This window comes from Lytechinus variegatus, chromosome 14 (genome assembly GCF_018143015.1).
Source record: "Lytechinus variegatus isolate NC3 chromosome 14, Lvar_3.0, whole genome shotgun sequence".
Classification (NCBI taxonomy): Eukaryota; Metazoa; Echinodermata; class Echinoidea; order Temnopleuroida; family Toxopneustidae; genus Lytechinus; species Lytechinus variegatus.
The window spans coordinates 966,770-1,022,882 of NC_054753.1; the positions used below are offsets into that span (position 1 = coordinate 966,770).

At 37.7% G+C, this 56,113-nt stretch overlaps 1 long non-coding RNA gene across 1 annotated transcript; it reads right to left on the bottom strand.

Moving 5' to 3' along the window:
• Nucleotides 1–11,741: 11,741 nt before the first annotated feature.
• Nucleotides 11,742–53,733, bottom strand: LOC121427808. Its single transcript, XR_005971717.1, has 3 exons — nucleotides 53,279–53,733; nucleotides 25,787–26,980; nucleotides 11,742–13,015 (listed from the first exon to the last, which is right to left on the bottom strand). It is a non-coding gene; the product is annotated as an uncharacterized LOC121427808 (long non-coding RNA).
• Nucleotides 53,734–56,113: the final 2,380 nt, after the last annotated feature.

The window sequence follows — 56,113 nt, forward strand, 5'->3', positions numbered from 1 at the left end:
TTATAAGGGTGCGGAGCCCATTAACCCCCCCAAAAAAAAAAATAAATAAATAAAAAATAATAAATGAAATAAAAAATAAATAAACAATAAAAATTTAAAAAATCAACATGTATATAATCTAATCCTGGTAGAGAGCGACATTCTGAGATCAATGACGAGCCTAACATGGTGACGAGAATAAAAATACAACTCACTAATCATCTTCCATCTAACTAATATTAGACTCAAATGTGAAGAAAAACCGAAATTTCATCTTTGTTCTAGTGTAATAAGTGACAAAAATAATAAACACAAATCTTAACATTATTTTTGACGCAATCAATACTGAATTTCAAAAGTGCGGAAATGTGCATAAAATTGATTTTTTTTTTCCAATTGCCCTTTTTAGGGTGTGTAATAAAATGAAGTTAAATGGGTGTTACATTGTTCATTCAAGAACAGCTTAGTCCATTTTTATTGTAAATATTACACAAATCATTACGTTTATTTCTTCTCATTCTCATATCTTATGTGTGATTGACTTTTTAGCATTCTGGAGAAATGGAAAAAAATAATTATGATGATAATAACGAAACATTCTTACCAAGTGCACAATAACTCTTCAATTTTTTAATGCGATTTCTAATTCTCAGGAAATACTATTATTATCATATTAATCGAGAAAATGCATAACAAAAAGTACATAGGCACTATTTCCAAAGACTGTTCAACCATTCATCTTATTTGTATAACTGCGAATAAGTGTCACTCGATCGACTCGCTATCCCTCAATAGGTCAACTTTTAGTGATCCTGTTTAATTTCAAAGATAACTAACCATGGTAATACAACCGTCCTGAACATAAACACTTCCGCTTTCAGCACTGTTAATTACAATCAATCCCACGGCTTATGGCCGAAATCTCAATATGAATTGTTTACATGGAGATGTAACTTATCAGAGCGGTTGAGCCTCCTAAGAAATATTATCCTTCTATGTAAGGATCATCCACATCTGACAGGTAGACGTTTGATTTATTGCTCAATTTCTGTACTTATATACAGATCTTGGATATCACGCTGTGTGGGTACCAATATTAGGATCATTATGAGAGATTCGAATATGGTTGGATACTTCAGGTGGAAATATGATGATATAGAGTTAAACTGGGGAACTGACCGTGTTTGTAACTTCTGAAACTTCTGAATACTGCTACTCAGTGGAGTACCTAGGATTTCCCACATGGGGGTGGGGCAAATTCGTCCGCCAAAAAAATTGACAAGCCAAAAAAAAACAAAGGTCTTGTCTTCAACCACAAATAAAGTATTTCGTACCAGAAAAAGAAAAATTGACAAGCAAACAAGAAAAAAAAAATGTCTTCAAGTTCAAAAGAGCGGCGGCCATCAGGGATCAGTTGATCAGTTGTGACTCGTTAGGGGGGGCAGTCTGCCCCCTCTCCCCCCGTATTTATGCTAGTGCTGCTACTATTAATGCCACTACCATCAACACCACCACCACCACTCCTACTCCTACCACTACTACTACTACTACCACCACCACTACTACGACTACCATTAAAGAAAATAGATGATGATTATAACAATGATTGTAACAAATATCCAATGATTATTAATCTCTTTACTCTAATTTTGGTTATCGCCATCAACATTCATCATGCTGTGTGCTGGTTGTGTTTATGTCCCTGCTTGAATCATGGTATATATTTTTTATTCGACCTGGGCAATTTTGGTCTTTAATGAAAATCATAACATATTTGCAGAATCATTCCGTTTATTTTTCAAAGTGAAATATTACCTTTAAATGCTATAAACAATCAACAATAATTTACGTCACATATATTATAGTGATAAAGCTTCAAGAGCAGGCTGGTAATATCTAGCCTGCCGTGCCCCCTACCTAATCAATCACGGTCATATCTCTTAGCACGACAGGTATTATGCCCCAGTCACATACACCTAACCGATACCAGATTGAAAACAGACGGTTCGTAGCGTTAACACTACCTCGATCACGAAAACCGATATCGATTATGGATTGATTTCAACGACGTGACCGAGGGCTAGGATGTTTCCCGTGTCCTATCGAATCATATTCTAAATGTCATGTCGTTTATGAAGGGATAATTTTGTCCACCGAGTTATATCCGCCCTGAGACCATTTATGTATGCTTAACGAATTTTTAAATTATCTCCTGAGAACTGCGTACGCGTTTGGTGATAAATACTCTGTTCAATTATTTAGCGTAATGTTACCCCATGCCCCCATCTTCCCGTCCCTCGCGCATGCGTGGAAGACAGAAAGAGCACAAACGGGTCGTGTACATGCATTCTAATGTTTCTTGGTTATATTGTATGAAATTTGTAAACATGATGAGATGTAAACGGGAGGAACGTAATACATCTTTTGCTATTTTATGATAAATTACTCTTCTAAATCATAAATTAAATAAAGCCTGAAAGTCTTGCTTCATTAGGACTATAAGATGCAACACGAATCATCCGTATGTAGTAAAAAAAAGAACCAACACCACAATCTTCTCCTATAAATAATATAATGTTGGTAAGCAAGAAGGAATGATAGTAATGATAAGTTAAGCTTATTATAGCGTTTACATAAAAAAAATCTCTAAGCGCCTTACATTAAACAGTAAGTCACATAATTGTAATAACATTACATAACATAAACATAAGAGGTAAACTACACAATATAATTGCTCAACAAATGTTTATTTCATGGTGAAGGGATGACATCTAAGTGCCTTCTTGAATGATTCAACTGTTGTCTTGGTTCCTATATGCGCAGGGGTAACGTTTCCAAAGTGAGGGTGCAATGAAGGCAAACTTAATGTTCTAGAAATATAGTATCAAGGAAATGAACAAATACAATCAAGTTAATTAACTAAAACGTCAATATATAGGCCTATATAATTTGAATGGAATGGATGAATAATCATAGATATATTTGTAACGAAAAGAACAGAATCGTTGGTTGTTTCCTGAACTGTACCTGACACGACGGAAAAGTCTATGAGAAGCTATGCGGGGGGTTTCATAAATGACTGGAGTATGGTAAGCCATGGTAGGTCTATCCCATCCTTGCTTTAAAAGCAGAAGTATTTTTTTAGCGTAACTGTTTTTCCCTAATTCTTTACATACTTATCTATACAAGGTCTATAATTGGCACAAACAAATTTTATCAATGTAAAACACTCATATTTTTACCAATACAGAAATGAAATTGCCACATTTTGTATTTTTTTGCAAATAACTTTATCTCAACAGCCCTGCAAAGCTCCAGGGGGTATTTTGTACTGGAAAATGTTGACAACAGAATGAGGGTCTTTGCTACAAAAAAATTGAGGTCATTTATTCCAGGAAGAAAAATGACAAGCAAACAAGGTATTCAATAGTCTTGGCTTGACATATTCAACTAAAACATTATTATTCCTCTCAATGGGGGGGGGGGGTGGCGCAGACCGGATGCCCCCACCCTGGATCCGCCAAAGGTGTGTATGGTCAGAACCAGGAGTGAATACATTTCTAGACAGGTTTCCAAATTTGCATATGGATTTTATTATTGTACCCCCACATTAGCCCAAACCTCGACTTAAGCAGTGGCTGAACGGGCGTAATATTGTTACATCAGCGTTAGATATGAAATAAATCGTTGTAGACATACACAGAGTGTGATGTCATGAATCTGTAAAGCTCCCTATCGTCAAGACACAAGTCGTGAAGTTATTTGTTTGCAGGACCCACACCGAGTAAAATAGTGATACCTGGAGGACGCAATGACATATTAAGAACTGATTGAATTTCCAAGGCGAAAAACACCTTTTTTAATTACATCAATGCAAATATGTATATGTTTATGCGTTTCGGTCTTTTATTAATGATATCTTCACATCTACAGCTGCAGGCCATACTCACCCACCTAGTACCGTAATTTGATGTGATCTGATTTCAGGAGTATCATAATTACCTGGTGGGTGTTTCATAAAGCTGTTCATAAGTTAAGAGCAATTTTAAGAACCACTGGTGAACCTTTCTTGCGTGCTAAAAAATCACCAATGTAATTTAAAGGTGAATGTCATTTACCATAAGAAAGGATCACCTGTCGTTCTTAAAAAGTCACTCTTAACTTGCGAACAGCTTTATGAAATGACCCCCCCCCGTGGTCTTGTGTCAATCATTAATGACAATATAATCTTTAGTAAATTCTAAGTCAATATTAAATTTGCTTGTAATGCGCAACAGCGAACCAATGGTTGCATAAAGTAAGCAGAATGGTTTTCATCGATTAAGTTTTGGTTCAATTCGATTTAATTACGTCATTTTTAAATCACAGAAGAGCTCTGTACTCCCAAACACTGAGAAGTGTTCGCATTCCGACGCAGAACGAATCAAGAACAAAGTAAATGTATTGACAATACCGTTAAATGACAATGAACAGCTAATTTCAATTTATCTAAAATTTGCACTGATTAACGGTAACGGCAGTTTCAGAGCTGACGCGAAATTTTAAGTCTAGGTCGAAACTTGCTGTTCTGATTTATCAACTTTCTACCTTTTATTCATTATTATTTTTTATATATTTATTTACCACTCGTGGGTTGAAATTTAACAGAACAGGTCTGTTTAAAAAGGGGGAAAGAGTGTTTTATTAAAGGAAATTTGTAAGGTTCCATACACCAAACACCAATTTCCTGTAAGATTACATAATAATAATGTAAGATTACGCAATCTGGTAAGATTACAGGTGTTCTCGAGACTCCGCTGCAGGAACTTCTTTTACTTTCAGGATAAATTTATGGATATCTTTTCTAACAGTGTACTACTTTCGACAGTTCCTTAAAAGAAAATAGTATTGCTATAATTATCATACGGTTCTTAAATACGCAGGTGATTCTAATCTTGCCTTGGTTTCAAATGGAGCAAAGTCCAAGAGAAGTATCATTAATCAAGATGTATCGAGATAGGTTCGAACTCCGATCGTTAGTGATTTTAAGCCCATTATCCCCAAAAGCTCTTACTGCGAGCTCGCATGTGGATGGGTTTCTTTCGGTTTTACCTGTCGATTTTTCGAGGCCACCATGACAGATGATTTTTTTCTCTCTCTCTCGCCGTGCATATATCGACGCACACACAACAAGAATAATGCCGTCTGAAAGCTAATTGAGAAAGATAAATTGAGAGATAGAGATGCAGATAGGACCAGCTCACATGTACGTTAAACATAACGCCGTCGTGGTTAATAATCGTGTAAAAAAAATGCGCTCGGATTTCCAAGTGATCCGAAATAGGGAGAGATCTTCTTTATCGGCGGTTTAGCCAAATCTCAGTTTGCCCGACGAATTTCAAGCCGCAACTTAAAAGAGGACCACTTGATCTAAATGATCTTGAGCCAAAACCAACCATGGTTTAACGATAACTTGATAATGCTGGTACCTTTTAAAGAAAGAAATGAAGAAGTACAAAATGAAGGAAGGCGTGAACGACCATTGACCAAGGCTGGAGGGAAATTTTTACCGCAAGTTAAAACCATGGAGATAATTACATCTCTATCTAAACAACAATTATTATCTTCATATAAATATCTCTATCTCTCTGTCTATGCTTCCCCCAAAAGACATTCACATTGCGGAAGTCTGAACACCTTCCGAACACAATGAAACTTTGCTGGGTGCAACACGAAATTGAAATTATAGCTCATTTTATGTTCTTACATATGATGGAAAATGAAATTTGTTTAATGCCAGTTTGGAGGCGTTAAATGCGCCCCCTTCTACCGTCTGTCGTAACTTACTATCATTGTGCATTTAATATCAAATAAGTTTGTTTTCTTCTTCTGATTCAAAGTATAAATAAACACAAAGCATCATTGGAATAAAAATGAAACGGTGATGTTTAAATAAAAGAAAAATAAAAGCTGATTTGTCCAATCGTTCCATAACGATCACGACGATGAACACGTATAACAAAACACAATAAGCCAGTTTATAATTAGATCACAATTGCCATTTTACTCCAGGGCACATGTAGGTGATTGTGAGCTTCCCCTTTTCTAAACTACTAAATAATGAACAGATTTCGATCTGATGACCTCAATACGGACAAGGCACCACAATATAATTTTCTCCATTCTGTATATTTGAAATAAAATTTACAACGAGCTCAAACAGAAACAAATACAGCCGACCCAGTCTTCCCTACAATTCAGCAAGATTTTGTTCGACATCGTCCGACGTCGTTTGAGTGAAGAGTCGAAAGATCATGCAGCTACAGCCACACCCTACATCCTAACTCCAAACCGAATGACGGACTGTCATTGTTAATAACGCAGTAGATTTGGTCAGTCAGGGGCGCATACATTCGTAGTTCCGAAGCTTCGTTATTCCGAAGGTTCAGATATTCCGCAGGTTCGTTATTCCGAAGGTTTGTATTTCCGAAGGTTCATAATTCCCAATGTTCGTTAGTCCGATAACGAATAAGGTTCATAATTCCGAAGGGTTCATTAATCCGAAAACGAAATGAGGTTCGTAATTCCGAAGGTTCGTTAATCCGAAAACGAAATGAGGTTCGTAATTCCGAAGGTTCGTTAGTCCGAAAACGAAATGATTAACGAACATTATTTCGTTTTCGCAGTATCGAACCTTCGGAATAACGCCACAAATGTTCGGATTAACGAACTCTTTTACGTTTTCTGATTAACGAACATCGAGGTATAGGCAATTTACGTATTTCGGAATTACGAAGTTGGTTTAGCCGTTGGGACCAAAGCATTATTTCGTAACAGAGTTTTAAGACATCGCAACAAAGCATAGTGAGTAGTATGCATGTAACTGCTATTTTACCTCTGCTTTTCATGCAGGCCTTCATTTTTTAAACACCGATCGGTCTTCTTGAAGCGATGACGTGCTCAAAACCGAACAGCGTCCTCTAAAACTCAAAGAGATACCTTTACAGGATACAAACTTGCGTCTCTTTTTGGACATCCTTTTATCTCATTTCCAGCCCTTTCACAAAACGACTTTATTAGGGTTAGGATACGGAGAGTGTACTGCACGTCCATGCCCAATAACGTAATTCCTTCCCGATACTTCGTTCTCATCAAAATCGCACTTGTATCTAAATTGTTGACCACTTTCCTTGCCATTTCTGATACCTCGAATGGCAAGGTAAACGGTTCCGTTTATTCCGGAGATATATTGATTAAATTGATCCGAACCCCGTAGTTAGTGGGAGAAGAGCGAAGCAGTGATATTGAAAATAGCAGTCTCTTTGGGTCTATGCAGTACCGAGCTGAGCATGTGGGTAGGAGAAGTAAGGCAAAGACGATGAAATGTGAGTAAGATTGTGAAAGCAAGCACAGATTGGATGTGTAAGGGATTCCGCTGCATAATCTGCATTGCTATGTTTTCAATGTTTTTAGAACATGAAATAGGCTAATATTCAAGATACATTACTAGGATGTTCAATTGCAATGCAAGCTCAAAAGCTGTGTTTTTTAAGTTCACAAAGTTTCTAAAAAGATTGGCTACAATCACTTTGAAAATAGTTTGATATAAAATCTATATTTTTTATGTAAAAGACGTCAGTTCTAATGTCAATTCTAATGAAGGAGGAATAACATCGCACAAATTATTTGATATAAAGCGGAGAAACATGAATTATTGAACTACAAAACTTTGATCAGGATGAAAAGGTTTTGGCGACTGTGACAGTCCCGTGAAGAAGAACAAAGGACTCGAAAAAATGCCATCAAACAGGTCATAAGTATAAATCTAATGGCAAACCAGAGGTTAAGAGACCCTCTTTGACACGAAAGCATGCGCTCCTGAAAACCTTAAGCCTCGTTGTTTTTCTCATGGCCACTCAGAAGCTATCAACATCATCAACACGATATTGAATGAAAGTTGTTTGTTTCTCCCGTGAATGACGCGTCTCCAAGAAGATGAACAATAATGGCATAGGTAGTGGGCTCAGTGAAATATCAAAGGGATGGTCCGGGCTGGAAATATATTCTTAATATTTTCTAATGTTATTACATAAAATCATATTTTTTCATTATTTCATATTTCTATGAATAATATTATGTCTACCTTATAATGAAATAAGTTGCAGCAATAAATATCTAATACACTAAATCAGTTGTCAATCCAATTTCTCTAGTTCTTGGAGAGGAAAAAATTGAATAAACCTTATTTTATATAATGAAATACATAAGAACAAGTAGGGATGTGACATCATCAGCCAACCTAATGAATATTTATGACGACTGTTTTCACAAAATATTGCTAACTTTTGAAATTCAATAACTGTGTTATTTGTTATACGATATCGATGAAATTTTCTGCATTTGCTCAGTGAATTCTACTCTATTTATTAGTGTTTTCAGCCCGGACCATCCCTTTAACTGATCTTTAACCAGTTGGTGTATATATTATTTCACCCAACATGATCTAATCCTAGTCAGTGTAACCAGTTCGTCTACTAATCATTTCGTCCAACTGCAATTTAGCCCTTTTACCATCTTGTCTAATATCCACTAGGGCTATGCCCATTTCGTCTATCATCCACACGGTCTAACGCCACTTAGTCCTTATGGTTAGACCAGTTTATGAACCAAATTTCCATTTGGCAACATTGGAAATATAACGTAGACGTAGAAGTGGATATTATACTAACCGAGTATGAGACTAAGAAACTTTTTTGCTTGAATTTTTGTCCTGACATAAATCATCATTAAGTGAGAGTAAGGATCCTTTTTTTCTTTCTTGCCAAATTTTTCATGACATAAATCGCCCTGGAAGATAAATGTCCCCCCCCCCTTTGGCAAATCATGGATCCGCCCCTGCTCCGAAGTCTATAGACCGACCATATGATTTTAGACCAATTGGGTATAAGCCATGGTTTCGTATTTTATTAAAAAAGGGAAACAGTTGGTTATGTTTCTGTCACGCTTGAATCCAGAGTGGTCTTACTGCATTGTTGGATTCACCTTCTTATTTGTGAAGTACATTTGTCAGTAATACTAAATAGTTAATGAATCCTACCAGAAATACACTCCTTCATGCCGAGTGTTGAATCGAGACAACAACTCAACAATATCCCACGAGCGCAGAGAAACAAACTTTTTTAATGTAAGATTTTATCACCTGACTTCAAAATAACACTCAAAATATGTTCATTTCCTTCAGGTGAGGTTCACTACATTTTTAACACCACTGTATATATCGGAATGTGAACAAACCTGCCAAGGGTTGATACCATTTGCTGTTGGAAAACAAATTATCGAAATTCGCTGAACTGTTCTCGCTCCCTCACCCCCTATTCTTGTTCTCGTTTTTGTTTCTGTTTCCCGTGCCCTTCTATTCTTCGGTTCCATCCGTTCTCTTTCTCAGCATTCTTTTCGTTCTTTTCCTCTTTATACACCTTAACAACATCTCACCCTTGTGTATTCAAACTGTGACTCTAGGTTTCTAGGTCTATCCTACCTCCTGGCCATATGATACTTTGCTCCCCTTTTTATTCTCCTTAAAACTTACGGAAAATATAACCGAATGACGTACGCGAAGGGCAAAATGTTCATAAAGTTGTCGCCAGGCAGTTTCCGCTTTTCGGCGCGAAAATGAAAATGTGACAATAAAATGAAATGTGTGCTTGTCTGCACACAACAGTGGAGTTTCATCTTCTCTTTGTTAACACGACCATAACGTGAATTTGGAGGTCAAATGCGGCTACGATGAATATTAGAATCTAGGAAAAAAATACCCACATCTGTTGGAAAACATGTTGTTTATTGTCGTCTTTGGTTAGAGCAATCGAGCACTCGGACAGATAGGTTGAAAGAAATGTTCAATGATCAAAATACGTAATCCATGCCCATCTTCTTTTCCTTCTAAACTAAAGGAGGAAGTTGTTCGGGCCCTATACCCAAACATCAGTTAAAAACCTTTGAAGACCTAGATAATTACAGATTGTCCCCAAAATCCACGTAAAGGTTGCGTCAGATTTTTAAACTACAATGCAAAAAAAATTTCTTCGTGCTTATAGCTCATTCGCTTCGCTCCCTCGCTTACATATCTTTGTGAACGTTTACGTATTCTTGCCCCTCTCCCCTAAGGAAAGTTTTCTTATACAGTCATGCATCCATATGTTTTCAAACTTTGTATATCTATAGTTAAATTAATGTCCACTTTTCTGATTCTATAAAGACCTTCAGGCATCATACCTTTACGAAATACCGTCATAACATGGGCACGATCGGTAAATATATTTTCCTGGTTAACAAAATCAAGCCACCTGCATCCCCTGTTCATGCTGTATGCCTCTCATAGAACCAACTCGATTAAGTCTTTAAGACAAGTAATGCGACCATATCTCCTTGGTAAACGATGGAGAACGAAGATATCTAAAAATTGATAATTTTACCGGGATATTTCGAAAATTTACTTTCACTCTTTACGTCATCTGCAAGTCGTATGGTTGATCGTAATTAATCTGTTTTCCGAATTCTAAAGAGATATGCTTCTATCATATTACCGTGCAAATTGTTAGGAAGAGCAAGTAATGGCTGGGTATACAGAGGAAGATATGTCTGTATACGAGTATATTCCATAAAATGAAAACGATGATAAACTAGCGATGGTACCTAAAAGTAGGACGGCTTTGCGTTTCAAGCTGCAGCGCGGACCTGCTCGAAAAGCCGATTTTCCGATGGACCTTTATTCCTAGAATAAAATAAGGTATGTTAATGCATCACCCCTTGAGAACATATTAAAGGCAATGGTTTCTAAAGGGGTTTATTGCTTCCCTTTATGCTATTGGTGGCATTAAGATGAATTATTTTCAATAACTGAGAAAAAGTTTTGTGAATGTGTATCGATTCATCGAAAGTCCGAAAAACAAAGTCTTTAAAGACAAATGTATTTATCATTCCATTCAAAAAGGAAAACATGTATTAAGAAAACATGAATAACTGAAATATAGATATGTGTGAACATTGCGTCTATAAAATAACTCAGCAGTCAGTTTAAAGGGTGGTGTTAAACAAAAATTGTCTAAACACTGATCAGCATGATCAGTGTTTAGACAATTGTTATTGGTGGAATAAAAACAATACTTTGCCTCCTCGCGGGAAGACTACCTTCTTTGTAGATTTAAAATATTTTTTTCTTAAAAATCAACCTTCCAATTATGTTTGAATGCTCTTTGAACAAAAAAAAACATAATCTAAATGAAAATGATATTCCAGGACGGTCACTATTAGATCAGCATGAAATCTACACGTCAAAACAACATGAATATTGTGTTTATAGGATTCCACAATAAGTTTATTTCCCATTTAAGAATGGGGAAGGGGTTTATAAAAACAATTGAATATGCTTTTACATGACGAAATACTTTATTAAAATACTGAAAATGTTAGGAGTTAATATGCATGCGAACTATATGAACACATTTAATACCCAGCAAGGTACAAACATAACAAAGCAACACGAGTAATTAGGATACGAAAATGGGTGCAAATATCATTTGCACCCATCCATCCCCCTATTTTTACATCACCGATCTTTGAACGACAGGGATGGAAGGGAGGAGTTTAAATATTAATATCATGTCAGAACACAACGAACAAAGATTATGATTGACAGAACCAAATTGGTCCAAACATAATTCTTTATTAAGTAAACCAGGCGGGATGAGTTTGATATTTGAAAACAATAGTCCTGCAGATGAAATACAATCACGAATAATTTCAAAAGTACGCAAAACGTCGGTTGTTTTGTGGCTTCAACATTTTGATAATACACGTATTCATTAACGGCATGGATGTTTACCCCTCTTAATTTCAGAGAGAAATTGGACCCTTTTTGTATTGCAATATTACAGACAAAGAGAACCTGAACTAAAAAAATCAGTAAATCACGTAAATGGGCATCGAAAATGAGCTGATTAGATTGAAATTACAATTGCATGAGCCCCTTCGTCTAAATAAAAGTTGCGAGAGAACAATCTTCTAATTTTAGGTATGCAAATGCGCTCAGATCTCGTCATGGCACAGAATTCCCGAAATAGTTCAGACAATTTAGAGACGGATAAAATATTGTTTCCTCGGAAATAAGCAGCTGACTGAATTACCAAATTGATTTAATTCACTCAAGATTCGGTGCACGATTGGGAAATGTTAGCTTGGCCTTTACCTTCCACAAGCCCTATACATCATCCCAACCGTGCTTCTGTCACGGGGTACAAACCAACTATCTAGTATCTCAATAAAACAACCCAAAATAAATCGGTTTTAGAGTTGGCCTTTGAACTTCAAACATTCAACTGATTGATTTAAGCATGTTGATATTTGGGCAGAGTTGATTAATTCAACGGTGATTAAGATATATCGACTTAAAATGGTAAATTATAGGATAATATGGACGCCGGAGATTCCAAATGTTGAAGGTTTAACTTTATGAGGGGGTAGGTCTGAGCTACAAACTCGAGGGCTGGCTATAATCGTCCCTTTTTATAATAAAGTTTTTCTGAAAGTGAAGGAAGTGATATTGAAGGAAAGAGTTTCACATTGTTCCATTTGTGTTTTTCTGATTAAACCTATTTCATCAATGTGTTCAAGGTGCTTCCTGAAAGTCTATGTATATACATTTCACCTGCTTCTCACTAAATGTTACAACAGTGCATTATTAATGATTATATAAAAGGAAGTGATACTGGCCAAGAGCCAACAATCATCTCGTGATTTTTTTATGAACGCAAGTGTACCTTATGTGTTAATTTATAGATCGTTACTTTATGAAAGTGTCATGGTTCAGTGGTTCGAAATCTGAACCAGCAAACAGAGGATCGTCGGTTCAAGTCCCAGCCACGACGCTTATTTCCCTCAGCAAGAGATAAAGATGCACTCGACCCAGGGGAGATGAATGGGTACCTTCTTCGAAATCTGTTGGCGTCGGAATCGGTATCCTTGCTTAGACGGGATGATTAAGGACCACATCCAGCGCCTAACAAGGGTAGGTAATATTGTGACAAATATAAATACCTCAATAGTATAGTGTGATGATTTTTTTTCAAATAGAAAGCAAATAAAAATACAAAAGAAATAGGATACTCGAGTTTTCAAGAGTCATTTTCTTTATGTCTAATGCATAACCGCATGGTTTAGTGATTATTTTTGTGTCGTTTATGTACGAGTTACATCATTAAGCGTCTACCGTTATCAATATGGTACATGGATGAAACAAATGATCATGGCCATAACAAAACGTCAAATAATCATCATTAAAACAATAGTCATCAAGTAAACATAAACATTTAATAAACATCAAGTACTCGAACAGATTGGTATTTTAAGAGACTCATCGTCATAATTTCACCCATGTTAACGTTGAAAGATAAGATTGCCCTGCATGAGCAGAGAAACCGGGCTGGGGAAGCACAAATTAGTTAACATATGGTGTGCAGGAAAACGGGCAAGAAAGGGAGAGAGCGAGTAAAGCGATCGAGGAGATCACATTTACCATGTCATGTTTCTATGCTGAAAGTGAACAATTATGTGAACACTTTTGGAGGATAAGTGTGAAAATAAACATTGTGGATAGAAAGAGATAAAGCGAAATGTAAAGTGGCTCTAACAGAAGTAATCCAAAAATTTCACGAAGAGCTACCCCCAACAAAAAAAGAAGTATGACGTAAATGCCCCCCCCCCAACAAAAAAACCCCACACAATATATATATATATATATATATACAGTGCGTATCAAAAAAAGTTTACACTTAGAAAAAATCCTGTAAAATTATATATTTGTAATATCCTGAAGGTTTTACCACATCTTAACATTGGTACAGATCCACTGAAGCGAATGACGATATAACTGTCGAAAAATATTTTCGCTTGAGTGAGCACCACTTACTTTTGAAAAGTTAATGAAAAATTATTTGCGCAGAACTCTGAAAAAGTTATGCGAACAAAAGTATACCTTAATCATGAAGAACACGAGGAATTTAGCTAGTAAAATTGATTTGATGATATATCTAACTTTTTTCAACTTGTTTCCATGCCAAAAACACTTCGAAGAGTGCATTGCGCCCCACCCCACTCCCCCACACACCAAGGCCATCGTGACGATATTTGCTTTACACTGAGCTGTGATTTACATGAAGTGGCTTAGGCTTCATTTTCATTTTAATAATCATTTTCAAGCTTGGGAAAAGTGTGGAGAAACAAGTATTAAATGAAAAATGAAATGTAAACCCACTTTAAATGATACAAACTTAGTGAAAAAATGCTGGAGATGTCTGATATAAACTTTTGTTTAGATTCAGTTATGTTCTCAGATCCAGCTGGCACAAAGAGGGTAAAGGTTGTGCTTACTAAGTGTTGAATTTAATTTCAATTGACTAAAAGTGCAAGGGAAATGGATGAGAAATGTTTCGCAGGGTAAGTTTGATTTCGCCCTTTCCCCTTTACAAAGCGTGAAAACAAGCATTTCTGTGCAAACAAATTTCTGCGAGCTTTACAAAAATGGACAATGCTCACTCAAGTGTAACATTCTGACAAAACTTTTACTTACATTAGATAGATGAGACTCAAACCTAAGATTATATGTGAAAAAATACCCACATGTTGTATATTTTTGAATTCCCAGGGCTTTTTCAAAGTGTAAACTTTTTTTTGATACGCACTGTATATATATACTCGGTCATAATAGAGGGGACATTTTGTCATTTAACAGATTAATGTTCTTCAAAACACATGTCGTAATGTATATCATGTTCTACCGATACCTAAACATAGTCTATTTTATGTCTCGCGCGCAGGTGGCGAGCATTTGTTAAGAACTAAACGGCAAATTTGTTGGCCAAGGACGGCTGTTGCTTCGTTTTTATCCAATTTATTATCACCAGATTGGGGTAGGTTTTCTATAGTAATTTGACTAACCTCAAGGGCGACTAAACTTTTAATATAATTCAAACATGTTCTTTCGAGGCCACATCTCATGGACAGCTCATATAACATTCAGAACATTCCGTCATCGTCTGATCATGATGTTTGTTCAAGGTCTTATCTGTAGAGTTTATCCTCACCTGTTAATACTAATCATTTCTAACCTTTCATCAGACTAGTCCGCGAAAATATGATTAGAAACGCCTTTAATAACTTAATTATAAAAAAACAAATCGTTCATGAATTTTGTTACAATTAGAAAGCCCCGGGATCGTTTGTATTTTTACTTGTTTATCAGCAAGAATATCTTTGCCGGATTCTGCCTTTAAATCTCCTCCCCTGTCCACCCCCTCGCTGCCCCCAGACCAACCCCAGGACTCGCATGGAGGATGTCCTCACACATCCATCTTCTCCTAACACTAAATGACAAATCGTGGAGCTGAGCTAAACACGAAAATAATAGAATAATTTATAAAGCCATCATTCAAGTCGAATCCGGTTTCGTCTCGAAACTTGACACCCTGAATGGATTTTACAACGTATTTTTATCACTGCTGGTATGAAAAAAATACATTAATAGGCTTGCAAATGTGTATCTGCAGTCCGTGTCTCTGGTAATGGAATGTTTGGATTGAAAACAGGCTCAGAATGCATCTGTATCAGTAATCGTGCACAGCAAAAACTGTGGTGTTAATCGGTGTACATAGACGACCACACCACTTATTTCATACACCGTTGTTAAATTGGTGGTGTTAGTTTTACACCTATAGGTGTTATTGAAACACCTTTTGTTGTTACATTTACACTCTTTGGTGTTATGTTTAATCTCTAGGGTGTAATTTTAACACCTCAGGGTGTGGTCCTCTATTAACACCAATTGGTGTCAGTTTTAACACCGCAGTTTTTACAGTGTGCCTTGCTACTTTTTTAAAAATGTCGTAATTCCCTCAAATGTTTCTTTGTCTGTTACACCTGTTTATCATGATGAGGAATCCACGATATCTTACTTTGGCCTAAATTCAGTTAATAGCAAACTTCATTATTAAAAAAAATGTTGCAAAAAAATGTTGCATCAAGCCCCACTGACAATGAAAAAGACGCGTGCAGAAATAGTTTATAAACTTGTGATATCCATATTGCTCAACATTGAACATTCTTGATCAAATTATTGTAAAAATTATAATTTATGATTCAACAGGCGAAAACACGCAAGGAGAAATACTAGTCTAGCGAAATGATGCGAAAATTACTTCAACCGAATGTGGAATTGTTTGCAGAGTAGCAACAAAACTCTTGTTTCGTAGAGCGCTGCTCGTGCGATTGCAAATTCAAAGGGTGCATCTATTGAACGACAATGATTCGAGTCCCGAATGAAAGAAATAGAAAGAAAAATTGTATGGAATGAAAGTCCATAGCCCCACCCGTTTGCTTCCCCTCCCCTTTTTGTCGGTCTCTCTCTATCTCTGTACTTCCAATTCTTACAGGGTCTGTCTATCCGTCTGTACATCTGTTATCTGTCCGTGATGCCCGTTGTATGTACATGTAACATGTATGCCGTGTTACCTTACTTGACCTTATTATCTCAAATTGTTATACATTACGTGAGTATGAAATGTAAATTTATATGGGCAATACAAGGGGGGGGGGGTTGATGAAGTTAAATTCAAAGGAATTATGTTTTTATGTGACATCATCTTTAAAGGACTTTCTGCAATGTAATATAGGATGATAAAAAAAGAGGAAGAAAAGAGGATGATAGAAAGATGATCATCAAAGATAGAGAAATAGTTCGTCAAACTCTTCATTACTGCTGTAATTCAATCGAGAGAGAAAAAAATGAATATGTCGTCTGCCCCCCCCCCTCCCGCTGCGCTTACCCTTATACCTCTCCTTTCTAGTTTTCACTTTCCATCATCCAAACTCTTCTCACTCTCTTCTCTATTTGATTATCGCATCAACAATTTTACATTTTGAATTTCACGATCCATCCAAGAGCGTCGGAAATGACGCCCTTTCTCTGTATTGCGGCTGTTGTTTTCGACTAGAATAGTCGCTCGAAGGAAAGGCCTCTTTTTTCTCGTTCAATGAATAATCAAATTACGTTGATATATCATTGGTCAACCAAGACATTTTCATTGAACGAAAATTCAACTATCTGTTGATAAACGAATCAAGGTAAAAATGAGGAGTTTTCCTCAGGCGGTATATTGCTTGATTCGTCGTATTCTGGGGGGTATTCAGTGTGGGGTGGTGGAGATCGGGATGGGAAATAAAATATTGGCCATTGACCACTAGCGTACCTACGGGGGGGGGGGCAGGGTGGCAGACCCCCCCCCCCTGACGAGTCACAACCCATGCAAGGGACCTATCCCTGCCCCCCCCCCTTTTGCTTGTTAATTTTTTGTCTCGCACGAAATCCTTTATTTGTGGTTGAAGACCTTTTTTATCATTTTTTTTTTGGGGGGAGACGATTTTGCTCCCCCCCCCGTGGAAAATCCTAGGTACGCTACTGCTAATCAATACCTTGCATTTTGGTACCCAAAATGAGAATTTAAAAATGTCGCAAAGTACATCGATTTCCATAAACACACATATAGCATACATATATCTAATTTAGACACAAAATGGTAAAGAGAAGATTATGCAATGAACACCCACATACATGTCACAAGCGCACCCCCCCCCCATTGTCTTTTATATATTTCACACCCATCAACCAGTACACACACCCACACATCTACACAATCACACACGCTCACTCGCTCACACACACCTCACATGAATACCCTGATGCTTCCATACACACGTAACACATAATATTAGTATATCCCACCCCACATACACATTTCTACTTAAAAGACAAGACTGCTAATATAAAAAGGGACAAAAACAATACGAACACAGATACAAACAAATTGCTTTATCCTGATGTCAGCGTTAACACTGCCAAGTCTCCTCAAAGAGATGATGAATAAAAATCAATAGCCCTTTGCATTTCTCTCTCGCCCTCTCTTTCCCTTTTCCTCTATTCCTCATATAATGCCTCTGATTTCAGTTCGCCTTGAGCGCCCCCCCCCCCCAAAAAAAAGGGGGGGGGGAGGAAGGGTGGTAGTCTCAACATCAATTACACTTTAAAAAAATATCTTTCATGTCTTCAGACTCATGCTCAACATTTTAACTATCTTGTTTGCAAAGATTTTTTTGGCGGGAAATATAACAATCAGTGCCGCAATTATGTAAAGGATACGTCACCCTTTGGCAATATGAACCCCTGTAAATCATGAGTACTATAACGTGTCCAAAAATATCAGCAATTAATTTTCCATAAAGTGTATCATTTACAATTTCCATAATTAAAGATTACAAAACCCATATTCACACACATTCGATGGCTAGACCCTTATAATGTATTTCCCTCTTACTGAGAACACACGTGTACTTACGCACATTCCCACATGTGCACATGCACCACACGCGCACATATCAAAGTCACAATTTTACACTTCGAACCCCGACACATCTCCTATACTGGGTTGCTATATACAAACAAATACACTTAAACACCCCCCCCCTCCACACACACACACACACCCGCACATACCCCTCTACATAAAACTTCAATGCACGCACCGTCTTTTTCTCTCTTTGGCAATCATAATGTATATCCACATGCACATACACAAAGCAAAACTTTATTTCCCTGCACATACACGAACACACCCTCTCACATGTACCCTCGCCCACACACTCACACCCTATCTAACCGCACACATAATACTGCACCATACACATAACAACCGTCACACAGGGAAACACAGTGTCACATAGCGTGTACCACAGTGATTTCACGGTGTGGAACACACTGGCCCGAATTTACAAAGGTGGTTTTAAAATCCACGGATGAGTCCATGGTTTATGCAGATTTCCTGTATAAATTACGGTTATTTTACCGAGTATCTTGAAAAATGTCCAATTCTGATACGCGCTTTTGACACAGTGCGTCAAATTGACGCCTGTTGCCGTGGTTATCCACGCTATTTTATTCATGAGTCCTCTGCTTGAGCAGTGGACTCATGAATAAAATAGCGTATCTAACCATGGTAACAGGCGTCAATTTGGCGCACTGTGTCAAAAGCGCGCATCAGCATTGGACATTGTGTTATACACGCGCCTGATACGCGCTAAATTAAGCGCCATTTGTACAGGAAATCTGCATAAACCATGGACTCAACCGTGGGTTTTAAAAACCACCTTTGTGAATTCGGGCGATGTGAAATCATCTACACACTGTTCATTTTGAGTCTTTCAACAGTGTTAATCAACCCGGGGGCCACTTCCATTCACGAGTGGATACCATGCGCGACCATGGGGTCTCGAAAAGCACCCTAAACACGTAATTTCCATATTCTGAAAATGCACCCCTTAACAAGTATTGGCGTGTCAAACCCTGCCCTTAACAAGTATTGGAAACAAATCGATACTCTTGGCAAATATTCCCTGAAATGAACCCCTAAACAAGTACAGGAATGTTTTATTGTTACGGGTCCTTTGGTTGTCGGCTTTACCTTACCTACGACCCCACCTTCTACACCTAGCGCAAATAGGACTCTAAACACGCAGTGTTGGGGCAAAAAGGACATCCTTTATAAAACATTTTAATTTTGTTTTATCATCCCCGCAAATTCGACCCTAAACACGTAATTTTCCTAGCGAAATAGATACCCTTTTTTCATTATTTTTGTGTTTTTGACACCCTTTTCACGTTACGTACGTAACGTGCCCTATCGTGAAAAGGACATCCTTTTTACGTGTTTTTTTTGTCGCGCATGGTATCCACTCGTCAATGTAATTGGCCCCCCGGGTTAATCACATATTCACAGAGTCCACCATGTCACCAGGTTGTGAACAGTCACACTGTCGAGGTGTCCATACACTGTAAAAACTCTGGTGTTGATTTAACACCAGCCTGGAATCTACATGTAAATATGTCAACAACAAAGAAGTGTTAAACAACACCAGTTTCCGTTCGGTGTAACACCCGATAGGTGTTCATACAACACCAATTAGTATCAAAACAGCATCGGTTTGATTCCAAACTGGTGTTGTTTCAACAATTCTCAGGTGTGGACATATATAGATTCCGGGCTGGTGTTAAATCAACACCGGATTTTTTGGAGTGTAGTGTGAAAATAATTTATCTTAATAATGTTGGATATGAGCGTTTAAGCAGTGTGAATAATATTTTCGAATAGTCCACTATGTGATCACACTGCAACAAGTCCTAGCCTTATCAACAATGCATACATGTTATTGCCTTGCACTCTGCGCAGTCACACATGGGCATCAGAAAAAAAATGCACAACATAATTGAGCAAATGATAAATCTAATCATGCACTCCGTGTGAGAAAAACAACGAATTTATACGCTGTTGTCGTAATTTGATTCCATAATTGTGCAACGGGAGGAGTTATATGGAAACAGTACCCTCAGAATTTTCTGTCTCGTATTTGTGCTCTGTAATTATCATGATTAAATTTTCCTAGTAATTATCGGTCTATACATTGAGAGGGTGTCTGCAAGACATTTACAGATGAATATATCGAAATCATCACTCCGGATATCGGATACTCTAAAATGTATGTTAACAATATTTCATTGCAAATTTCGAATGTTCATGTATTTCGGTTTGTCTTCCAGATATTTTTAGCTTGGCTCTTGATCAGCGGCATACAGAATCACTACCAAGATAAAGAAATTATGAAGGGAAAGAAAGAAGGGTGGCATATGATATTTTCTGAATATTATGTCAACATCGTTCAAAAAATTGATTGTTGCGAAAAAATCTCGAAATTTTTGCTCGCTCATTTCGCCATATCTAGCCCCCCCTTAACAAAATGTTTGGTTCATTACGCCACTGCACTTGATAATTTCAAGTCCAAATACATTTAAACATTGAGCGTGTCTTTATGCTATAGTCACCCCAGGGAAAATACTCAGACCGATCAAAATTATTACATTGTTGTAAATGGCAAACGATTGGTTAGATTACATTCGTTTTTGTTGGTGTGCCTGTGTCGCTTTGCAAACGCCGTTTCAGAAAGTTCTGTCAAAGGGTTTACGTATTTAGACTATCACTCCAAAAACTGGAGCTCCCTTCATCTGGGAAAATACTACCCCAGATGTACATAAAGTCACTTAGAAGCCTAAAAGTTTTAGGTACTTTCACTGAGTGAAATCAGGACCAGGTGGGTGTTTTATTGAAGTTGTCAGCACTGACTAAAATCCTTGGTTCTGATTGGCTGAAAGGCACTGGTATCTGATTGTTACTATGGCAGCTGTCAGAGAAAGCTAACTCGTCAGTGCTGTCAATTTTCATGAAACGGTCCCCTGGGCAAAACCCCCTAACATATAATAATTGAAACAATTAAAAAAAAACGGAAAAGATGACAAGCAACAAGAGTCGTTTTTCTTAAACCAAAATGTTCTGAATATTTTTTTTCAACTCTCAAAGATTAGTAGTAATACAAAACACGTATCAACAATTAGACAAGTATGTTCTTAAATTGACCTGGCATTTTCCATTACGCCTGCAACCGAAGTAAACATTATAAGGAAATTACAAATTGATGGAGAGGTTTGGGGTTCGATCCTTGGGTCACGTACTTCGGATGATGGGTTAAAAGTGACGTTAAAGAACGGCCCTACAAGTTAATGTTTACTTGATAAAGGTCTGTATAAGTTAAGTTAAATGCACTTAAACAAAATTGCATAAAGAGAGGGGAAATACAAAGTGGGAAAATTAGAGAGAGAGTCTAGAAAGAGAGGGAGAGAGAGTAAAAAAGCTTTCACCTGACATGCTTTAGGTCAGTTGAAACACGCATGGTGTCAATAGAAATTGAGACTTATTCATGGCTCTCTTCACAATTTTCCAGCTGAGTTTTCCCGCCACCTCTTGCAGTATAACTCGTCCGTATTGTATTCTTCAAAATTGGCGCTAACAATGACACGCCCAACCGTCGACACACTTCTGAAATTTGGCGGGAAAAGTCACAGGTTTGGTTAAAAGATAAGCGACCAAGCCAGCACGTGGCAAAACATCTACATGAAAATTAGCTTTTATTGGAAATATTTTGATGAAGCAATGTAAGCACGTAAGGTTCGTTCATCCTGTATGATTAAATTATGTGAAATTAACCTTTCAAAAATATAAACATGATCATGAAAGCTATTTACGGGTACCATTGCGAAGCGTTTGTTCCGTCAGATAACTCCATGTTCTGAGACCAGACTACAAAATATAGATAAATTATTGTAGAAAATAAGTTTATCCGTTTGAATTTATATTTTTGCACTTTTATAATAATTGGACACTTTAACCATCTTTATACCCAACAAGATGTACGAATTCAAACTCGCTTTTCTTGATTCTACCAAACCCTGTACAATACATAGTCTGACTGGCGTGACCTGGATGAGGCGCACTGAGGTATACTGTTTGTAATTCCTCCTTGATTGACAATATACAGTCGTCAACGGATTTTTGACAGGGTTTGCTAGAAATTTGTAAATTGTGACAAAAGTAATATATAGGTGAGGTGTCCGAATGAATTACTCTGGAGACAGGGACCCAAATTGGAATTTTGATCAACAAGTGGGGCTTCACTATACAGACTAACGCAAATAAAACTTGAAAAGGCCTACAAGACACAGGTCTTTGTACAGATTCAGACCCGTTAACTCGAGTGAAAGGTTTGCACAACAAAATGCAAATCAATTGCTTGTCTTGAAATGAATAGTATGGTTGCAATTGATAATTGGTCTGCTCCTTACAAACGTACCAAAACCACATATGAATTGATGTAAATGTACATAAAATTTGCAACGATTGCAATAAAGTTTCTCCAAGTTCTCAGTGATATTACGTTTAACTCGCTTACAATATCGGTATCAATCTAAGGATTTATTCAGAACAGAATGACAATCATACGTGTTTGATAAGGAACATTTTAAATACACAGTATGAAATTAAATAAAAACATGATAAAACAAAACATGTGTATAAAAATATATTGTAGTTCTTTTAAAATACTTTTTTCATGAATCTTCGTTTGTTGTTTTGCACGCATATGCACCAATTGTGACCAAATAGAAGAATTGATGATTCGGCATTCTGAAAGAGAGGTTTATAATAAGATATGTGGCAATATATATATCCCTTCAACCCAACTGACTAGTACCCTGACCAATCTAACTACAGCCTGAAGTGTTCCATAACACAAAGGAAGTAATACAATCACTAACAATATGTGAGACACCATGTGAGAAACAAATTTATATTGTATCGATCTCCGTTCAGCTTTATTCAATATAGGAAAGTGTCCATGCCATCATGCACAAGGAGAAAGTAATTTCTTAGCGCCGAACGTTGTGCAAATATTACATGCATGTTGTAAATCAATATAAGACAATGTGCATCCAAAATCAGCAATGGAGAAGTTCACATATTTTTTGAGATGGATGGCTGCACTGAAGGGTTTGAAAGATGAATGATGCTTTCGTTCTATGGCTGGTATTGTCGCTTCCCGGGGCATTTTTAGCTAAAAAGGCACTTTCAACATATGTGAAGATCCATCATCTCGGTGGGGATTAACTGCCATATAACATTCCAATTCTTCTTCGGCATTCTCTTTCAGGCAATATTCAGATTTAACTAAAATACATGTATTTGACGGAAAATGTACGATAAAAAAACCCGGATCCTATGGTATTTGCCAACATGATCATTATCATTATTTTGTCATACTGACAATGAAGTTAAACCACGTTGTTAAGTTATATACCTATGTCGATTATTTTCTATTGTTTATCTCAGGATGTTTTGTATCGCCATTCTGGCAATGACGTAATTCAAAATGACAGATACTGTATAGCAGATTAACATTCTTTTTACATCGCAGCCGGCTACACCTTTCTTTAACGCACTTTCACTTACATGTAGGTATAAGCTAGATTGTCAGCGATAAAGTCAGGAACGTTGCTTTTATTTCCATACATTTTTCATTTATCAGGAATATTTACATTTTACAAGTTGTCAAGCATATTTCATCCTCCGTTTACAAGTTCATTCATCCAACCGAGAGGACATTATGCGATGATTTTTTTTCCTTAAAAAACCTATTCTAAACACATTTGCTCCTTTCAAAACTGATAGAAATTCAGTTTTGATTCTACTATGAATGAATTTTGAAATCGTAGATAAAACAGAGAGAATGTAAAAACATTCTTTAGGATATAAATCCACATAAAAAATATGACTTCAAATGAAATACAATTCGCATTGTTCATCATCATGTGACACCATGTTACTCCAACAAGACCCACATAGAACATGAACAAAGAAATGCTATTAAAGTACATTTTGTTTTCTTTGTAAAGCTGAAATCAAAGAAAAGTAATCTAGTAAAAAAAACACACACGCAATTTCCAAGTATTAAGCCTCCCTTTTCTTACTTTCCCAACGTAAATCAGAGCGACATGCCAGGGGTTTGGTCAAGCGTTGCATATTAAGGTGAGACCTTTGGATAAACCTTTTACACTAAGCGACAAAAGCAAACACGCCGGGAGGGGATACTTAGAATGACCTCAAGTTCTAAGTTCAACTTTCACTCTATAAATTAATATCAAGAAAGGAAGAGGAAGAAATAGGAGTAATGAATGACAAGAACCTTTCCCAATTTATTACCATATCCACTTAACTTAATTGGCAGAATTGGACGGTGCAACGGTAGGCCTATACGCGGTTTACCCAATGAATGAACCATTCTTCGACAATTCATATTTAAGAACCGAACATGGTTTTTGCAATACGTAGGTTGATGTCATATGGAATAGACATTACACAAATCTGGTTAAGTTGACATACATAACATGCGCTATATCTTGTAGTATCGAGGAGTACTTTAACATCACAACAATATATCGCTGGATATTACATGTGTTCATGTATACGCGGACCTGCGGATCATTTGTAAAATGGTGTATGCAGTAATAGAGAGCGCTGTCCCTCGGGCCATGGTAGATCGCTTTCCTCGAATGAATACACTTGATGATGGTCATGACCATTCCTCGTTTAGCTATGATTTATCGGAGAAAATGATTGCGCATATTTTGCTATCAACGGTTAGGTAGCCGATTTTGGTTAAGTTTATCTATAACTCTGGCAACTGTTTATTTCACTCTTCATTAACAGATTCAGGGTCAATTATTGTCGGATGTTTTTATTAAACAAAGTCCGTTTTATCCACCATTTTCCATTTGAGCTGTGTTTCTCTGCCAGTTAAAATCAAAGAAAGTTGCCACAAGTTGTAAACTGGTCAGACGATAAATACTGATGCAATGCTTTTCACAACCATGACGATTTGCAATATCTTATGAAATATTGGAATTTATCATATAGAGTATATCTCAGCCAAAAATTAACTGGCCTTTGGGATGAAATAAAACCATGTATCAAAAGCATGCTAAATAGCTATGATTTTGAAGAAATTCAATAAAGCAGCACACAATTCGCGTTCCATACTCAACCCCAGAGAGACTCAATCGCTATCACGATGAACCACACGCACCGACCATCTTAGACAGACACATTAATGACATTAGTGTGAAACAAACTATAATTGAGTTGTGACTGCGTGGATATAACACAATTTGATTTCCTTGCAAGGTTACACATCTCATTGACCTATATCATGCATTAAAATGTCAGCACAATTCAAATCTTTATTGTATGGTAGCGGTGAAGGTAATGTATGAGATGAATAGACTTACCATTTCCGCATGAGCTCTTGACGGCTAGCAGCAGGATGGGGATGAACGTGATTAGTGGATTACAGATTCGAGTTCTGATATACATGTTGAATTGATCTTCTTCCAGAAGTTATACGTTCCTCAAGAAAATATTCACTTTGTTGAAAAATTAAGTCTGTATTGCGTTTATTTCGAATCTAATCGAAAAAAATACGAAGTTCATATCTTCTCCTGATTTTGCAGCAGGCCTAGTCAACCCTGGTCGTGAACAACATCGTAGAAAAGTCGAAAAAGTGTGCTAAATATAGTTCCTAGTCACGTGTCACTGTAATTCCCGAATAGAACGTCACGCGAATATCCACAAAATGCAACAAAAAAGCTTCAATGTTTAATTTCTCGCAATACAAAAGTCAGAATTTACATTTTTTTCAAAATGATTACAGGAATATAAACCATTAAATACCGTATGAAGAAATTAAACCTCAATCTTTCGAAAGATCCGAAATCTAATAGGATGTCTTAATTATTGGACTCTAAGTGAGATGTATTTTGTGCGACTTTCTGACAAAATGGACGATAAGCAAGCCCTCCCTGTAAATTTTTATTATCACGTGTCTGAAATTAACTTATTTTGAATTTTCGACACAACTATCCAAAATGATACAATCCGCAAAAAACTGCCAGTATCGAAACAATGTTGCTAGCAAAAGACGCGTAGCGGAGTAGCATTAAGTAACAAGGCAAAATACTTTCGGATATCGGTGTTCGTTGAGTGCAGAGAGAGAGTGGCGAATCTTTCGAAGACATGCACGGCTACACTTCAATCCAAACAATCGTCGTCGAGGTCATTATCTGTATGGTTCCGAGCGAGCGGTTATCACGATGGAATTTTATCGCGGGATATATCAATCTGCTAAAAACACATAGGGAATCTAAAGTCAGGTACGGCCTCAACCACGTGTTCTATCCCGTGCAAATAGTAACCCACCTCTTCGTGCATTGGTGTATCTTGTTAGCTATGTCAATACGCGAAGGGCACTGAAAGAGATAGTTCGCGGGATCAGCTTTTTTCCAGACTCGCGTCCCGACTGAATCCGTCTGCCGATTTACTCTCTCCAGATTTAATTGAAATCGCTGGAATACAGCCCCTCCTCAATGGGTATCCATTTTACCGTTCACGTCATTGGAACCAATCAGTGCGGCCTTGAACGTTATCTGAAAGAGGCAAAATAAATATGGAATCAAATATGACTGGGTTAATTCGTATGTCATTAGAGGATTTAAACTGACATTCAATAGGAGTGTATTAATCAAGACGATTAACATCCGAGACAATATCATACATCAAGGACACGAAATTGAAAACTGATGAATGTGATTTTTAAAAATAGATACTGTATATTATTTTTTACCGCTTTGAATTAGACTGAATGATCAACCTTCATAGCGCAAGTCACATACAATAAATCAAATTTCAATGTTTAATGAAAGTGTTGTCGAGACTTACTTTTCTTTCATCTTGTGGAGAAAGGTTGCGTTTAATCAAGAAACTTGTGCATACATTTACATTTTTTTTTCTTTCAAAATTGTACATGTATAAAACATACAAATTAGCTATTGCTTAAGAGACTGTGTAATTTGATACGATGGCCATACAAGGGTCATGCGTTCGAATCCCAGCCTTGACGTTATTACCTTTAGCAAGAAAATTCATCCATATTGTGATGTAATCAACCCATATGAGGATAATGGATACCCAGCATGGCACTGGTAAGCGGGGGTGCTAGGGCTGCTGGAGCGCCCTCCCCCTATATTTGCCTGGGGTTGCTGCATGTGATGTACACCATAAGCAGTTGCCCCTGGAAAATAATGCGATAAGTAAATGTATGCTAAAAAGTAGAATTTTCAGTAAAATTACCTTTATTTTGTATTGAAACCCCCTTTCTTTTGCTTCACATTTTTTTTCCTAACGGAAATCATCTTCATTTTGTAGTGAAAACTGTTTGTTTTGCCTGTCAATTTTTTATTTTTCCAAACTAGCACCCCCTTTGAAAAAATCGTTCCCAGGGCCATGGTTACCAGCAGGAATAATTCCTTAAATGTTCATTGATTTAAACGGGAGCTTGAGCTATAACCTGGTCAATAATGACAGTGCACCTCGCTTTATAGAAGTCTATTGTTAGTAACATTATTAATACTATGAATATTATTATCATTATCATTATCAATATCATTACTATTAAGATTATAATTATTATTATTGTCATCATCACCATCATCATCATCATCATCATCATCATCATCATTATCATCATCATCATCATCATTATCATCAAAACCACTATTTTATACTGTTATCAATATCATGCGTTTGTTCATGACATCTGATTCTGAGTAAAATCGGAAATTAGGTTATTTGTACTCAGCAAATACTTTAATGCATCTTACTTGTATTGCCGAGGAAGAGAGAAATGAATGCAAACAAACCACAAGCAGGCAATTGGCGCCACCTTAGGGGTCACACTGGTTGGTCAGTGTTCAAGAGTGTTAGATGCACGGTGGTCACCCGTTCGGTCGGTCAGTCAGGCAATTAAGGTATGTTGTTTGAGTACGAAAATATGAAAGAGGGTGTGACATAGACTGAAGCCATAATTTGCCATGGCAGGTTTTGAAAAGGACATTTTCTTTTTACATATCAAAATGTATGACAAGATTGTTTTTAATATTCTTTATTATGGAACAGTGATATGAATTAATGAATTGTTGCTATTCCACTGCAGGAAATAATAGTGGCAATCAAGAATTATTTATGCATGCATGTTAGCCTAACATGTGTTATGCACTGTTTAACATGGGCCTAGCTGTCATACATAAATACAAGAGGTTAAAAAAATAATACACAATAGTTGGAGGAGCTGAATTTTCAACTGAAATTGAAGGTGGGTGTGTATAGGCCCATACCCGCCATACAATAAAACCTGGTCACAACGCCCGAACTTTGCTGGAGCGTTCCTTAAATAGTAGGGAGAGGGGCCGAATAAATTTCTATAACGTTCGTCACCGCGCACAAAACGAGGAAAACATCTAAAACACAGGCGGTGCACTGCCGAAGCCGTTGATTAACGTTAGGGAGCGGTAGCGAAAGTTGGTTTAGCGGTGACGCGAGCGTCGATAGAGCGGCGTTCTGCGCCTGCAGCCGTTGGTTCGGCGAGGGTTTAAAGTTGGTTTAGCGGCATACCGCTTTTGACTGCGGAGGTCATCAACAGATCGCTTTGATAGAAGTTTTGATAGATTTTCGGATTGAAGTTGAAAGTTCATCAAATTCTGGTTCCGCTCTGACACCTTCATACCAACGCCAAACCAAAGTTCATCATCGCCATGGGTCGCTGCTTCAACGCCCGACACCTTTCCAGCAATTCCATGTCCGCTTGCAAAACGCTTAAAATCGCTCTACCTAAATTTGTGCAACGTTTAATCACCGCCCGGGTAAAGCAGGCAAAGCAGTGATAGTCTAGCGTTCAGAACTTCTGCGTTGGCCTAGCAGACCCAAGCGTTCATGAACTAGCGTCTAGCGGTGCCAAACTTTGACTGGGCGTTGTTAGAGCGGCCGGAGCGGAAAATTGCCTACTCCTCACCGCTCGCAATAGTTTGTGCAGCTCAAAACCTTCGGAGCGGTAGGAGGGACTATTGGCGATGGTCGAGCGTTTAAAGCGTTTTTTGTTCACGGTGGTGGACGGCAACGAGCGGTGAGGATTTTTTTTTCATCGCTCCAGGAACGCCCCAGCAAAGTTCTGGCGGTGTAACCAGGCCTTTAGGGTCAAATACTCTTTCAGTTCGAACATAATAAGAACTTGTTAGAGATTACAGAGCGAAAAGTTGAGATTACCGTAATCATCTTTCTCCAACTTACAACTTCGTAATATTTAATTCCTGACTGAAACAAGTATGAAAAACACTCCGTTTTTTTCTTTTAGATGAGGGTGAGAATTCATGTCAACAAGACAGATCGAGATTTTCTTGAAATGTTCCTTATTTCCCCCTACAGATCACGCATGGCCGATGACAAATGGATGAATGTAGTCTGATGGGCCTTGATAGAGATTAAAAATTAAAGAGAAAGACATTTTGATACATCACTGAGTGTCCTTCGTCGGAAAATATCCCTGCAAAAAGACTTTGAAAGTCACACGGGAAGGAATCATGAAATAAATATAATCATAATGTTAAGCTAGTTTGTTATCAGACAATGATTTATTTTACTCGATGATAGCATTATTAATATATGCCTATCTTTAATTCTATTTCTTGTATTTCTAATAAAGGAATAAATCCTATTTAAGGGTGACAATTCACCTCAGCCATGTCTTACCTCCTTTAAATGTTGTGCATCACTTGGCCTCTAAATGGGGTGTCAAAGAAAGTATAGCAAATCAGCCGTCAAGAAATGCAAACTTATCTTTGAAATTCAGACGCAGTCCTCTTTTAAATTAGTTTTACCCACACATCGTAGTTTCTTAATATGTATATCATAATGGGCATCAACTAAAATGGGAGGAGCTATATTTTCCAAAAAAAAAACGTGATAAAGCTTCGAATTATCAATTCATTGTGTATAAATAAAATCAGAAGTAACACTTTCATAATAGTTTACACTGTCATAATATGACAGACTACTCTTTTGGGGGAGGGATGGGGTGGGAGAGAATTGTTGCCGGGGGCGGGGAGAGGAGAAGTTCCTTTCTATGCCACTAACAGCACTGCCTGACATTGGGATTTCTAATTTTTGTCTCTTTTTCCCCAAAAGTACCCCTAGACAAAATAAATGGAGACGACACTGTTATTTCAAGCTTAACGTGAATTGGGAGGTTGTTGGTCAACCACAGTGGCTTGACATATTTGACAATACGTTTACCCACAATCCTCAGAGACCTTGAATCGATGCGATGTGGGGAAAAACTAACCCCTTTTTATCCGTCATGTCAACCCATTTAAAAGGAATCATTACCTGGACGTTTGGCCAGTCAAATTTTGTGCGTAGCACTGGCACGAAAATTGTATTTAAGACAAAGCGAGACAGCCGCGAGGAAATGAATGGTGATTGATAGAGGCTTGGGCAGACGTAGCTTTTTACAAACTTTTTGTTTATGACTATAAGTATTACTATTGTGACTCTCCGAAGTCTCAGTAAAATATGCATACATTGATGAGATAGGATGTTTGTTAGCTGTCATTAAAAAAAAAGAAACATTGTTTACAGACTTTTGTTGAAGGGACATGGTGACAAAAATGAATAATTTAATTGTGATATGTACTTATTTTACAATATAGTGGTATTCATAATAAAAAACACTTCTCCTGTTCATAACATTTAAATACCGGTCCAAGCTTTATCCAAAAAGGTCATTACTATTTCTTTCCCCTACTCTCCCTTTTCCATTCTATTCCTTTTTATTCACATTAAATTTCCCCACTTTCCACTCTTCTCTCTCCCTCATTTTCTCCCTTCTTTCCTTATGTTTTATTCCTTCTTCTATTTTTCTCTCTTCATGCGAACCTCCTCCCCCCCTCAATGTCCACCTTTAAATTCCATTTCTCCATCACGGGAAGATTGTGTCTGTCCTTGTTCTGTCCCCCATCATTTCGTTTATAACTCAATTTTCAAGATGCCACCTGCTTGATGGCTCGGTGCGCTGGTGGGTGTGTTCACATAAGATTTCGGACTTTTCATATTACAAATACCTAAATCCATGAAGCATTTGAATGCATTGGCTAATTTTACTGTCACGATTTGCACCGCGATGTTTAATAAAACTATGGTCTTAATCGCAGTGTGATCGTATCGGATCGTATCACATTAGTCATGGTAATCGTGCCAATCATAGAAAAAAAATCGTATAATTTTTTTGATCGGTTAATTTGTTTCTTGATCAGTGATGGAAAGCCAATGTTATTCCGTAAACGTGGTAACCAAACTGTTGAGAGTCTGTGCACCTTCTTCGTTTGTTACCCCCCCCCCCTACATGCCCTACGCACACACTTTTAAAATACTGGAAAAACACGACAATATTATTTCGCCTGATCGCTCTCATGCCATCAACGGTTTCCATTTGATAGTGTGGGTTTTAATCGTGATAATATGACTACAATAAGCTATTTTAAAAAGCAAATTTCTCTTTTTCATCTAACAGATATATAATAACAATTCTGATTATCATGGCTGGATTACTGTGGGTTTAATCTTCTCCAAGTCCAAGAATATTGACATTAGTGTTTATATTTATACATTATAAAATATTATAAATTTAAATCGGACCAATCGCTACTCTCTGGTGAAAAAGTATATTGCCTATTTTTCATCACTAGTGACAAAAACGATGAACTAAGTTTCAATATTATTATCGCAAGGTTCATGCAATAAGAATTATGTTGAGTTACAATGTATTAATATAAGATAAACAATTGGATTTGTTTAACAAATTTTCGGCATTACTCCTATTTGTTTAAGATCAGTATGCTCGATCTGTAATGAAAATCATAAGATCAGTATGCTCGATCTGTATGAAAATCATAAATCATAAGTCAGAAAAAATTGGAACCAGTGGGATTCGAACCTGCCATCTACTGCTTACCGGTAAGTTCTTTATTTCTTTCTGTTGATTTCTCTATCACTTTCGATCTCCCACTCCTTTATCTCCCCTTCTCTCTCTCTCTTTCTTTTCTCCTTCTTGTTCTTGTTATTCTTCTTCTTCTCCTCCTCCTCCTCCTTCTTCTTCTTCTTCGCCTTCTTCTTCTCCTTCTTCTTTTTTACCTTCTTCTCTCTTCGCGTGACATCCTTACCACTTCTTCCCCTATCTGTGCTTCTGTCTATCTTCCCCTCTCGCTCTTCCCCCACGCATCCCCTCTGCCTCTCTCTCTCTCGTGCTCCTTGTCAAAATTGACGTAACGCTGTACATCTACCTTGCAGCTGGATCACGTGCCGAACATCTTCCCAAGGTTGTTTAAGATTTGATCAACGAAATGTGAAACTATATTGACTAAAAATGTGCGATATACGAGCATGAAACAATCAAGGTTGCTGCTGCAGTTTTTCATACATTGCTAATCTGATAATTATCATATCTTTCTTAAAAATTTACCGTTGTATTGGATTTGATTATAAGGTAAAGTGTAATCATCGGCATGCCCATAATTAAATGCACCTTTCCCTACTTGTCTTTCATCGCAATTAACAGGCTTACACTTCATAAAGCTGCTAATAATTACAAATTGAATTTTCCACGAAAGTATATTCTAGTCTTCATTAGATATTAAACTATTATTTAGTTTTATTTTCATGTAGTGTCCCCTCCTTTCTATCTACTTTATCTGTATGGGTAGCATATATAACAAAATCTAATCGGAAACGATTGCTGTCTGTGTGGTACAGGGTGTGTACGAATGTGTATACATGTATACGATTTGCAGACTTGGATATGAAGTTTGCAACAACACCGTGCCAATTTATAATTGATTGTTCGTAAGATGAATAAAATCACTGTCATTGTTTAGATTATTATGACCCATTTCGTTTTCCTAAAACAATATCCAATGCCCTCGACTCCGTTCCCCTCAGGATTTATATCCGCATTTGAAGTACTTGAGTGGTCGGAACAGACATGGATGGACGATACGAAGAGGGAGAGTCAAGGAGGGACGGGGGAGGATATGAAGAGGGAGAGTCAAGGAGAGACAGAAGAAGATATGGAGAGGGAGAGTCAAGGAGAGACAGAGGAAGATATGAAGAGGGAGAGATAAGAAGAGACAGACTGACAAAGGAAGATATGGAGAGGGAGAGAGTCAAGGAGAGACAGAGGAAGATATGAAGAGGGAGAGTCAAGGAGAGACAGAGGAATATATGGAGAGGAAGAGTCAAGGAGAGACAGAGGAAGATATGAAGAGGGAGAGTCAAGGAGAGACAGAGGAAGATATGGAGAGGGAGAGTCAAGGAGAGACAGAGGAAGATATAAAGAGGGAGAGACGGAGGAAGATATGGAGAGGGAGAGTCAAGGAGAGACAGAGGAAGATATGAAGAGGGAGAGTCAAGGAGAGACAGAGGAAGATATGAAGAGGGAGAGTCAAGGAGAGACAGAGGAAGATATGAAGAGGGAGAGTCAAGGAGAGACAGAGGAAGATATGAAGAGGGAGAGTCAAGGAGAGACGGAGGAAGATATGGAGAGGGAGAGTCAAGGAGAGACGGAGGAAGATATGGAGAGGGAGAGTCAAGGAGAGACAGAGGAAGATATGGAGAGGGAGAGTCAAGGAGAGACAGAGGAAGATATGGAGAGGGAGAGTCAAGGAGAGACAGAGGAATATATGGAGAGGGAGAGTCAAGGAGAGACAGAGGAAGATATGGAGAGGGAGAGTCAAGGAGAGACAGAGGAAGATATGGAGAGGGAGAGTCAAGGAGAGACAGAGGAAGATATGAAGAGGGAGAGATAAGAAGAGACAGACTGACAGAGGAAGATATGGAGAGGGAGAGTCAAGGAGAGACAGAGGAAGATATGAAGAGGGAGAGTCAAGGAGAGACAGAGGAAGATATGGAGAGGGAGAGTCAAGGAGAGACAGAGGAAGATATGAAGGAGAGTCAAGGAGAGACAGAGGAAGATATGAAGAGGGAGAGACAAGAAGAGACAGACTGACAAAGGAAGATATGGAGAGGGAGAGACAAGGAGAGACAGAGGAAGATATGAAGAGGGAGAGTCAATAAGAGACAGAGGAAGATATGGAGAGGGAGAGTCAAGGAGAGACAGAGGAAGATATGGAGAGGGAGAGTCAAGGAGAGACAGAGGAAGATATGGAGAGGGAGAGTCAAGGAGAGACAGAGGAAGATATGGAGAGGGAGAGTCAAGGAGAGACAGAGGAAGATATGGAGAGGGAGAGTCAAGGAGAGACAGAGGAAGATATGGAGAGGGAGAGTCAAGGAGAGACAGAGGAAGATATGGAGAGGGAGAGTCAAGGAGAGACAGAGGAAGATATGGAGAGGGAGAGTCAAGGAGAGACAGAGGAAGATATGGAGAGGGAGAGACAAGAGACAGAGGAAGATATGAAGAGGGAGAGTCAAGGAGAGACAGAGGAAGATATGGAGAGGGAGAGTCAAGGAGAGACAGAGGAAGATATGGAGAGGGAGAGTCAAGGAGAGACAGAGGAAGATATGGAGAGGGAGAGTCAAGGAGAGACAGAGGAAGATATGAAGAGGGAGAGATAAGAAGAGACAGACTGACAAAGGAAGATATGGAGAGGGAGAGTCAAGGAGAGACAGAGGAAGATATGGAGAGGGAGAGTCAAGGAGAGACAGAGGAAGATATGAAGAGGGAGAGACAAGAAGAGACAGACTGACAAAGGAAGATATGGAGAGTCAAGGAGAGACAGAGGAAGATATGGAGAGGGAGAGTCAAGGAGAGACAGAGGAAGATATGGAGAGGGAGAGTCAAGGAGAGACAGAGGAAGATATGAAGAGGGAGAGCCAAGGAGAGACAGAGGAAGATATGGAGAGGGAGAGTCAAGGAGAGACAGAGGAAGATATGGAGAGGGAGAGTCAAGGAGAGACAGAGGAAGATATGGAGAGGGAGAGTCAAGGAGAGACAGAGGAAGATATGAAGAGGGAGAGATAAGAAGAGACGGACTGACAGAGGAAGATATGGAGAGGGAGAGTCAAGGAGAGACAGAGGAAGATATGAAGAGGGAGAGTCAAGGAGAGACAGAGGAAGATATGGAGAGGGAGAGTCAAGGAGAGACAGAGGAAGATATGGAGAGAGGGAGAGTCAAGGAGAGACGGGGGAAGATATGAAGAGGGAGAGTCAAGGAGAGACAGAGGAAGATATGGAGAGGGGGAGAGTCAAGGAGAGACAGAGGAAGATATGAAGAGGGAGGGTCAAGGAGAGAGAGAGGGGAAGATATAAAGAGGAAGTGAACCGATTAAGAAGAAGGAAGAGAGGGAGGAATCTGGAGGAGAGAGGGGTGGTGGAGTTTTGGGGTGTTTGTATGATGGGTAGATTTTGGTGTATTAGCGTTCTGTATGTTCGTTGAGGGTTTGGACGTGTGGGTCTGGGAGGATATGTGTTTGTGTGTGTGTGTGTGTGTAAAAGAGAATGTGAGTGAGAAACAACACACACAAAATACATAATGGGTGACGCAGAAAGGGAGAGAAAGAAGGGGAAGGGGGGGGGGGGGAGAAAAAGTTGAAACGTAAGTGAAGGTGATCCATCTTTTTTGTTGTTATAAACGAAATAGAAAATAAGAGTCGGACGGGGATCGGTAGAGAGTGCTTGTGGACGATTCGTTCGGGACAATTTAAGCCTTAATGACGTCATTAATGAAGTTTAAACGCGGTGTTTACGAACGACCTGTCATTCTATTCGGTGGCAGGTTCTCCTGGTTAAATCTCCCCAGTTACGGTTACCGTCCCATTTCAATCTATCCAATACCATTAACCCATCTTTATTTATTTCATGCTTCCGCTTAAATTCACTCTAAATTATCAGTGAGGTTATATATATATATATATATTTTGAAGAAGAAACTTTACACTTGACCTGATAATAATCTAGCCTTATGGCTGGGTAAAATGTGATACCATGCGAACTTGCAAAAAAGGTACACGTATAAAGAAAAAAACACCTACCAAAATACATTTAAATATATCATTTGAATATATCAGGCATGTCCATATCAGCATTGCTGGTATTTGACTACATCTATTATATCTATATATAATGACTTAACTCTATTTAAAGCATGCAAACTAATAATGAAAAAAAGAATGTCATGACTTTAGAGATCATAGAACAGGGGATGGGATTCGCATCAAGGGGAGGGGGCACCGTGTGTCAATTGGTTGAGGCGAAAGTAGCTTTTAAGAAGTGAATGCACCTCCTACTGGTAAAAATAACAATACAATATAGTAATGAGTTAATAAGATATAGATGAATTTGAGTAACACCTTGTAATAAATAAAACGCAATAAATGATCAAAGCTAATGAAAAGGCAAAAAGAGCCAACGGTGTTAAATTTTGAAAGGAGAGATAAGCGCATGACCAGGGTGTCTAACTTGAGTCCTTTTTGGCAAACAAGTTAGACAATATTCCTAATTCACTCTTTATGTCTATTTGGATGCGATATATACTACAATATTATGTATTCCACTTAACATTATGCAAGAAATTTACACTAACCAATAGGCTGTCATGGTTATTAATCAATTTCCTGAATACACGACACGATCCATCTCTGCGCCTGGTAAATGATATAAGGTTCGATTTTTTTTCGTTATTTCACTGTATTTTATATCAATCCATTTATCATTGGATTATTGAACAGAAGACTATAATCTGACAATTATGCGAAATTATATCTAAAGAATCTTGACCGATTGATGGTTGTGTCGTTCGGATGGCCGCCATGAATTCATCATAACACCATATCATGTCCGGAATACCGTCATAGGATATTGGTCAACTAGTTGATATAATGGTCAGTCTCACCCCTTGACGAGCCGGAGGGAAAATATAATTGCATTTTGATTACAAATATATGGAACAATCCATCGTAGTGTATTTTAATCCATCTATTTAATAACCTACACAAAACTGAAGGCTGGCTGGTAGTGACCTATTATGATGTATGCGCTACAATAACGATACATCTATAGCAAATAGGTGAGAAGGTTATGAATTATGGATGGCACAGGCGTGTTATAACTGCGAAGAATTTTCATGAAAGTCAATATTGGTCAACGTGTGTGATATGTGTGTATAACTCTCGATGACTTCTAGAGGACCGCCAGCTTAAATTTGAAAACGTGTTCGTCCCTCAAAAGTGATCCTGCAAGAATGCGACGAAATAAGAAAGCTAAATAAAGCGAACATTGTGCAAATCATAAACACATTTCATTATCTTCTTCACTTCTTTACGGTGAATTCGTGCAAGGTTTACTCGTTCATCTTACTGGTTAGGAAGCACGCATGTATGTAAGAATCTGTACTTGCGTCCTCACAGAAGGACGGGGTAAAAATGGATGGGGGTATCAGGTTTAGCCACAAGGCAAATAAGACTCCGACTTAAAATTGAATAAAAAAAAATCATCAGGAATCGAAAAACGTGACCTTTTTTTCTCCAGCTGCATTATATCCTTATGGATGCTATGCACAAACTGGAAATTAAAGTAACACGTGTTGTACATCATCCAGAATAGAATCCTTCAGTTATGGTTTACATTATTCTACTTCTCAACATGGTCATTATACATGTATGCTGTGTTCTTCACAGTATCTGTTCTTGTCAAAAGAAGACCCTCTCGGTAGAATCTGGCGTTGGTCTCGACTTGATTATACCTTGGTCACATTTGTTCTACGGCTGCCGTACGGCGAGTCGAAACCAGCCGTTTGAACATTTTTTTGTACTAGCTACATGTCGGTGGTTATAATAAAAATGAATAAAACGACTGTTTCCGACTCGTCGTACGGCCACCGTAGAGCAAATGTGACCATGGTATAAGCAGTCATTATCAGGTAACTCCATTTACATTCCCCCATACGTAATCCGGGCACGGAACGTCAAAGAATGAGGGTGTCAGGGACCGCATACATTCGTCATTCCGTAGCTTCGTTATTCCGAAGGTTCGGATATTCCGAAGGTTCGTTATTCCGAATGTTCGTATTTCCGAAGGTTCGTATTTCCGAAGGTTCGTTAGTCCGAAAACGAAGTGAGGTTCGTAATTCCGACGGTTCATAAATGATTAACTAACCTTATTTCGTTTTCGGACTAACGAACCTTCGGAACAACGAACCTTATTTCGTTTTGGATTAACGAACCTTCGGAATATCGAACCTTATTTCGTTTTCGGATTATCGATCCTTCGGAATAACGAACCTTCAGAATAACGCCAAAAATGTTCGGATTAACGAACCCTTTTAGTCTACGGATTAACGAACATCGAGGTATAGGCAATATGCGTGTTTCGGAAATACGAACCGTCGGAATAAAGAACCTTCGGAATTACGAAGTGTAACCGTCAGGGACAGTATCAAAGTCAGCATATGTACTTTTCAAACCCCATTCCCGCTTTGAAGGATTATCAAGACCAGATGATATTGCAACAACGATCAATTACGTTACAATTTTCAGGAATCTAATCCCAGATTCTAATATTTATCACCAAATGGCGAGATTTCTCCCGGTGCAGACCCGACGTGTATTTCCCGCGCATTCTTTTCGCGTTTGGATAATAATAGTATGCCTCGCAGGCCGAACTTAATCAACCTAATGACAGGATAATAGGCAGAGAAAATGGTACCACTTGTAAACACCCTGACAACGATAATTAAATAACCGACAGCTTGGAATCGCTATATGAAAGCATAAGTGTCTATCATGGATGCACAATGACGCTTATGAATGTGGATGATTTTGCGAGTAAGAGTGGTGCACGATCTCAATGTCTTTGGCTAGTTTTAAACTGATTGTATGGAAACCATTAGGCAGTTAGGGGAACATTTACCACTTCCACTTCACCAAGAGACTGAATAATGTTCTATTGAGATTTTGCACATCTGAAATGAACTGTATAGGAAGGGGCTTAGTACATGTTGGCCCCCTGTGCCGAATTTGAATAATGAGGGAAGACTTGCCTGTTGCTATCGGCAGACGTATCATCTTTCATTCAATAAAGCACTTCTTATTTGATCATGATGTTCATTATTGAAAACATTTCAATAATGATTATTACAATGATGATGATGATGATAATGAAAACAATGATGATGATGATAATGATACCAATAATGATAATGATACCAATAATGATAATTATTATTGTAATAATAACGAAGATTCATATAGTGTCATCTATGTAGATTTGATCTATTTCGAGGTGCACTGTTAATAAATGCAATATATAGAAACAGGCCAATAATGGACGTGATTAAAAACTATGAATTTGATTTTTTTTACGAGGAAGAGATAGAAGAGTTTTGGAGCAATGGAATCATTTTACACATTTCTTAGAAGTCATTGACTACAGGTGCGAATAAATAGCTTATAATTCACTTACGCCATTACCATTAAAGACAAAGGAAAACACTGATTAGAATAATATCGCCAGATAATAAAAAGATCTGACATCGTAAAGGGGGCTTCACATCTGAACATTTCAGCCAACATAATTACGCAGACGTAAATATACGCATTTATGGTAAACCATTCGATCACATCGACCCATATCATAATTATTATTGATACTACAATTTGACATTTGCTAACAACCCATCAAGAATTAAACGACATAATCAATAAATTAGATTATAACGGCCTGCCATATACCTCCACGGAAGTTGGCCAAAATGTCCAGATCTGGCAGTCCCTTCACGCACTCCGATTCCATTGATATCTACAATATTCCATGTACGGTGTTCATATTAAAGAAGTGTCTGATTGCACTCGGCCCAATTGGCGCTAAAGGCCGTCAAGGTATCGAGTTCCCTACCTGGGGCAGACGACAGTATCGGGTTGATCGAAAAGGTCCGTGTTTGGGTCAAGAGTGGCTTTATTAATGGCGCCAAAAATAAGCTGCTGGCTAGCTATCGGCGAACAGCATTGTATACAAATGATGAGAAAAGAAGTAAATCGTATTGAAAGCAAGGTGACAATATTTTTCTTTCTGTGGTACGTCAAGGACTACAGGCTCCCGCAATGCAGAGAAGAAATAACATTAACATGAATTATCATTAATAAGAATGCAACTTAATATCGGAAGATTTTCCAAACGGGACTAAATCCATGTTCACTATAAATACAAAACGAACTCAATGCTTTTTAGTTTGTTATTGTTACAGGTGTAGGACTTCATGGCAAATGAATTCAGAGGGTTAAGAGTAGGCCTAATCATTTTTTTTCTACAAGTATACGGTACGTTGAACTCGTTTGAAAATAGAGCCTCTTTTTTCCGTAATAAAATCATTCTAAGGAGGAGATAGAAGGCCATTAACAGACGGTACGGAGAATATACAGTACTTTTTGTTAAATCATGCGTATTTTATGACGCCAAACTTCTCTGGTTTCGGCTTAATTTTGAGACTAATTTTCTGATTGCTTTGATTTCACTCGTCATCCAAAGCCTGAGGAAGTTAATCGGTAGATTTTTTGTTTCGGATTACACATTCATTCATTAGTACTTGTACAAGCTTGCGTGAATCAACGGCTAAACTTTCCAATCCTATTTTTCTTTTCCTTCTTACATTTCCTATATATCCACTCCTCTCAGTTTATACAATTGCGTTTCTAAACCTCTGACTTTCGTAAATATGGGATTTTTTTAGAGACAATACTGTCCTAAAAAGATTATTTCATTAAACATCGTCGTCCAGAACTACAAAGTTCTTAGCGTCATAAATTATGCCTGATGGGTTTAAGAAAACTTCAATACTTCAATTTGTAATTTTAGCCTCGTTATGTTTAAATATCAAATATTGTGTCAAACGTAATGAAAACAAAGGATAATGACTTTTATTTTCTAGCTTAAAAATTTATTTGAACTGTTTTGAAATCTCAGAAGAGAGGATAGACCTTATGATGCAATAAATATCTGAGAGTAAATAAATTTATTTTTCTTATGATCCATTTTATATATTTTAAGACTCCTTATTATCAAACTTGGGGCCAAACTTAAGGCTTTCGTCAGTTTGTCACCAATGGATTGTAAGACATTACTAGTTTTCCTTAAATCATTGAAAATCCCGATTGTAAAGAAAATATTCGTTTCTCACTGGGTCGGCGCCAAAACGCAAAATCTAAATAAACTTGATAAACAGCTGACAAGACTCACGCATGGAAATAATGAACGATCCTACCATTTGGAATGATATATGGAAATAAGTGTACGAGGGTCGGTAGAAGAAGTACAACCCCAAGTTAAACTAGGAAAGTATAGAAGCCAAAATAATATTTGGATACGGTAAGCGTGTACGTGATGCAAGTGCATGTATATACGAGATGGTATATTAATTAACTGATCAAATTACAAGATGGCTGCGAGAAACGTTTCACCCTCGGCTAGACATGTGTATTGACGTGTATCGTGTCGGGTTCTGCTTGCATTATCATGAAGGTCCAGATTACTAAATCATTGTTCTGGGCGATTTCACTTCAAGGGTGGGGCCAAATTGATCAGTAAGTTAAATTGATCACAAATTTCCTTGAAATCGGTCGTAGTGTTCGGCTTTATTTTGTTAATTACTTAACACTGCGTCAATCCTAGCACGTATTTTAAGCAAATTACATTTGCATTTACAATATGGATTACCTGCATTGCTTTTGACATCCACTATGATTAAAATGGCCTTATTCTTGCCCCGGACTATGATTAATTTCCATTTTAGCAGTAAGCTTATACCAATGTCAGGAAAGTGTGGAAAAGTAATCGGTAGATGTATTGTATCATAATAAACTCTTGATCTTATTTTTTTTCCGTATACCATTAAAATCCAAAATTACATTTTTCAATTCCAGACAGGGGAGTCTTTATGCCGAAATTGGGGATATTTCATTATAGGGAAAGATAGATATTTCGTCGTACTTACGATTTGTCTTTTTTCTAAATACACAGAAAATTGCAAATTAAAATAAATTGATTTTCAGAGCCCGTCACCTAAATTATACAACTTTTGATCCGCCCCTCTTTCTCCCTTTTCCACCTCTGTCAATACCATACCCAGTGGCGTACTTAGGATTTTCCAAAGGGGGGAAGGGGGCAAATTCGTCCACCAAAAAAATTGACAAACAGAAAAAAAAGGTCTTCCCGTTCAAAGGACCGGGCCACTTGTGGCTCGTCAGGGGAGGCAGGGATACATCCCTTGCATGGGTTGTGACAAGTCAGGGGGGGGGATTTGGGTGCGTAGTGTGACCCCCCGTAGGTACGCTAATGACCACACCCCTTCTGTCTCTTTCAATCGTTCCATTTCCCTGGTATTATTCTCTCTTTTACTTCTTCACTCTTACGCCGTCTTTCTTTTATTTTCTTTTATTAGTCCCATTCTCCTCTTCACCCCCCTCTCTCTCGCACTCCTCCCCCTCTCGCATCCTCTCTCAAATTCCGAAGTAAGATGTATCGTATGCATCAACACCTCCTGCAATCTGGAGGAAACGATATAGTAAAAAAAGAGTAAAGATTGATCGCTTGCTCACAGCGAATGTCAACCATTTGGAGGAACTGGCCTAAAATACATAATATGCGCCATTCTATATAATGACGGTATATGGCCTGTACATCCCATACAAGAAGATGTGGACATGTGATCAAATATACAGTGAAAATTTTGATGACATAAAAAAACAGTAAAGACATTTAAAAAAAATGTATATGTACATAAGACATTTTAGATTTGTTCTCCGTCCAGCAAATTGTAAATTTGCCTTAACGAAAATAATATGGCATGTACAGTATATTATCAAGGTTATTTTGACGTACATAATTAAAAAGCATTTAACCCAACTGTTAATTTTGATTATACAAACTCCTAATTGGTTGTTGGGTAAAAAACACTTCTCTACAAATATGGCGAAATAAACACCTGTACTCTTGGCTTTGATTAGCGTATGGCTAAGATAAGCGTAGTTTATAAAACGTTTATTTACCTAAATTTGGGGCTGTTTCATAAAGCTGTTCGTAAGAATAAGAGCGACTGGTGAACCTTTCTTACGCACTAAATAATCACCAACGAATATTAATGGTGAATATCATTTACCACAAGAAAGGATCACCAGTCATTCTTAAAGTCGCTCTTAACTTACGAACAGCTTTATGAAACATCCACCTGGATATATTCGTGATACACTGAGGTGTGATCGCTAAGTAGCATTATTGTTAAACACGTGGAAAACAATATTGTTATGTTATATTTTAAGGTCAAGGTATTCATCACCTGATAGTAAATTTATTACCAAATACTAGAATAATTCATTGCGGCAGGTGAAAAATAATGACCCCCTCCCCTAAAAAAAATGTCGAAGGCATAAGGTTCAACGTTAGCTAAAACGACCAATGGGATCATAATAACGGTATGTAAAGAAAATTACTGAAATGTTGGGTGGATCAAGTGACCGAGTGGCATTATTTATACCTTGTTCAAACAGTGACTCGGCTCCAATGTTGAATCCTCAAGCAGGGTCATACGATGCGAAGAGGGCAACTATGGTCGCGTTTATACTGTCTGAAACAAAAAAGGCGAGTTCGACAAGGCCAATGGATCACGAACGGGAGTACAATAGACGTCACAAAATTAATATATACCGTGTTTGACCTAGACCATGCGGGTGCGACACGGCTTTCTGTTTACACACGACAAAATAGATGAGTCTGACCATGGACCTACTAGAGGTCTATGGCCTGACTCCGCTTGCGGGTTCAAACCTACGATTTTGGCGGATTAAAACAGCCGTGTTCGACACGGCACGCGGATCACGCCGATCGCGTTTACACAGCACATATAATTGCCGTGTTGAGCACGGCTCGCGTGTCAATCCCCGGGCCGAGTCATTTTGTAAACACGGTATATTTATGTCCACATTCTATCAGTCAAAATCTTATAACTGTCAAGAACATTAAAATTTAAATGTGAAATCACTTGGAGGGAAGCGTTAGTCTGGGGAGAACATTTTTGTTTGTTTCTTGTTATAGAAGTAGCAACTAATGACACAAATTCAAATCTGCTTTGTCAGGATTTTTCAAAGAAAAAAAAAGACTTAGAGACGTATTCCAGAATTACATACGACCTAGTTTAAATCTACGGAATTTGATTAGCATTATTCATATGTTTCGTTAACCGACATCAAAACGAATTTCCGCCCACCCTTCTAATAGCAACGGCCAAGCTATATGGGTTGTGAAATTCATAAAACTCTTCTTATTTTTCATTTGATGTGAAGTCTAGTCTAAAATGAACAACCCTTTTTTCGTTTTAAAGGAGTGGATATCTTCCTTTTTTGTGTTTACATTACGGCAATTATGTACTATTTTTGCTTTTTCTGTAATATGTTCATATCTTAATCGGATATACGATGCAAGAATCGTTTCAGTTTCTGCCACTGCACGATATGTCCTGTATGAATTGGTAACGTAACAAAACAGAAAAAAAAATCATTAGGAGTACAAACCAGCACATCTTTATCTACGGAGCTTTCGCGCGTTATCGTAACTTATCGTAATTTCAGTTCTCTTAACACTCTCTACATTCTTCGCCTTAACCCCCCCCCCTTCTGCACCATCCGTCTCTTCACTTGCGCCCAATCTGTCTTTGTCTGAAGCAAAACCATCAAAAGTAAGATTAAATGTTTAGGTACTTCAATCTAGCAATGGCCTTCTAAAAGCACGTTCATCTTGTCGTTTGTCTCCTTTACTGAGAGAGAGAGGAACTATCGTGTAACATAATGAATGTCAAGATCATGAGGTATTCGGGCCTTCTTTCTCTCTCTCTCTCTCCCATCATTTTTAGTTTTCCCCATATATTTTTGTTCATAATCCCACTCTCTCTCTTGTACTCCCAGTCTAGAACCCCCACGAATCCTCTAATTTCTCACCCGCACTAAAGCTATCTATCACTCCGTCACACCCTTCTTCTTTTCCCATCTCCTTTATTTGAGACTCTGCCTTTCTCCTTCACTCTCCTCCATCTCTCCTATCCCACTCCACACAGCAAAAACTGGGGTGTTAACCGGTGTACATAGAGGACCACACCAATTATTTTACACCGGTGTTAAATTGGTGGTGTTAGTTTTACACCTATAGGTGTTATTACAACACCTTTTGTTGTTACATTTACACTCTTTGGTGTTATGTTTAATCTCTAGGGTGCAATTTTAACACCTCAGAGTGTGGTCCTCTATTAACACCAATTGGTGTCAGTTTTAACACCGCAGTTGTTACAGTGCACCCATCCCATGTATCTTCAGATTCTTCTCTTTATCATTCTACCCCCTCTCCCTCCCTCTCTCTGTCTCTCCTCTCTCTTTCTTGTTCACGCTCTCTCTTAACGTTTCTCTCTCCTCCACTCTCCCTCTACGTTTCTAGACGGACCTACCTATCCCGTGGAGCTGTTTTAGGCAGAGTGGGGGTTGTTCCGGCTGTGGAGTTTTGCCTTATTGCTGTGACAACTCCAATAAGACTCATGCCCATCTCACATGGTTTTCCAAGTCTGCAAAGACAATTTACCGAGGATAAAGGAGGCTGCTTTAAACAACGGGCGAATTATGGTTCAGAAAGTCATGGCAAGCATCGGACGTGTCCATACAACATTGTTACAGGTTTAGATATATATTTTTTTTAAAGTAATATCCCAAAGACACTATTTTCTTGGCCTGTACTTCCCAAACTCTGAGATACCGTGCCCTAAATACTGACGTCATAGCAGAAGTCTAAAAAATGCTTGCAACCATCCACAATTATTTTTAAAAGTATTTTGAATGCTAATTTGAGCCAAAAAGAAAAAAAAGATACTTTTCATTTACATTTTTAGAAAAGGGCGAATTGCGATTTGTTCCAAACTGGAACTTGGACCAGTCGTTAGGTGTGCAGTTGTCTATATAATATGGCATACGAAAATGCCCCCCCCATCCGCCCTTTATATTTTGTTTAAAACAATTAAGGATTCAGTGATCACCATGGTATTAGAATCAATTACCGTGTTTACACTTAACCTGCTGTTGCACCGGCTTTTTCAAAGCGTGTAAACGCGATTAACTTGCATCGACTAGCGGTTCAGAACTGGCAATTCGCACCACCAAAGTAGTAGGTTCTGAACCGCGAGCCGATGCTGAATCGGCTTTTTTACTACGTGTAAACAGAAAGCCGATTCTGCATCGGCAATTTGAGCGCATTTCATTTAGTTTACCATTGTAAGCGCACGGATCCAGCGTTGTCTTTATTATGACGTATATTGTTGGTGTACGTATCATTTCAGGTTTTTGCATCGGCTCGCGGTTCTGAACCGCGAGCTGTAACAGCGTGTAAACGCAGTGCAAGATAAACCAAAAGCCGATTCTGCATCGGCTTTTGGTTCTGAACCAAAAGCCGATTAAGTGTAAACCGTAGTGGTATGTGGTATGTCCGTTGGAAGAAAAATCCAATGCTCCTTTAACTTGATGTAACAGTTCAAAGGGATTTCCCCCCAATCAATAAATCGAGTTCTTGAAATAAGTAGAGTAGACACGGGTGCATGAGAAAGCAATATCTATAAGTGTACTGGCTACCGTGCATTTTAGACGCGAAAGAAAAAAAAATCAACAAAGGATGCATCGTTTTCGCTAAAAATGCAGACGAGATGACTTTTATCTTTGATCTTTTATCTACTTGCGTCTCTTTCTCCCTCTCTTCTCCCCCTCTCTCCCTCTATAATGATGATTTCTTTCGTTCTCTCTTCCTTCTACATGCAAATGAAACTAATCTTAATTTCAATTCCATTCCCTTCATCTTCTGTAAGTTTGTCTGTCTGTTTGCCTGTCTCCTCACTTTGTGTCTTTGTCACTGTTTACCTGGCCATCTTTTTTCACTTTTTCGTTTTCTCTTCTCCCTCTTTTGCACACCCTCTATCTCTCTCTATCCGCCTTATTCTCTCTTCCTCGCTTTCATATCCGTTAATCTCTCTTACTCTCCCTTTCTCCAATCTACAAGCATAATACATTGATAAGTTTCCTGCTCTCACACCGCACACAAACACACGCGCGCGCCAACCCTCCTCCCGCACACACAGACACACCCACGCAAGAAACTTGGTTCCTTGACACACACACACACACACAATCGATAGAAAAGTAGTCCACAGTGACAAGCAAGACCGTGACGTCTTACATTGAAGAGGGCAGACGAGACATTACTATTTCAAAATCTAGATCTTGTCCCACTCCAAGAAAGCAAGTCCCACATCCGTCCAATGATACACATTTAACAACTGACCGCGATTTCCACAGCTATCATTAGGATTAGAATGAAACTTCGATAACAAGTTATGGACTAAATTCTGATTCCTTACATTTAATGCTACCTGTCGATTGGGCATTCAAAATGGGCAATCGTATATTGAATTAAAAAGGTTTTATGTCGCCGATTTTTAACCAAATATTATTACTTGACAAACGTAATATAAATTTTAATTTATTTTATTCATTCTCCGACCCATCCCATTCTGCGCACAGGGCATACGCATCAAATAAAGGGCAAACCACCTCTTCTTTACATGACCTTCATTTGGTGTTTAATCAAAGAATTCATATCGTATTCCCCTGTAATTTCTATGATGTAAAATATCATAACATCGCTATATTCAAAAGATGATATATAACCCATTTCCTCCCAGAAGTTTATCGCTTACATACGGCGCTCGGTCAGAGCTTGATTTATTGCAATACACCCTGCTTTTTGGCGGGAATATAGATATGCTGTTTTTTAGTGTGGGAGAATTTGTTGGATGTTATGGATATAATGTCTGCATTATTGGAAGCGATATATCATCCCCTCACGGTGTGTGTATATCATGGAATATACAACATGGTACTGTTTAAAGGCAAGAAGGTAGCATGCCGAGTGTCCTTCTCCTCTTAAAAGAAGACAACAGGGTCATCATTCGTATTTCGGAGGGAACAGTCTGACACGAAAATGTTTTACATGAATAATAAACATTACTGACATTTGCCCGTACCGGTACCCCCACTGTATTTCTCAAAACGCACAACCAAAATCACTACAAATTTTCATGTTGATCAAATACCGATCCTATAGATTTATAGCAAAAAGTTAAACTAATCGCTATATAATCAAAATTAATTCTTTATTCCATTTCTATTCAAAACATAATACAAAGTAAAACAAATCGTATTTTTATTATTCTTATTTCGTAAAAAGTATAAAATTGAGCATTAATGGAAATGACGGGGTCCACTCTATGTTTTGTTAGAATAAATAAAGAGCCTTTTATAACTGATTAAAGTTTGTTTATATTATGTCTATGTTGGAAAGAAGGAACAAGGCGTTTTGGAATGTGATTTCATCTCATTAATGAAGTACCCTTTTTTATTGCATAATTTTTTTTATACATTATAGTAGTTGTGGAGTGTTGTGGCCCATTGGATTAGTCTTCAGACTTTGAAACAAAGGGTCATGGGTACGAATCCCAGCATGACGTAATTTTCTTCAGCAAGAAACTGATCCACAGTGTGCTGCACTTAATCCAGGTGAGGTAAATGAGTACCGGTAGGAAGTAGTTCCTCAAAAAGCTGTGTGTGCTATGATCGGGTAATACAGGAGCGCCTTGAGCATCTAACAAGGTGAATATGCGCGCAATATAAATACCCTATATGATTGTATTATTATTATTCGTTCTGTCCGCCCTTTCACATGGTAAAAATCGTAATTTGAATGATGATTCCAGTGAAAAATAATGTTAATGACGTATATTTAGCACGTGTGGAACCAAACTAGAACATGATAAAACTCACGAATGCTAATCACAGTCACGATTACAATAGCAATCATCATTACAATGACGATTCAAGATTCACGTGTGAAAAAGGCCCATAGGCAAATTCTAGGCTTACGTGACGTTGTAACACAACGATGACTTGTTTTATTTGTTTTCCTTCAATTATTATCTAGATCAGAGGTAGTATCAAGATCTAATTATCAATCATTCATTTGCATGTCTCATCAAACTCTTTTCCCCCCATAACCTTTCTTGTGTATCCCTTCCCCATTTTAACACTTTATAAATCAAAGGGAATTTTAGTGGCGGATCCAGAAAAGGAGGGGGGGGGGTACAGCCATTTCCTGCCAGAATAAATCGATGACATAGGCCCGTATTCTGAAGTCGGGTTTGATACAAACACTTGTTCTAAGTTTTGGTATAACTATGGAAAGCCAGTTGTTACATAAATATATAACACTAGACAGGTAGAGGTTCGATATATAAGCTCATTTTCTTCCCAAAACTTTATTAACAGCTTGGGAAGGACAAGTATGACAGTTATATTCACCATTTAAGAATTAGTAATGAGCACGGTAAACCTGAGAAGCATTCACCGTAAACAAAACTTTGGCTTCCCATAATTTTAGCACAGAGTTAGACCATGGTCTAAGTTAAACCATGGACCTATAAACTCGACATCAGAATACAGGCCATAGAGTACAACGAAGAGACGTTAGTCCCTCCCTCATTAATGATAACCATTTGGGAGGCACATTATTTGATTTTATATTATTAATGATAATAATATCTGATGTATGTTCGATATATGTTTGATTTTAATCTTTCTATTCTCAAAGGAACCCGAATTTTGATCAGTTAGAAAAACACACACACACAATTGAATTGATAAAAAAACCTTATTCGCACATTTTAAATGATTTTTAGATCTTATATATTGAATCCTTTGCCCGATTTCTAATGTCTGGTCTGTTTCTGAATGCACTTCCAAGTAGATGTTGGAATATCGGACAAGTCATCGATTGATTCATGATAAATTTGGAAAGTGGGACAACTGTCTGCAGCATCAAAGACCTTCGTTCAAAAGGAAATGAAGAAATATGAACCGAATCTCTAATACTAATCTTAAATCATTATTTATCAGCACAATTATATCATGTTTGTGCAAGTATAACGGGCTCATGAATCAATAATGACCTCCTTAAAGTGATTGGTTAACATTGGTTTGACTTTTTAAAAATCTGAGCTTGAAGGTCATACTTGTCACCTGTGTCTGTGATATGTTACAAAAATGAAGCCCAGAAAAAATTGCGTTCAAAAAATAATTATTTAGTGCTTCAAAAATTGAAATATAAAGTGACCGGAAGCACCATCTTAATTTCATCCCATACACTTATGTGTACTATTTAGGCGTCTATAAGACGCCTTTTTACAAAATCGGGGTTTGCCTTGTAGTTTTAGCTTTTTATTCTCAATAATGGTTGTTTTCATGGTTTATTAGTTCTAATACATGCACTTGTACACATGTTTCATCTTGGTTTGAGAATTTTTTAATTCGGGTGCTCACAAAGTTAAACAATACCTTTAACACCACGGCAGTGTTAAAAATATTTTGTTTTTCAAATCGCCATGTTAAATAAAACAATGAATTTTTATTTTCACCAGTTAATAACGGCAATGATTTTCATGCTCTATTGACATGAACGCTTGCGAGAGGATTGTTAGACCTAGCAAAATTAATGTATTCAAACGAGATCCTATATGTATTACTGTTAATTACAGGTTAATAATGAAAATCGAATGCGTTATTTACATGCCATGGCTTGGTTGATAAAAAACTTTTTTTTTCATATAATAACAATATAAACCATAAAAGAATGGGGGCAGCTTAAAAAGGCTCAATTTAAAAAAATATCAGAATAATGGCAGTCTCATACTGCCTGTAAATAGTCTTTTTATACATGTGAAGAACTCTTTCGATGCAAAAGAAGGGTTTACCCAACTGAAAAATCTAGCTTTTTCTGAGCTGTCATCAAAATATGTACATTTTTGAGATACGAGTACGCGGTTTATTCTGACCAGCCACAATGGGCCCATTTAAGACACTTTTATAAATGACTTCACACGTTGTATTATTACAGCAAGTACTAATTGCTTTAATTATACAACGTGTGTAATACATCCTTGAATGTTTGAGGTCGAACTTAATTATGTTCTCCCCTTAAAATTACCAGCTGGTTGAATTATTTCGACACCCGATTGTCTCCGAGTTAACTCTTGGGCATTTATGCATTGATGTGATTCTAAACAACAAGAGTCAGTCGTTGAAAGCGATGTTCGGGTTTAGCCAGACAGTAATCTGTCATGGAATCCTCATGAAGCAGACAATGTGAGTTTTAAAGACGTGTTACTTCTAAAATTGAGTGAGGCAATTCGATGATGAAAAGCTCTTCTAACCAATGAGTAGTACATTAAACTATTTTCTCCCAGAGCCGTATCACGACACATTTTTTTTCGAAATTTGATTGTTGGGTCGGGAAAATCAGTGGAAAATCAGTAAAAAAACGACTAAAACAAGGGATCTATTCACGGAGGATTAGTCTATTGTTACGGGGGGGGGGGGCGCTGAGCATTGTGACAGCACCCCCAGTAACAACAGATAATCCTCCATGGCCAGGTCCATGCTCAAAACGTACAAAGTTGAAGTAAACAGTAGATCTTACAATGACTTTCGTTTCGGAACCCTTGACGTTAAGTTGCTGAATCAAAAGCAGGCAAAACAGACTTTGGTTACAATGCTATAGCTTGACTGGATTATCATCATCTACCTGTTCATGGATGTGTGAGGAAAGATATGAAACTCAAGCACAATACATTCGAAAATCTATAATACAAAAACATTCCAATCATTGACAAAGCATTCCAAGGGGGTTTGATAATGCATGTGGAGTGCCGATGTTACCCTTCGAATCCGAATGGATTCTGCCGAAGCGAAATATCAGTATTTCCTTTTTTTGTCTCTAAAAGCATTGTTTTTCATCAGTCTTATTTGAAAATTTCAAAATAGGTATGGACAGCAAAAGAGAAGCCCTTGTGATGCTTTCATGCCAACAAGATATAAAAGAGTCATGAAAAAAAGACATATTTAATTTTATAACTTCTTCCAAAATTGACAAATTTCAGCATTTTCCGACAATTTGTGCTATTAGAGCTCACTCATTTCTAAAAACATATGATTATGAACATATTTTGTATAACAATTTATTCGTGGTCATGCGTGATTCTTAGATAATTAGCTTTTAATATTACTCGAATTGTGGTGATTTCTGTTCGCTGATACCAATTATGCGTACTAATGCATTATCAAAAACTGGACCAGCCAAATTAAAATCCGAATTTCACTTGTTGCTAAGAGAAACTGTCGGCAAATGAAAATGCCTGTATTGTTGAAACACCTGAAAAGACATTGTAAAAACACATGTTTAAAGACAATATCCTGTCGTCGGCTCGTCAGATGGGGTTAAAGCAGGCTGGTACTAAAGCGAAGAGATTCCTATCCTTCCTAACACATCCCTGCCTGGTTGGATCTCAATCGAATCCAATACCGACGTTTAATGCTTCTTTGTAAAAAAAAATCTACTATCTTAGATTTCTGCCGCATTAGCGCACATTTTAAAGCCATGAACCATCTTATAAAAAGCTTAAGCTTATGCAACCTTCACACCATCGTTTAATAAATCTATGTTTTGTATATATCACAATTGTACTCACCATGTACATACTCACATTAAAAAATTAAGATATGTTGGCATTTTTAAATTGAAAATACAAGTATACAGCCTTTAAGAAATCCGATATAACAAATTCACATGGGATGAATGCTCGAAGAACCTTTCTCCTTATAATTCATGTTGGATACACAATCCCGCTTAACGTAAAGCGACTTTTCAACGCAAACAGTCCCCATGGAAGATTAATAACATGCATTTCGCTATCAAGATTAGGAATACTCACGTGCCTAACCCCTGTGGAGATGGAACAACCCTCGGATGCAGAAGAGAAGATAAGGGGGTTGGAGAGGAAGAGACGGCGCCGACATCGGCGCAAGAATCCTAAACAGAGTCCCGTCCTCGCCGAAAAATAAAACAACCACCACGAGATGAAACTAAAGAAATGCCAGTCAAACGCTCGAAGATGAGTCGAAAAAGGGCGAGTGGTCGAGTTCAAAATGTCGTTTATAGAAGGGTATAGGATTCCTTAATGCACTTAGGATGTTTCCATAAAACCTGATATGTTCTTTTTTGCGCCCGATTGAGTCCGAGAGAGGTTTAGGCGAGTGAGCCGAGAGGTAGCTACAGGAAACGGGAAGGTGTTTAAAGCGCAGCTTCCTTAAACGCGTTTCACGCTGATGGTCGTTTGAAAGAGAATCGCTGCTCATTTGAGCATGCTCGGGAAGAGAGTTTCATGGTTTTAAGTGTACGCCAATTTACACCATCTGTGAATGTGGGCAGTGTATTTGGTGCATTATAAGAGAGCCGGGGGGGGGGGGGAGCAGCAGGACAGTCGGATGGTATAAGTTGTCACGCACTTTGCGAAAAGTTAATGGTTTAATATATGGGAATTCACGTTTGCAGAATTTAAACACCATACATACATTTTTGTAAGATTTGTTTTTGTTTGGGATATATTTTTGTTAGTATTTTCATTATTGATTTAATTATCATTAGCAATAATTGATATTATTATCATTATATTATCATCATCATTATTAGTAGTATTAGTAAATGTTTTTAATATATTCTTGTGTTTAAATCTTCTTTTTCTGTAACACTTCTTATCATAAATATCATTTGTATCATGCATCGTTCTTGCTTGTTATTATCAGTGGTGTTGTGAGCCAGAAATTGTGAGGGTGAAAGATATTGGGTATCAATTAAAATCTCTACAAAGTTGCAAGTAGGCAAATATTTTTGCATCTTTATTACAAAAATCCAATGTTGTGATATATGACATGATATTCAGAAAATAATGTCATATTTACCCTTGGGGGGGGCACCTCCAACCCCCTCATCATTACGCCACTGATTACTAATGTTGTTATTGTTATGTTATATTATTCTTATACACTCTTAAAAAAGGTTTTTCTAATACTGGGTAAAATGGGAACATGCATGTTGGTTGGGTAAAAAGATATCAAATATTTTGTAAATTTTACGCAATGTTGCGTTGAAATTTACCCTTAAACATGCATTTATAGCCCAATATGGGGGTAAGACAAAGTACCCAGCAAACATATACATTCCCTTTTTACCCAAAATTGGGTAACATTTTACTCATTGTTTTTAGAGTGTATTGATCAAATTATTGTTATCATCGTTACCTAAATTTGCATTCTTTTGCTTTGTTATTATCATTGTTACCATTGTCACCTTCAGTATCATTGTGTACCAAATACGGTCCAGGTTAACAGTTTTTAGCATATAACCGTAGTTGTTTTGCATCGATTTACCTGCATTGTCTCCAGGTATAGACGTGTTACACGTGTATTATCTACCGGGATAGAAATAAACTTCGTTTCGAACAATGCCTTCTTTCTCTCCTTTTCTCCAAGACAATAATCATTATCTGCTAATCTTTACAAGGGTTATTCATGGGGATTTCTCACAAATGTTAGAGGCGTTAAGTTGAGCATAGTTTTGTACTCCGTTAACCACAACTACGATGTTTATCGATTGATTCTTACTATAATCGGCCCTATTATTTGGTTAAGATTCCTGTGGAAGTTACTTGAAAATAACAATTGTTTTCATACCTCATGTACCTATTTTCTTCAAATCTTCATTCCACATGTTCCAAATGACTTGCCGTGCCCTTTTAAGGGGTCTTTCTCTCCAACGATCTATCATCTGTTTTTTTGATACTTGAGGGAATTGTAAATGTGGCAATAAATTGGAATACGATTTTTTTTTTGTAAATGAGTTGATCACGCGGTGTGTGGAGTAGGAGCATTCTCATTTTTTTAATATTTTGATATGGCTGATTATCAAAGTGTATGAATATTATTGTCTATCTAACACTGATTTAGTTTTTGGTAATTACTGAACTTCCTTTCCCAAATTTGGAAGAAATATCACCAATTTTTAACTATATTTTCATTAGCGGAAAGATAAGGGCTATTCTACTGTTTCAGGTGATGAATTGAATCTGTTGTTGTTATTTTGAATAGGCAAACTAGTCAGTTTTGACTGTTGTTGCTTTGTTGCTTTGTTATTTTTTTCTTTTTTACTTTTTACAAAACATAATAATCCCCTAGGAGATTCCTTTATAAATTCCGATTTATTTATTAAAATGAGCTGGTCGAGGGACTCTTTTCTGGTCAGACATGGATTGTCAGATATAATTATCCTATCCACTGGTAATAAACATCCGGTCCCGAATTTCATCCTTATCTTTTATCATATCATTGCTATAGCTCTTTTTCTTCCAATGTTCCTTTGAAGAAATTGTCATTGTCAATTGTCATGAAAATAATGATATTCACTGTAAAATCTATAGCAAGGCAATTTATTGATACCGAAGCCTTTTAAATCGTAATAAATGTAGCTGTAAAGCATTTTGGTTTGGTAATTAATCACCAGCATGGTCATAATTCGATCACGACTCTTATTCCTTGCGATTGTAAGTATTTTCGTTCGGAGAAGAACATCTCAGGAGAAAAGAAATAGTAAAATGCAGCACAGAATATTTATCTAAAAAGGTAATTCCCTATCAAATGCGCGCAACCTACTTTGAAGTGAACTGATAATGACGGTTTATCAATTACATTGCTCCCCACGGAGTAAACCATCA